This window comes from Spinacia oleracea, chromosome 3 (genome assembly GCF_020520425.1).
Source record: "Spinacia oleracea cultivar Varoflay chromosome 3, BTI_SOV_V1, whole genome shotgun sequence".
Taxonomy (NCBI): domain Eukaryota; kingdom Viridiplantae; phylum Streptophyta; class Magnoliopsida; order Caryophyllales; family Amaranthaceae; genus Spinacia; species Spinacia oleracea.
The window spans coordinates 152677190-152749278 of NC_079489.1; the positions used below are offsets into that span (position 1 = coordinate 152677190).

Consider the following 72089-nt stretch of genomic DNA (forward strand, 5'->3'; position numbering starts at 1 on the left):
AATGGGTCAAACAAATAGGGCGAAGAGAGTAATATTTCCTCTGTCTTAAATTATTTGTCACAGTTTAACTGGACATGTATGCTACTGCACAACTTTGACCACCAATATCTTTAACTACATATTAGAAAATTTTATAAAATGTTAGTATTTTTAATATACATATTAAGTTGAAGCCAACAATGTTGAGGAAGTATTTTCAGATATATATGATATATGTGTTATATCAGAGTAAAAGACAAATAGCTAAAAGACAAAATAGGGAAAGAATGAAGTACTCCCTCCGTATTTAGTTAAGGGATACACTTGCCTTTTCCGGCCGTATTTATTTAAGAGATACACTTGCCATTTTTAGTAACTTATCAACCCCACCATTTAATTAAATAATATATCTAATATACCCTATCACCCACCATCTTATTAAACAAATAATTTCATAATCCCACCCCACCCTCCACCCACCAAAATAACTTGGTCCCCACATGTTTAATTATTAAAATATCTATCCAACCCACTTGCTTTATTATTTTATTTTATTCAATTATTCTTCTTAATACCCGTACCCGGCCAAGTTGTATCTCTTAAAAAAATACGGAGGGAGTACATTCATGTTAAAAAAAAAAAAGTACCATTCTGTAAAAAAAAAGGTACCTTTTTTGTTTTTAAAAGTATCATTCAATTATTTTTTGTCCTTTTTCGATATTGTCTTTTGTTATAATATGTATTTGCAAACACATATCTAATATCCAAAAATACAGAAACTAGGAATAAAATATGGTTAAATTATTTTTATAGTGTAAAAAATCAAACTGGTGAAAATGATTTGGAACATATGGAGTAATAATACATGCCAATATGCCATGCATAGGCGCATAGTACTCCCCTCCTTCCTCTTGTCTGCCTTCTCAAGTCGCCTTCACTCTCTATTTTTGTTTGTCTTTTGACTCCTTTTTTCAATATCTTCTTCTAGATTTTGTCTTGGATCTTCTGCTCATTCTACCTCCTTCTATCCATCATATCCTAATCTGCTAATTCCCCAAACATCAAACTTACTCTCTTTCTTCTCTTCATTATTGCCCTTTTTATTTTTCTCTATCTATAATTGTTTATGCATACGTTGCGGGTGTGACATTTTATACTCCATAAATATTGAAAATTTACACTATTAAATACTTTCTCTGTTCTTATTTACATGACACAACTGAGGTTTTGACACTATTCACACAAGCTCTTTTGACTTCATTTGGTGATTTATACATAACAAAAAAACATAATCGTGTGGGGTATTATTAGACTCGTCTCAATAAATACTTTTTAAATATCAACTTTTTATAATTTTTTTTTATCCATAAAGGAAAATATTAATGTTTAAAATCGTACATTGACAAACGTGCCTGAATAATTGTGTCATATAAAAAAGAATAGAGGAAGTAAGAAGTATATCAACAAAGAGTTGACTAAAGTGATAAGCAATTTGAAACCGCTTAATGGAGGTTTCGGGTACGAGTCTCACCCTATGTAAAAACTCTTGTTAGAAGACTCATCTACCATAAGCCAGGTATGCAACGCGGGTGAGATCTGAATGTATTCGAAGTTAAGCTCCGGCAAATTGAATGTGTTATACGAAGTACTCCCTCCGTCCCTTAATACTCGCACCGGTTTGACCGGTGCGGAGTTTAAGACATTTGGATTGACTTATTAATTTAATGGGTGTTAGTTGATAGTGGGGTATTTTTTTAATATAGTTAGTGGAAAATGGCTAAGAGGTGGAGAGTGGTGAGTGGGGGTGTGAATTTGTAAATGATTTTTTGTAGGGAATAGGGGTGTAGGTGGGGTTGGTAAGTAAGTGTGAGAAATAATATAATATTGGTATAAATTTCCATTTATAGAAGCACTGCAAGTATTAAGGGACGACCCGAAAAGAAAAGCGGTGCGAGTATTAAGGGACGGAAGGGTATGTAAAAAGTAAATGAACCTCAAATACTCATCACAATAATATATAGTTGGTGTGTATATTTACAAACATTATTGGCAATAAGGAGGTAGTATAGATATTTTACAAAGGGACATCGAAAAAATAAAAATTAATCTCGTGTATCCCCTTATAGAACAAAGATGATAGAATTCCGAAAATGTTCTCATGATAACCAACTAATTAGCTACATACTCTTTACTTTTAGCCTCAATCACTATTGTAGGGTGCAAGTATGTAACTAACTCTTGTTTACATAAGCCATGATGAAATTTAATTTTATTATTAGCTTAAAGTAAAATATAAATAAATATTCATTTAATTTTATTGTTAGCTTAAAGTAAAATATAATTATGTTTTTGTGGTGTTAGCACTCGGTTCACCCTTAGGGTTAATCCGAATTCAGGGTGATTTCTGGTTGGATAGGTTTCAGTCCCCTCTCAATGACTGTTACGGGGGATCAGACATGGAGCCATTCCTACCAAGTTCATCACCAATCACCACTAAACTAACAGATAATTGGTAAAATAAAATATAAATAAATGTATGAGTTGAAAAAGATGCGGAATAAATAAACTTTAGCCAATTAATTAGAGAGAGCATCATTAATTCTCTGTAAACGAAATTTTGTTCATAGAATCATTACTCCTTCCCTACTTTTCACTTATCCGATCCACATCGATTATCTTATCTACTCTGTACTATACTTATCGTTGATTATCACTCAATGTTTTGTTCATCCCTATACGGCTACACGCCTACACCGAACTTTGTATTACCTCTGTTTTGAAATACACGTTATTTCTCATTTCGTCACTATTCATCAATTAACTTTGATAAAAAAAAAAATCATTATTACTCCCAGCGTTCTAGATTACTTGCACAGTTTCTATAAATGGTAAACTTTTATTAATATTATATTAACTATCCCTTCACATGTCATTTTGTGGTCTCATGCACCCTCCCCCCTACCCCCTTATCTCCTTTAAAAAGTTAACGCATATCGCTATCTATATTAAACAATACTTCCCCCGTTCCACAATATATGCATCATTTCTCTTTTGCGCACTATTCATCAATCAACTTTGACAACATTTCTTTCACTGTTGTGTAAGAAAAGACATAGTCAAGTGAGATCTTGTTAAATTCTTATTAATGCAAGGATTTCAAATATCAACTTTTTATAATTTTTACTTATACGCATTTAGATATATTAATGTTCAAATAAGCATGTTGGCATACGTGCAATGAGAAATAATGCATCTATTGTGGAACGGAGGAAGTACCTCACTATCAACTAGGAGTACCATCTAATTAAATAATAAGTCAATTATGTTGTATTAATCTCTGTGCCGGTCAAACCGGTTCAAGTAGTCCAGGACGGAGGGAGTATGTAAGAAAAAAACATGGTCAAGTAAAATCTTGTTAAACTCATATCAATAGGAGAATTTCAAATATCATTTTTTTAATATAAATTTTACTTATACGCATTTAGATTAGAGATATTAATGTTCAAATAAGCGTGTTGGAATACGTGCAAAAGAAATATTGCGTGTATTGTGGAACAGAGGTATCATTTAAGAGCTTGCCTATCTCATACGGAGTAATCCACACAGAGTACATAATACTTCATCAATTTAGAAATAGCTACATCGTTTTGAATTTGTGCATTATTCCTATGTTAACTTTGACTCTCTTTTTACACGTACGTAAAACTAAATTTTATCATATCAAAAAATTGTTGGATTAGTCTCAATGTCTATTTTCAAAATAAATATATGCTTCGTATATTTTTACTAAGATAATTAAAGATATTTATTGTCAAAATTATGCATTAGAAAACGTAAAAGTTAAAGTGAAGCTAACTATTTCTAAATATGTACTCCCTCCGTCTCTTTTTGTTTTTTACGTTTGGTATTTTGCACGCGTTTTAACGACTAATTAATGTGCATTGAGATTCTTCTAAGTTTTTCATGTAAACGAGAAAAATTACGTTTATTTATAATGTTTTCACTCTTATCAAAATTCTGATATGGGGAAAATGAGAAAAAGTTAATGTCTTTATGGAAAAGTGTGAGGGATTAAATGACTAAATTGATTTAATTGGTTAATATAATAATTGGGTATAAATTTTGATAGAATATTAAATCATCTGTGTGATAATATAAAAGGAAAGGTAAAGAACATTTTGAAATACTAAAGAAGGAAAACGTAAAAAAAACAAAAAGAGACAGAGGGAGTACAAAGTACTCCCTCCATTCCTTTTTGTTGTTCCCATTTCCTTTTTTGGCGTTTCTTTTTGTTGTTCCCCTACTGAATCTTTACTATTTTTGGCCATAGTTTTTTTACCAATTTACCCTAAGATTCCCCACTATTTACCAAAAATACCCTAAGATTCTACCCTTTCCCACCCACTTTTACCCCACCCACCTTATTTAATTAATTAACCTAACACCACCCCCCCCCCTCCCTTTATAACCCGTCCCTATCTCATATCCCTCTCTCACCTCTCATTCTGATTTCTCTCTCTCACTTCTTCGGATCTCTCTCTCTCTCTCTCTTATTTAACTCTCTCTCTCTCTCTTAAAATCCCTCCCCTGTTCTTGAGAAAACCCTAGGTTTTCCGCCTCTCATATGAGTTTTCCTCTCCAAATCTCACAAATCTGAAACGTTTTCGCCGAAAAACTTGCATACAATTACTCGGATTCATTTTCCGATCAGATCCCCTCTATTTTTGTCCCCTTTTTGGTCCCTAATCGTCGCTGATCTCTGTTTTTCTGGTACTTTATGGGTTCTTCTTTGTCTAGAACTCGAGGTGATTCTGGGGTAGGAACTTCTGGTCAAAGAATCCCCGATTCCAACTGTGATTGGGGATCCAAGTGCAACTGTCCCAATAACGAGCATTCCTACTCCGCCGAATATAAAAACAATCTGTATTTGGCCCAAAAAGAAAATACGAGTACTCGAAACTATTTGGAAGAATGGTTTCGGAAGAGGGAAGTGGAGCCAGGAGAGGAGGTTGAGTCAAAATATGACGATCGGAAACCCACTCCCTCAGATCTGCGTTTTTTCGGTGAAGGAGATTCCGATGAGGTATTACTTTTGATTTTTTGCGATTTATTTAGGGTTATTGATGTCGGTTTTATTAAAATGGTTTGATGATTGTTTGCATGTCTAAAAAAGTGGGATTTGATAAATGTTGGATTTATTTGGAGTATTGTTCATTAAACTCGGATTATTTTTTGGATAAGTTGGTCTGATTTCCCATTGCATGTGTTAAAAATGCAGATCTGGTATTATTTCGAAATTTTTGGGAATTTTTTGGAGATCTGTTGGATTCATTCGGGCTTTTTATGTTATTCTTTGCTCTGTTTTCTCATTGCATGTTGTTAAAATTGAGTTCTGATTGTATTTTGTGCTCTGTTTTTTCATTGCATGTTGTTAAAATTGAGTTCTGATTTTATTTGGAGCTATTTGGAAATTATTTGAAGAAAATCGGAATATTCATGTGTTTTGTTGATCTGTTTTCCCATTGCATGTGGTTAAAAATGGGATCTGGATGTATTTGGGATATTATTTCACATTTTTTGGGTAAAAATGGGATCTGGATGTATTCGGAAAATTAGTTGGATTTTAATGGAATTATTGTGTGATTTGCTCTCATTTATCTCATTGCATGTGGTAACCATGGTGATCTGAAATTATTTGGCACTTTATTTTGAGTTGTTTGATTAAATCTGATTTTAATTCATGGTCCCCTGTTATTTTATGATGGCACTAATCATGTTGTTTGTCCCCTATTGATTGCAAGGAACCAAGTGGGTCTGATTCATTTGATCTGGTGTATGTTGGAGAGTGTGAAAATGAGAATGCTGATGCTGTTGGGTCTCCAGGACAACTTTCATCTGGTTATCCCTCCTCAAAGAAAGGATAAAAGGGAAAAAAATCGGCTTCAGCGTCTGATGATGCTTAGATAAGTCTGTCTCCTTTCTCCCTTTTTTCATTTTATTGAATGCTGGCTAGCTGTGGAGTCATAAGGTGGATGCCAACAACTGTGATCTGTTGTTGGCCAGGGGTGTTGTTGTTTGGATGATGATGTTGTGATTAGTTGTATGGATGTTGATGTTAGATAATGATGTTATGATATTGATATTGATAATGATGATTGGATGATGGTGTTTCCATATGGTTATGAAATTTTGTGGAATGTTGTCTGTGTGATGAACATGATTTGATGGCTTAATGTCCCCTGTTTTATGGTATGTTTTGTGTATGATAAATATGATGCTTTGGTGAGTATGAGATTTGATCAGTATAACTATGTTTTGGATTAGTAAAGGCATGAAATGAATATAATTTGGGGATAGGGTTTGAGTTATTTCAGTCCTCTCAGTGTGGCCTGGTGTTGAATGCTTAATGTCCAAGCATGTCCCTTTAGGATACAATAATGTCCCTTTATTTATTGTGATCGATGATGAGTCTTTTTTTTGCTGAGGAACAAGTCCAACTAACCACAAATGCTCGTGCTGCCATTAGTATCAGTAATGATATTTCTCGGGCGCTAAGTGTTTGTGGTTTGGAGTTGTTTTAATGATGCTTGGGGACATTCTGAGATCAATATTAGGAGGTTTGTGATCTTCAATGATGTGATTGTTGATATTCTGAGATCTTTGTTTTGATAATTGTCCTTTAACTTCTTTTGTCGAACGGAGTGAATGTCATTTCACACAATGGAATGTGAATATCAATCATTCCGTTCGGCAGAAGAATGTTAAAGATATGATAGTATTGAAACTACTTGATCAATGATGTGTGTCAATATGTCTGAGAAATGAAACCCTACATGTTAATGATCTGTTTAATGCTTCATGTCCCATGAATCAGTGGAGGTCTGTGATGAGTCTTTCATTTGATGAGGTTCAAACCCTATGTTTTGATCAGTTCATGGTGATCTGATGCATTGTTGATTGTTATTGTTATGCTTGATCTGTGATGAGTCTTTCATTTGCTGAGACTCAAACCCAATGTTCCAATAACACTTGTGCACCATTAGCATCATTGATGCTCTTCTGGAGCTAAGTGTTAGGGGATAGGGTTTGTGTCAATGATGCTTGGGGACATTCTGAGATCTTATGTCAGGTTAGACAGGAGAGGCAATTCATGTCTTGCAAAACATGTATAATGTGTTTCTGATATTCAATGATGTTAGTGTTGATATTCTGTGATGTATGTGTTGATAACCTGAGATATTTGATTCTAAACATGTCCTTCACCACCAATTACCAAAGGGAATACAGATCATGTCACATCATTGATTGATCTAGTATCCCCTTTGGTGAATTGGTGGTGAGGTTGTAAATCATTTAGAAACAAATCTGTCAATGATGTAAAACAACTTAACTGAGATTCAATGATGTTGCCTTGTTCATTGTTTCCTTGTTTTTGCTGCTTTGTTCTTGTTTCCTTGTCCATTACATCTTTTGGCACATCGGCATCCAATTGGGAAGAATTTCCATCTGAAAATGATGTGATATGCATTCTTTCCATTTGGATGCCGATGTGTTTAGAGATGTGATGTGATAAAGTTTTGTACTTATGCCTTGTGATCTGTGATGAGTCTTCATTTTATGAGTGTCAAACCCTTTGTTTTTCAATCAAACTCATGCACCATTAGCATCCATGATGTTTTTCAGGAGCTAAGTTTAATTGGAAAGGGTTTGATTCAATGATTTTTGGGGACATTCTGAGATATTTATAATTCTTTGTTTATGTGAGGCATATTCCATGTGTTATCAATGATGAATTGATTGTTTTTGTCAAAATTACATCTTTTGACGCATCGGTTTCAAAATGGGAATAATTTCCATCTGAAAATGATGTGATATTATTATTTATTTCCATTTTGAAGCCGATGTGTTTAGAGTTGTGATATTGCAAATGCTGCCTTGTTCTTAAGAACCCAATGCTGCCTTGTTTATAGTGTTGCCAATGCTGCCTTACCTCTTGTGCCTTGTACTTTTTCTGCCAATGCTGCCTTGTTTATTGCCTTGCCTTGATTACTCTATATTGATGTGAATAAGAATGAAGAAAAAAACTTTACTAAACTTAAACATGAGATTCATTCATTGATGCTTCCAAAAGATATGCTTACAAAATGTTTTGCCTACATGTTATGCTAGCATTTAAGCTTACAAAAGTGACACATTGGTTTTACTTGTCAATTTAAAAACATGTCCCCAAAACACAAAAAGTTATCTAATTGTTTTCACTTTGCTTCACTGGTTTGCTTTCCATTCATCATAGAGTTGCATGCATTCATTAACTGCCCATATAGGTGCTTTGACTTGCTCTGGCAGTCTGCCTTCATCTTCTAAAATCTTCTTCTTGTTGTGTGGAAGTTGGTAATCATTGTTGCCTTTGTGTTTTAGAATCTCATTAGAAACAAACTGTAATGTCATCCACACATTAGACAATGTCTTAGGATGCAACTCATTAAAAGAATCATACACTACTCCACTTAAGTCCTCCACAGTTTTAGGCATTTTCTTGTGCATAAGTGATTGTATTGACCTGAAAAATCCCAAGTCCAAGATGTTGCAATCTGGACTGTTTGCTGGCTGTTGAGTCAACACAAAAGTGAACCCATCTTGTTTGTAGTGTAGTTGCCATTCAGGATCACTTTGCAATATATATGCCTTTACATTATCTTGAATGATATAGATGACCTTTTCCCCTTCATGTGGTGGCCACTTGGCCTTGATTGCTGGAAGTAGGTTGTTGATCATCATTGCCCTTGTCTCTATTTGATTTACAGACTTCACTGGCTTTGTTTCAATGGTCCCCTTGAGTCTGTTTTTTGATGTCCTCTTGGCTGCAATTGCATTTGTGAATGGAAATATGCCTATTTTACCATCAAATTCACATTTCCCATTTTCACCCCACCTTGGTCTGGCTACTGCTGCCATGAACATGAATTTTGGTATCTTGGTTCTTGAACTTGCACTTCTGTGTGGATAGGGTTCATTGTTTGCAAGATAAACTCTCTGGTTTTTTTGAGTCAAATAAAACCACTTCTCATCAATATGAATGAAGTCATACATGCTGTAATATGTTGGTTCTTGTGGTATAGTGTAGTCCATTATCAGTCTGATTGCCCACCTTATCCTTGCCATTTTGCATGCTTCTGAAATGCCTGGATGCAAGGGACTTGGGTGTGGCTTTATAATTTTCCTCTTGATGAGCCTCCATACTGTTGTTGGTCCCAAATTCAGCATTCTTGCAAGATCTACGATGCATGTTCTGTCCCCCATGCCTATTTTTGCAATTGAGTCATAGGAGACTTGAACCTTTTTCCTTCCACATCTGTGATATTGGCTTTGCACAATATATGAATTCATTGCTGCCTTCTGTTTCTTTGCTTTGTCCCATATTTTGCCTATGGTTTTTCTGGTGTAATCATATTCTATGACTGCATCCCTTATTGCCCCATACAACAAAGTTTCTGAATCTGGAATCTTTCTATTGAGCAGGAACACCAATATTTCTAGCCTCAATTCATTATTTATTCTTGGAGTCCTTGGCTTGTGATGATCTGTTGTGTGTTGCTGTTTGATGATGATGAGGTGATGCATTTTCTGATGGTGGTGGAAAGTTCAAATCAAAAAGAAAGGGTACCTCTTGAAAGTTGGTAGTTTGCTGCTGCCCTTCCCCTTCTACTTCTGGTACTTGCTGTACATAGTCAGTGCTGTTTGGTACATCTTCATTAAACCCAATGTCCCCAAATTCAGCAGCAGTATTTTGAGAAGCTTGTACCAAGTCAGCAGCATCATCACCTTCCTCCGAGTCAGAATCGGAGTTAATGCCGTCGCCTTCATCATCAGAAAAACCGAGGAAATCGTCATCCTCTTGATCTGAAGCCATTAAGTCCCCTGTTTTTTTGCTCTTTAATGCTGAATTGAGGAAGAAATTTTGGTGTATTTATTGAACTTGGTTTTAGTCAGATTTTGTTCTTTTGTGGGAGAAAGTGACCCTATTTATAAAGGGAATTCACTTTTATTACCCCTCAAAAATTTGGAGGGAAAAATGTAATCCCCTGTTTTTTTAATTTGGGAAAATTTTGGAGGGAAAAGTGAAAGTCAACAGTTTGGCCAAAATTTCCAGCCAAAAAAACGTGATTCATTGTTTGCTGCTTTCTTATTGGTCCATGTAATCTCAGATGGGTCCCATGGCCCCATGTGACTGAATTTATTTGCTGATTTATTTCAATACTTTAATAAATATCTACTTTTTCCCCAATTAATTTAATACTTTCTCTCTCTTTACTTTATTCTTTTTCTTACACACAATCATTATTCTTACACTCAATCATTACCCATATCCCAATACAACCCAAGATTCAGTTTTCTTAAAATACCCCCAACATTCCTTATGGGTACAACAAAAAGGAATGGAGGGAGTATATTACAAAGTTATGTTAAATGATTTAATAAACAACTTTTCGTTCATAATACACAATGTGGTCCAATTTTGTGTTCACTCCCACAAACATCTCTTTTGTTCATCTTACAAATTAATAAACAAAGTACGGAGTATAATTGACTAATTGTTGATGTTACATTATCTGTAGTTTCATGTTACATAAATTCCAATAATAAAGGGGAGTGTGTCGTAAAAAGAAGGGTTCATTTAATATATTGTGGGAATTTTATTCCATCACCTCTGCTTAAGATTTAATGCTTTATTTTTTTTTGGCAAATTTGTTAAAAAGGACCTTTTATAACCCAAATTTTGCGAGAAAGGACCTTATATAATTTTTTTTGTGAAATAACACCTTAATGTAAATTTTTTTGCGAGAAAGGACCTTATATAATTTATTTTTTGTGAAATCACACGTTAATGTAATTTTTTTTTGCGAAAGACAACCAAAAGTAAATTTCCGGCATTGACTGAGCTTTTCCGGCCATTGACTTGCACGTGAGAAGCACGTGTGGCATTATTTTGCTTATCACACCCAATTTTCCTCCAAAATTCTAAGCTTTAAAACCTAAAGTTGAAAAAAAAAACCGAAATAAAATCAAGTTTGAAAATTCAAGAGTCGGGAAAATCATTGTCTTTAGCTAACGTAAGCCACACGTGCTGCTCACGTGCAAGTTAATGGCCGGAAAAGCTTAGTCAATGCTATAAACTTTCCTTAGGTCCTTTCTCGCAAAAAAAATTACTTTAAGGTGTGTTTTCACAAAAAAAATTATATAAGGTCCTTTCTTGCAAAATTTGAGTTATAAAAGGTCCTTTTTGACAAATTTGCCTTTTTTTTTATTTTTTTTCCTTTTATTTTTTTTTTTATTTTTATTTTGGGCAAATAGGTTGAATGAATGCTTGAAGCAACGATGCAGAACGTTTAAATTACATGACCATACCAATTGACTGTTGGTTCAGTGGTGATTGAGGCTGAACTTGGTAGGGAGGACCCGTGTTCGATCCCCCGCAACAACAATTGGGAGGGGAATGAAACCTATCCACTCAGAACTCGCCCCGAATCCGGATTAGCCCAAAGGGTGAACCGGATGGTACACAAAAAAAAAAAAAAAATTACATGACCATGACGAGGGGTCAGTGTTGCTACAAATGTAAAGACGTGTGATGGTATAAGCTGACCGTAATTTACCCATTATAGGCTTTTTTTCCATTGATGAATACGGAATTTTACTTTATTTTCTTTTTTATTTTTTTAAAAAGACATACGGAGAATGTTGTTTGAATCTTTTACGCTATTCACACCCGTTAATTTGATTATCTTTTGTGATCGATTTTTACATTAGGGAAAAGGTAGTTATATTTGTTGGATTTTGTTAAAGGGTACGTGTGTGATTTTGTTAGGTTTGTCTCAGTATATAACTTCAAGAGATCAATTTTTTATGAAATAATAATTAAATATATTAATGATCAAAGCTGTATATGCAAGCATCAAACTCCAAATAAGGCAGCAATAAAAAAGGAAGTTTATATTCAGTGTTTAGTTGACAAAAAAATAGGAAAGCCACTCGAAAATTCGTCACCATTTGTTACAATAATTAGTTGTTAACCATGCAATAACATGAGGAGTCGTCCTGAGCAGGGCCGTCTCCGACAATTTGGAGGCCATGTGCTAAATACAGATATTGGGCCTAACAAATTTTACAGACAATTATTTATTGTAAAACACATAATTATTATATTAATATTGTTTTATTTATACAAAATATAGAGTCAAATTAATAACATGGTTTAACGTTTTATGTGTGATGTTTGAGAAAATTGAGGGTGGATGGACATGAAAAAAGCAAATAAAAAAGGGGGCGGGCGAAGAATTGAACTCTGGTCCCGTTCACCACACTTATGAGTCCTTACCAACTGGGACAAAGATTACATACGGAGTAATACATAACAAAACAGTTGTTATACATATAATATTTGTTATTGGGGAGTTAACCAACATAATTTCATTTAGGGGCCCCAAAATTTTGTGGCCCGGTGTTGTAGGTTCGGCTGGACCTCCCTTTAGCCGGCCCTGGTCCTGAGTCTAAACATTAGTCGCTATTGATTAAATTTACTTTCCACAAAAATAGAAACTTCGATCATCTATCCGGCTATATCCCTCTACTTATGAATCATGATATACGGAGTACTATATATATTTGACTAGTTAAGGCCTAGTATTTTTTTGTTTTATGTTTTTTAAGAAAAATAAAAACAAAAATATATAAACCATATAAAATAGTTTTCAATTTTTTATTTTTGTTCCTGGAAAAATCAACATGCTTATGTAAGCCTGATTTTTAATTCACGATTCAACTTTCAAAATAAAAAGCGAAAAACTGAAAACTAACAGAAATACGGAACAAACTTTAAAGTAATTGATTAAAAAAAATATGTACATCGATTACATAGTGATCACATAGTTAGATGGAATTATGGGACAAGAAAAGGAAGTTAAAAATCCATTTAGTGTTAGATCTCCACCAAAGTTGGGGTACAATGGTGATCGAAAGTGAAAGGGAGTGGGCCCGACCCGGCAAGTAAAAAATGTAAAATGAATCGAAGTTTTCCTTTTTCTTTTTCCACGATCAATCAAGAATTTTTGGGTACGATCGATCCACAAAAAGAAAAAAGGAAAAAAAGAAAAGAATAATTGAAGTTAGTATGGGGGCACTTGCATAGTTGCATGTCTAAGTTGGTGGTAGCTTATGATTACCACAATCAAAAGTGGTCTCCTCCAATATCAATTATAGAGTTTTTGCTCATTATTTCTACTTCCCTCTACTATTTCTTTATCTCTTTTTTCAAACTAAATCATTGTTGGGGGAAAATCTGTCTCCATGCACTTGGCTCCTATTAGCCCTAATGCACTTTGCATGCAATTTTTTATATCACATCTAAATTGAATTGAATTAAATTAAGCAGAACTAAATTTAACTTGTTGAACCTGAATTGAAGAGAACTTGATTTATCGGAGATGAAATGAGTTGAACTGAAATTCTAGAAGAAAAAATTTCAAAAAGACAGGGCCTGAATTAAATTTGAGTAAATATTCTATTGGTGGATTTTGATACACTTCTCGAATATCAATTGAGTATAAGAAATTATGCTTTCATCAACTTATTTGAATAGAAATAGAACAAATCGAGTCTTATTAACTTATAAAGATCGAAAACAATGGACGCTTGTGACAATAACGAAGGTGCATTGTTTTATATGTACACGGAAGAACTTGTTTGGCCTTTGAATAAGTAATTGTAACAATACGTTCACAAAACACTCAAGGAAGAGAAAATCCCTCCTCCGATCCCAAACCATATATAAAACATCCGCCAACCACGAGAAACTAGTGGCTCGCTGGCAAATGACCACCGTATACATCCGTCTGATTAGTGACGAGTTGAGTCGCTTTCATCAAGCTTGTGTCTATTCTTTTTTTTTTTTTTTTTTTTTTTTGACATGGGAGCTTGTGGATCTATTCCAGCGCTAAGGATTTGCAATCTTATGCAACCTTTATCATTTTGCATGCTTATAATCTTTAAAAAAAAAATGAACAAATTATAACCGAAATCTCTATTTTAGTCATTTTACACCCTTGAAGACAAATTTGCTTAATTAAATGACTAAAATGAGTATTTCGGTAATCTATATTATTAAAGTAAAGTGGTGAACAAAGAACCATAAGAGACCTTCAAAGTCTCAATTCTCAAATCGTAAGTACCCCACGTCATTCCCTTAATTCCTTTAAATTTAGTTGAGCCAAATAGAAAACTAGCATAACAAGAAATTAAAAAATCAACAAGGAATTTTTTTTTACTAATAAAACAGGAAAATATTAAAAACTTTAATCAATTTAAATAATAATAATAATGAATAAAGAATGAAACTAGAATTAATGTTCTATTTACTAATTTTATTGAAATCTCGTGCTAATACACGGCATAGACTAGTATTTTATTATTCAATTCAGCAAACTTGTCTTCAAGAGTTTGTTAATCCGTCGAATTAGTAGTTCTTAATCTTGTTGCATCTTTTGCTTTATATAATTAGTAATAGAATGAGGATATTAAATGTGTATATGCTGTCTTCCTCATTCTTTTTCGATTCATCTATTGGACCTACTTCTCACTCTTTTGGTCTGGAATGAAGTACGTAATAGTTGTGGACAACAATTAATGCCAAAATTAAGGCAAATTCCAGCAATAAAGATCATTACATGAATTATGAATATTACTACGAGTAGCATTGAATAATCGTCCTAGGTTTTAACTTGGGATGTACATACATAGTATTATTAAACTATGTTTTGTTCACCTTATATCTACTTATTTAATTTTATAAAAAATAAATTTAGATATGTTGAGTTAAAATTAGATAAGTTCAAATAAGAGAAGTTCAGCAAAAATAATGATTACCCAAAAAAATCCATGTTGCATAATGTTCATCCCTTTTTCATTATGCGATATCTAATACTCTAATTTGACGGTCAATATCTTAAAGTGTGCATTATTAGAAACTAGATTAGATCCCGTGCACGCACGGATTTTGATATATTTTTTTCACAAAATATTTAACTGAATATTTCCCAAACTACTGCACAGTTATAACATTTTTGACATACTCATTTAAATTTATTCATCTAATATGCATATTTAAAATGCTAATATGACAATTTGACCAAAATATTGAGTGATATATTTTCCATTATTAACATAGCGATTTGACTAAAATATTACCAATTTAGAATAATTATTATTACGTCGTATCTATTATTGCCATAATTTATAAACTAAAATTTGTTTCCATACATAAATAAGCAGTAGCTTATAAAAAAAGGTAGAGAATAAAAATAAAAATAAATTAAACAGATACACTTTTTTGGGAAAGTAGTTTTTGGCGGGAAAAAGTCGCACCAGAAATTAACACGTGTCATTCCTGGTGTCTCTTTTAGTATATAGTAATAGATTATGAATTTGATATTAGTATCTCATAGATTTGACAATAATAGCTCACAATTTCTCTTGGAAGTGCTCTCAGTTTACATATTCTTGTACACATTTTTATAATTTCGACACGATTTAATAACAACCATGTACAATTTAATGTGTAATTAAGTTGTATTGATACTCCAAAAGTGATAATTTAAAAGAACGAGAAAAGTAAGTTAAAGTGACAATTAAAAATGAAGGGAAGGAATATAATACCTCTTAAACAAAAAAAAATTTAGAGAAAGTGATCGATATTTTTTTACACAAAAAGGGGATTTTATTAATTGGGCTTTGGGCATAGAGTATAAAATGAAATGAACTTATTTATAGTGTTAATTAAACTGAATTGAGCTGGACTTATTTGCAAGATAAAATTTAACTAGACTATTTATAGTGTTAAAGTAAATGAAATGAACTTATTTACGGTGTTAATTGAACTGAATTTATTGGATTTATAATGAAATGAACTAAATTTTGAAGAAGAAATTAGTTCAAAAGAACAAGGCCCTAATGCATTGTTTCCGCTTTGAAAAAACAAGTTTTAGATATAATAAGTTAAGATAATTTCCAATCATATCCAATAAGTTTCAATCACGTCTAATAATTTTACACTTTTGCAATCTGGTCTAGCTAGTAAGATTAAATCATACTACGTACTTTGTACTCCGTATTTTATTTCAGGTGAAGGAATTCCTTGACCAATTGAAAAATCGGATTTAATCTTCTCGTTCTAGATCATTTTCCTTGAAATCATATCGTTTTAATTTGTAACACCATTAACACATTTCAAAAGGTCGTGTACGTGTAAGGTGTATAATAAATTTATTGTACACCGGATAATATTTGCCCATTTTTTTTAACTTTTAATATGTTTGTATTAACTTTTAGATTATGAAAAATAAAGTTAATGGATAAACATTTTATAGGATTAAGGATTAAATAGTTACCTTTATGCATTATTCAATTATTATAAAAAATTATTATTAAATCGGGGTAACTTTTTAGCATTTTTAGTTAATTTTACTTCCATGAATAATTACGGTTTTGTAAATAATAATTGGTGCACACATTTTTGTACCATGGACAATATAGTGCATTTATTTTGTTACAAGTATTTTCTGTATCCCATTAAAATCGATATAATAGGGACATAGAGTGATACACTTGTTTAACTAATGGAATGTTTTTAACACGTGAAGTAGATAAATTAAAAATGACTCTGTATGTACGTCTGGGCAGCTGGGCTCTATAAAGCTTAACCATTAACAGGCAGCAGGCCTATCTATGGCTACAGAAATGAAATGCAAAGGTCAAACTTTAAAACTACTCCCTCCGTCCCGGAATACTCGACCCGGTTTGACCGGTACAGAGTTTAAGGGACTTGAATTGACTTATTTAATTTAATAGGTAGTAGTTGATAGTGGGGTATTATTTTAATGTAGTTAGTGGGAGGTGGATTAAGAGGTGGGGTTGGGGGAGAGTAGGGGTTGAATTTTTAATTATTTTTTGTATGGAGTGGGGGGTAGGTGAGTTAATAGGGGTGGAGTGAGAAATAATATAATATTGTTAGAATATTTCCATTTTTAGAAACAGGTCAAGTATTAAGGGACGGCCCGATAAGAAAAATAGGTCAAGTATTCCGGGACGGAGGGAGTAATTGGAAATTAAGAAAAAAAAAAGATAAATTCATAAATAGCTGGTGTGAAATGACGAATTAAAATGACGGTCGGGGAAGACAGTTATGAGTTATGATTAACGCAATCCCGTGAACTACTCCGTATAAAACATGAGTCACCAGCTAATATGCACTAATACTAGCTCTCACTAATATAGTGTGAGTAGGTAGTTTGGATCGATTTCGGATTCATCGCGTCTCCTGTGAGATCAGTCACACCATCAACTTGATGGTGTGACGAACGCGAAACTAATAGCGTACCTACCCTAAAACTATATATATATAAAAAATAGTAACAGATCTAAACTATAGAAGTAACATACCTAAACTAAAAAAGTACCTCCTCTAAAATTATATATATATATAAAAAAAAGTAACATGTCTAAACTATAGAAGTAACATACGTAAACTAAAAATGTGCCTCCCCTAAAACTATTCCGTATAAAAAAAAAGTAACATGTCTAAACTATAGAAGTAACATACCTAAACTAAAAAAGTACCTCATCTAAAATTATATAAAAAAAAAGTAACATGTCTAAACTATAGAAGTAACATAACTAAACTAAAAAAAATATCTCCTCTAAACTTATTAAAAAAAAAGTAACATGTCTAAACTATAGAAGTAACATACCTAAACTAAGAAGGTATCTCCCCTAAAACTACTCCGTTTAACATGTATAAACTATAGAAGTAACATACCTAAACTAAAAAAAATATCTCCTCTAAAATTATTAAAAAAAGTAACATGTTTAAACTATAGAAGTAACATACGTAAATTCGTAAGTGTGAACTGATCTCACCATCAATTGATGGTGAAGACAGTCTCATGTAAGAATTTGGGTTTCGGATTAGGTTTGGGCCGGTTATAATTTGGATCGGATTCATACGTGTGTCGGGTTTAGTTCAATTTATGAATAGTATGATCGGGACTAGCTCCATTGGGTCAATTTTTTGGGTTAGATAGGATTTTTCGTAGGAAAGACCGCCGTTTTATAAAATATATAGGAGTATATTGGAGAATCATATATTTAGGGAAACTAAATATCTTGTGTATATTGATTATTCTAGTTTTCTAGTTTATACTTCGTATTAGGTTTTCCTAATAGCCTTTCGGCACCTAGAACATTAGGTTGTATATAACTGGTTCTCTTCTCCGGCATACACACAGGAAAATACACAAAACACATTTCCTCTTCTCGTATACTGTCATGGTATCACATCCTTAGGGTTAGAGATCCGATTTTTTTTTTCTCACATATATTCTGTACGGGTATGCTACCAGCTGGCTGGTAGCATCGCCAAACTGTTAAGGAGGCACGTGACCAGTTATTATTAATCCTTAACGGCAGTTATTATTCCCTACCAGCATCTCTTACAAGCCGGTAGGGGGGAGGCACGTGACCAAACCAAGAGGTCAACGGGTCGCTATCAATCGGGTAGGACCCATTTGTCCGTACGCCCGACCCGCGCCTATATATATGGGCTTCATTTATGACAAAAGGTACAAAAACACAATCATTTCCACTAAAACCAAAATACTTATCACTCATCATATCTGACTTTAGCATCGGAGGGGGGATCCTCGAATCACCCTCGAGGCTAGTTCATCTTTGTTATCTGCGCAGGATATCAACAGGATAACAGTAGCACTCAACCAGCAAGACATCTCCAACCGTTCCCAAATCATACCGGAACAATTGGCGCTAGAAGGAGGGGATCTCCCAACCTTGTCAAGTAAATCAGCCATCATGGATACCAACAACAAAAAACCTAGAAAAAACAACAATCTCCCACAATCAGCAGTTATCACACCAACATCAGTAGCACAACCCGCAGTCAAACCTTCTCTCTTACCTGTCTCAACCAGCCAAGTCACACCACTTACCGATCCTCCCCCAAAAACACTCAAGTCACAGATAAGCATTGCCCCCCAGGTTTTGAAGACCCGAACGACGTTATCATAGAGGACGAAACGTCCATGGAAGAAAGGGCACAGGATTCCCCATCACCCCCACAGATTCAGAGCAACCTCTCGGCGTTGTCCCAAAGGTTCACACCACAACAGCTGCTGACGGCGTCGGCCGTCATGAAAGCAATGGCTGAACTGTCCTCAAGGAGGACATAGGGAAATCAGATCGTGGTTACCGGCAATCGCCCGGGTGTGATGCCGGTTAGAAATCTCTACGAAACCCTAGAGCATGAAGTGGTACTGCCAGCACAACCTGAACCAATACTTGTACAGAGTGAAAATCCGGGTAGAAGAAAAAGGCATAGCTCTCGGCGCAGAGAAAGGTCCACTAGACGCCGGGAGTCGGTGTCAGAGCAAGAAGGGTCGTTTCCTGCTGGTAGGGAATCGACACCGTATCACGAAGAGTACATCGTACAGTCTCCACAACCAGGTTGGAATAGATATGAAGGATATCTACCTCATCAGGAGCCGATGAGGCGAACCATACACCCCAAAGACTCCCCACTCTGCAGGGGTATACTGGAGCAACCTATGGAGAAAGTAAAGATGCCGACGTGCAAATACAACGGAACCACAGACCCCGAAAATCACTCCACCGCTTTCGAACAACACATGATGCTGTATTTTGACTCAGATGCCATGTGGTGCAAAGTGTTCCAAACCACATTATCAGGGGTGGCAGCCGATTGGTATAAGAAGTTGCCGGCCGGATCGATATTCAGTTTTCGGCAGATCCAAGAGGACTTTGTGAGGCGGTTCATTAGCAAGGTTGAACGAAAGAAAACATCTGGAGAGCTGATGTCAATCTCACAAAGGCCGAAGGAGCCGCTGAGAGAATACCTTACTCGTTTTAACAACGAATCCATCACAATACCAGATTTACAGCAAGAAATAGCCGTCTTGGCTCTGTTGAGAGGGATGCAGGAATGCGAGTTCAAAAGGTACCTGGGAAGAAAGTCATTTACCTCGCTGGGGGAGGCCTTGAGAAAAGCAAATGAGTATATCAGGAGTGATGAGCTGATGCTAATATCACCCATGGGGGGAAATCAGGCAGTACAATCGGCCAAGAAGGATCATGTTCCCATACAACAACACAATTACCGGAAAGATAACGGTAGAAAGGAGGGCCATCAGCAGAGAGGAGGATATCCGAACAGACAACAGCCGGTAGGGGCTTACCAGGTGTACACTCCCCTGAACACCGCCAGGGCCACGATCTACGCAGTAAATAAATCGGCAGCGTGGAGAAAACCGTTACCGATGGATGCCCCAGGTAACAATAAGAACTTTTGTGCTTTTCATAATGATCATGGTCATTACACGGAGCATTGCAAAGAGCTCAAGGATAACATCGAAGAGCTGGTAAGAAGGGGATACCTATCCCAGTACAGGGTTCGACAGGAAGGCCAGGGAGGAAATAACAGGCAGGGCAGTTCACATAGTCATGCCCCATATACACCTACTCAGCCAGGGTATGCACAGCCCACTGGTAGGATTGAACAGGCACCACCATCCCGGCAAGAAATCCGGTCATTACCGGAAACAGGCAAAGATGGGGCCGACAGGGGAAAGAGACCCACAGTTTGGGTGATCTCTGGAGGGCCCGTGCATGGAGGTACAGTCAGCGGGGCAATAAGAAATCTAGAGGAGCACAGGCATTTGGTGAGTTACCATAGCGCAAGGAAATGGCCGGAACCAATCCCCCTACCGGTCATCACGTTCACCTCGGACGATTGTCGCGGCATTATATATCCCCATGATGACCCGCTGGTATTGGAACTCGAGATAGCAAACTTCCCCGTCAAGAGATGCCTGATTGATGGAGGCAGCTCTGCGAACATCATATTCTGGGAAGCTTTCACCCAGCTGAACATAGATCACGGAGAGTTAACAAGGGTGAGCTATCCCGTTATCGGTTTCTCTGGAGCCAGCGTCTATCCAGAAGGCAGTATCCGTCTACCGGTTCAAGTAGGTAGAGGATCATCAGCCAGGGACTTAATGGTCGACTTTTTGGTGATAAAAGTACCAGCAGCGTATAACGTAATAATTGGTCGACCATTCATTCATGACGCACAGGCGGTGGTGTCCACATATCATTTGACCATGATATATCTCTCAAATCTGGAAAGAACAGAAAGGGTACATGGCAGTCAGGAGACTGCCAGATCGTGTTATCTGACAGCGATAAAGGCACCAGGAAGGATGGTGCCGAAAACCAACCTTGCCCGAGAAGCAAACATGCCAACCAAAAGAAAGAGAGGGGATTTGAGCATGGAAAATTTTGATGAAAGGCCGGTTTGCATCCCAAGGCCAGCTGCAGATGGAGAAACTCGGGAAATTGAATTAGCAGAAGGAGTTCCAGAAAGAACGGTACGAATAGGTACCGATATGGAGGCAGATCAGCAGGTCAATCTCATCGGCCTGTTACGAGAAAATGCAGATGTCTTTGCCTTCTCTGCAGATGAAATGCCCGGTATCAGCCCAGACATCATAGTGCATCGTCTGAATGTAGACAAGTCAGTCAGGCCGGTAAAGCAAAAGAAGAGAAATTTCTCCAGTGAAAAAAATGCTGCAATAAAAGAAGAAGTGGAAAAGCTGCTGGAAGCAGGGTTCATAGAAGTTTGTGATTACCCCGAATGGTTGGCCAACGTAGTCATGGTAAAAAAGTCAAATGGCAGTTGGCGAATGTGCGTAGATTTTACAAATCTGAATGGGGCGTGCCCCAAGGACTGCTATCCGTTGCCACGAATCGATAGGCTGGTAGATTCAACAAGTGGCCACGCTCTTTTGAGTTTCCTGGATGCCTTCTCAGGGTATCACCAAGTCAGCTTGTGTAAAGCCGATAGAAAGAAGGCCGCCTTCATCACAGATTCAGGGGTATACAGCTATAAGGCTATGCCATTTGGGCTGAAGAATGCGGGAGCAACCTACCAGAAGTTGGTGGATAGGGTATTTGCTTCCCAAAAAGGGAGGAACATAGAGGTATATGTGGATGACTCAATAGTTAAAAGCCGATTGGCCAGCGACCACATCGACGACTTGAGAGAAACTTTCGAAACTCTGAGGAGGTTCAGGATGAAGTTAAACCCCAAAAAATGTGTATTCGGGGTCCGATCAGGAAAGTTCCTGGGTTTCCTAGTAAGCGAAAGGGGAATCGATGCCAATCCAGATAAGGTAGATGCAATTATGAATCTACCAGAACCCGGTTGCATAAAAGACGTGCAAAAGTTAACAGGAAGAATGGCCGCATTGACTCGGTTCATTAGCAAATCAGCAGATAGGGCGTTGCCCTTTTTCAACGTGTTAAAACAAAACAAGAAATTCAAGTGGGGAGAAACAGAAAGAGCAGCCTTTGAGGCAGTAAAACGGCACTTGCAAGTCCTACCCACAATAGCTCGACCAGAGGAAGGGGACACGCTGCAGCTATACATATCTGCTTCTCAACACACAGTAGCAGTTCTGATCATAGAGAAAGATAAAACACAGATACCGGTGTACTTTGTCAGCCACATCCTGCAAGAAGCAGAAACGAGGTACTCCTTGATAGAAAAATTGGGGTTGGCAGTATTGATTGCAGCCAGAAAGCTGAGACCTTACTTTGATGCACACGGGATCCAAGTCCTCACAAACTACCCACTGGAAAAAGCAATGCAAAAAATGGACACATCAGGTAGACTCCTAAAATGGGCGATTGAACTATCAGAGTTTCACATGGAATATCGGCCCAGAATGGCTATAAAGGCCCAAGCACTGTCTGACTTCATAGTCGAAGCATCATACCAGGAGGAGGAAATAAAGGAAGGAATATGGGAAGTAGCAGTAGATGGCTCGGTCACCAAATCAGGGTCAGGAGCAGGGGTAATAGTTACCTCACCGGAAGGAGACCAGTTCGAGTATGCTATTAAGTTCTCTTTCCAGGCATCAAACAACGAGGCAGAATACGAGGCCGCAATCGCTGGCATACAGATCTGCACGGCAGCTGGTGCTCGTAGGCTCAGGCTTACAACCGACTCACAGCTGGTAGCAAACCAGTTCTCAGGAGAATATGAAACGAAGGAAGAATCCATGAAACGATACGCCGAAAAGCTTAAACAGTCAGCAGCACAGTTGGAAAGCTTCGAAATAAAATTAGTACCCCGATCAGAGAACATGTTGGCAGACTCCCTGTCAAAACTGGCCAGCTCAAGTGCTCTGGTAAAATCAGTAATGATGGAGGTCATGCACCGAAGGAGCACTGAAGTATTGGCAAATCAGGTCATGGTAATCACGAGCCAACCTGAATGGTATGACACCTTGTGGGCATACAAGAGAGATGGAACCCTGCCTGCAGAAAAAACGGAAGCAAGAAGGTTGATTAGAAACTCATGCTGGTTCGTAATCATCAGAGGCCAACTCTACAAACGGGGTTTTAGCTTGCCTCTGTTACGATGCATATCAGCATACGAATCGGCACGACTGATAGAAGAAATACATGAAGGAGTGTGTGGAAATCATCAGGGAGGAAAAACCCTTGCACTGAAATGCCAAAGGCAAGGATACTACTGGCCGACAATGCTAACAGACGCACAAAAGTACGTCAAGAAATGTGAAAAATGTCAAGTTTTTTCAGCAGTCATTAATCGTCCTGCAAACGATCTCATGCCAATCCTAAATCCAATACCGTTCGCCCAGTGGGGAATGGACATTCTGGGACCATTCACAACGGCATCCGGTGGAAGAAAATATCTGATAGTGGCAGTCGATTATTTCACCAAATGGATAGAAGCAGAGCCGGTGGCAAAGATAACTGCAAATCAGGTCAAAAAGTTCATATGGAAAGGTATAATCACCAGGTTCGGATTACCAATGGCAATCGTGATGGACCATGGAGTACAGTTTGATTGCTCACCAGTTCAAAGTTTTTTGAGTACGTACAAAGTCAAGTTTGCCTACTCTTCTGTTTGTCATCCCCAAAGCAATGGACAGGCAGAAGCTGCCAACAAACAGATACTGGCAGCAATGAGAAAGAAGCTAGACGACTATAAGGCTGGTTGGGCCGATATTGTTCCAGAGATACTTTGGGGAAATAGAACCACCGTTAAGGAAGCAACGGGAGAGAGCCCATTCCGTCTATGTTTCGGATCAGAAGCAGTGATACCAGCAGAAGTAGGGTTACCTACATTCAGGATCCAGCATTATGAAGAAAACAAGAACGGTAAACTGTTAAAGCAGGAGCTGGATCTTCTACCAGAGATCAGACTCAGAGCAGAAATCAGATCGGCGGCTTACAAGCAGCGTATAAGCAATGCCTACAACAAAAGAGTAAAACACAGACAACTTGAAGTAGGAGACCTGGTGCTCCGCAGAACTGCAGCTACAGGCAAGGCAAAGGTCCAAGGGAAGTTAACCCCAAACTGGGAGGGGCCTTATCAGATATGGGAAGAAATCGTACCAGGAGCTTTTAGGCTGATGGATATGGGTGGAACAGCACTAAAAAATTCATGGAACGCCAGCGTCCTTAGAAAGTTTTATGTGTAGTCACTAACCCAAAAAGGTCGATTGAGCCAGGCCTGTTATGGTCCATGAAATGAAAGAAAGTCGAGGAATTCAAAGCAGAAGAATCAAACCCTTAAAGTAGGTCAGCAAGGCTACTATCAGCTTGCTGACTCGGGGTAATGTATAGTCAAATATCATGATTCAAAACCCTTAAAATAAGTCAGGAAGGCTACTATCATCTTGCTGACTCGGGGTAATGTATAGTCAAATATCATGATTCAAAACCCTTAAAGTAAGTCAGCAAGGCTACTATCAGCTTGCTGACTCGGGGTAAAGTACCAGATTCAAACAGCACAATTGCATAAATAAGGGCAAGAGCAACACCATCTGAATAAAGCAAATTCGACAGCCAACACCAACACTGACATTTGTTAGCTGATCAAAAATGGCACAAGGTAAAGTTTACAAAAACAAAACATAAAATATCCCAGGGCAAAAAGTGCCACAAACAGCTGATACCAAAAGTGCGTCTAAAAAAATAAACTAATCTTTAAAAGCAGCAACGCCAGATGAACCACAGGATGATACCGGTGATGACTGCCCGCACCTTCAAACTTGTTGATGATCCGTCTGGTTGGTACTGGAAGACAGCAGGGCAGGATCCAGGTAGTCTTCTTCCTTCAGCTCAATGGGAGGGAGAGTCAAGGGATCAGCATTCTGAATGATCTCCTCCGGAATGATCTGTGACTCCCAACCGGTTGGTACCTTGTGCTTTTCCTCCACCAGGAAAGCATACTCAATATCCTCACAGTCCTCCTTGGTAAGGCCAATACCATGAACGCCACAACGGTGGGCAGCAAACCAGCCACCGTTATGACTATCCGTGATACGCTTACTATAGGTCTGGGACCGAGAAAATCGCAAGGCACCATCCCGAGCACCGGTCTTGTAAGCAGCTTTGGCCTTCTCATCCGCCTCCAGCAACTTCTCAGACAGCTCTTTGTTCTTGGCCTCCTCTGCCTCCAGCTTGTTCGCAACATTCTCCAACTCTTCGTTGCGTTGCTTCACCCTTTTCAGCTCAGAAGTTTTTTGGTCCAGATCTTGCTTGGCGTCACTCACCTGCTTCTCCAGATCAGCCTGCTTTTTCTGAAGGTCTTCATTCTGCTCCTGGTAGCAGAGGTACAGCTTCACAAGCTCCACAGCAGAGTTGCAGGCCTACAAAAGACAATTCGTCAAAAAAAAACACCGATTGCATGTATATACAAAAAGCATACCATAAAAACAACACCGATTGCATACCTTGAGCATATCATTCATATGTTGGGCAGCCGGCGCGTCAATCTCAGCAGCAGGATTGTCGCGAGGAGTAGCCAGATCCTTCAAAGCCCTCCAACCCATACAACCACCCCCTTTGCAGTCGTCGGTGAGTATCGACTCACCACGAAGAAGATCGATTTTAGGGTTCCAGGGTTCATCAGGCTCACCAGGAGGAACCTCAAAGTACTTCATCTTCCTGGGGGATAGGCAAATCGGAGTCTTCTCAATCCACTCCCCAGGACGGACAAAGACACCCATGTTTAGACCAGAGCTGGTACCAGCACTCTGGCTAGGGCGAACATACCCAGAAGAAGTATGAAGAGTAGGAGGCATGAGAGGAGGAGTCTTCTGGCCCATACCAGCAACATCAGTATCATTTACCTCTTGCTCTTGGTTCTGACGGGTTGGAGTCATAAGATCCACAACCATCAAGTCTGGTTGGGCTATCGGCTCAACATCCGCAACAGCATCACCCCCTTGGCCTGCGATGTTCACATCGGCAGCTGATTCAAAACCTTTCTCAGGAGACTTCTGCTGAGACTTATCAGGGGCAGGCTGCGTAGTACCGCCCACTCGAGACCGATTCACCCGAGTGAAGGGTTGGTTACGATCGCGAGGACGCCTGCCAGTAAGGGCAGCACCACGACCGCAATCCAAACTTTTAAAACCTCCAGCCATGTCAGGAGCAGTATGGACGGTCTTGAAGACAGGTCTTGGAGCAGGGTTGTCAGGAGCAGTATGAGTCGTTTTGAAAACAACTCCAGTAGGTGCACGGATGGAAAGTGGTTTGGGAGCTGGTATGGAGCTTAATCTTTTTGTCTTCTTAGCAGGAGACTCACTCACAACCTCCTCCCGAGTCGAACCACGCTTTTTGTTGGCTTGGGTTGCGTAGGTCGACAGAGTGGAAAACACGCCTTTCGGATTGGGAGGGTTGTTGGTAGTAGGGCGACCGTCTTTACCCAAGCCAAGAATAGCAAAGTTGAGAGTATGCAGGCCTGGTAAGAAAAAACAAGCAAAAAATATTTAAAAACAGACAAACAACATTACATACAAAACAAGAAAAGCATACTTTAAACAATATAAGAGGGGGATATAGCTATCAGCCCCACGACCATACCAAGAGTATGGGTGTGGCACAAGCCAACTGCAGACAGCGGCCCATTTCCCAAAATATACTTAGCAGGAGGCAACCAGTACTTAGGAACGGTCACAGACTTCTGCAAACCGGTGTCAACATGCAAACATGACACAAACTGATGGGCCCTTTTCTCCCTGAAACCCAACTCCCGAATGGGGTAATGGTTCATATGAGGACGGGGGAGATGAAAGCGAGTCCGAATGGGGAAATCAGAAGGCACTCTCAACCAGTAGAACTTCTTTTCCCAATCTTTACAGCTAGACAGCTTGGGGTTGACTGTCATTTTGCTTGCCTTGGTGTAAAAGGACCACCATCCAGACTTCTTCTTGTACTTTTTCAACCAAATCAGCCGCCTAAACAGGTTAATGGTTTGGGGCCATTGTTTAAAAGATAGCAGCCAGGTAAAAGCCACAACATTCCTCACTACCTGAGGCGTTACCTGCGCCAAACATACATTCCAAGCCCGGAATACCTTCTCTATAAAAGGATGAAGAGGAAATCGGAGGCCGAAATTTAGATGATGGGCATACACGCCGATATGATCAGGAGGACAATCCAAAATCACACTCCCCTCAGCAGGAATCACGAGACGGTACCCTTTGGGCAGTTTCAAATACTCTTTGGCCCAGCGCGGATGGTCGTCTTTGATAGCCCTATCACGAAAAGATTTGATTATCTTAGCTTTGTAAACGGCACTACCAGCAGGAGGAGGACTCTCAACCCTGTAGCTCATCTCTTCCGTATCGGAATCTGGTTCCACATCCAGATCCCCTTCTCTCAATACCTGCTCACACAGAGAGGCCACGTCTTCACCATCATCCCACAACCGGCCAATATCATCATCAGACTCCAAAATTGAATCCCCTGCATCCTCATCATCTCCCCCACCGCTACCGGCGGAGTTATCGGACCCCGCAACATCGTTAGCACGACTGCTAACCTCCCCTTCATCCATCTGACGGCTCCCACCAGCCACGTCCTCTAGATGGGCACCCCTGACGGCATCCTGGTTGAAAGACACAACAACATTGCCAAAATTAGTGCCATAGTCACCATATCCTTTACCGGCAGGGTCCATAAATTGCGTCCATGATCGAAGTTCGTACTCAAGGGCAATAGAGGGAGCATCCACTGCCGGGATTGTTTCGCAGTTATCTACTAAATTCAAATCATGACGAATGTCGGCTCGTACCTGTTTGCGCATATGAGCCTGTAATTCCTTTGCAGCATCCTCGTAAGACGGCTCAAAATAGTCAGAGGCAGACGGCTTATCATCATCCTCAAAATTGACATCCTCAGAGGTAGACGCAGGGTCAGCATCGTCATACCCAGCCCCACTCAACACATTATCACTATCTCGCTCACTCGACATTACACCCAAATATAAACCTATACGAAGGAAGAAACAAAAACAAAAAAGACTATACCTTCTCGCACAACGGAAATTTAGCAGCCCAGAACCGAGGTACAACACTTCCGCAAGCACCGCAGTCAGGAACAGAAACAGCGCCGAAAAAATAACTCGCAGGAACAAAGGAGAAGATTTGAGAAAGAGAGAGAAAAGTTTGAAGAAAAGAGCGAAAGTGTTTTGACGTTTTAAGAAAAGAAAGTGAAATAGTCAAAAATCGAGGAAAACGGGCGATTTGACAGTTAAAGGCAGTTGAAAGGACAGAGCAAATCTCAGCCATTGAAATAAAATGATAAAGCGACACGCGTCGCATAGCACGCAGATGCATCACACGTGGAATAAATTTAAGCGGTACAAATTCAAAATACTTCCTAAAAAATTCCAAAATCTCAAGGGGGCTAGTCAGCATCCAAAACCTCAAGGGGGCTAGTCAGCATCCAAAACCTCAAGGGGGCTAGTCAGCATCCAAAATCTCAAGGGGGCTAGTCAGCATCCAAAATCTCAAGGGGGCTAGTCAGCATCCAAAATCTCAAAGGGACTAGTCAGCGTCCAAGCATCCCCAAAGGAGCATATCGGTAAGAGGGAGCAGGACACCCTATCTGCTTAGTTTCAGCGAAATTACAGGTGGTATTCACTACGAGAAAGCTAATCAGCACTTAACACATAAACACACCAGCATTTCGCGGAAAGCGCGCAGTCTGAGGGGGCTAGTTGTAGGGAGAGCACTATTTTCAGAGCAAGCACATCAGTCAAGACAGATATGCTCACTCTGAGGGGGCTAGTTGTACGGGTATGCTACCAGCTGGCTGGTAGCATCGCCAAACTGTTAAGGAGGCACGTGACCAGTTATTATTAATCCTTAACGGCAGTTATTATTCCCTACCAGCATCTCTTACAAGCCGGTAGGGGGGAGGCACGTGACCAAACCAAGAGGTCAACGGGTCGCTATCAATCGGGTAGGACCCATTTGTCCGTACGCCCGACCCGCGCCTATATATATGGGCTTCATTTATGACAAAAGGTACAAAAACACAATCATTTCCACTAAAACCAAAATACTTATCACTCATCATATCTGACTTTAGCATCGGAGGGGGGATCCTCGAATCACCCTCGAGGCTAGTTCATCTTTGTTATCTGCGCAGGATATCAACAGGATAACAGTAGCACTCAACCAGCAAGACATCTCCAATCGTTCCCAAATCATACCGGAACATATTCATTGTTCCTCGGATTTTCTTCACAAATCCTCTAGTCCTTTTTTTTTTTACTGTTAAACTGCATTTTCTCAAGTTCCTAGTTTTCCTATTGGATTCAACCTTGCAATTTTTTTCCAATGCCTGGAGGTAAAGATGGCTGTGGGCCGGGCCGACCCGAAATCCGACCCGACACGAGCACGAAAAAAGCACGCCCCGGCATGAGCACGAAGTCGTGGGCCGGGCCTGGGCCTTGATTTTTTGGAAAAAGCACGACAAGGCACGGCACGGCTCGACCCGACACGACAAAGCACGCTAAATTTAGTAAAATGTGCCTTAGGCACGGTGGGCCAGCCAGGCACGGCACGGAAAGCCCGTGGGATTGGGCCGGGCCTGGGCCCTTTTTTAACTTTTCGGCACGGCACGAAACAACGTGGGCCTGACGTGGGCCCAACCCGTTTAGGCCCACGGCCCGTGGGCTCGACGGAAGCAGGACCCGACCCGGCCCACGACCATCTTTACGTGGAGGTGATTAAGACACAAAGACGCCGATGTTGATTCATGACTCTTTATCCATCTACTATCTTCATCCTTCTGAAGGATCAGGTATGACAATTACCAAGTATATTCTTACGGGTGATAATTTTGATGTATGGGCTAAAGCAGTCATGAATGGTTTGGAAGGGAAGAATAAACCAGGTTTTGTTAATGGTGAAATTACTAAACCTGTTGATGAAACAACACCTGAATTTATTGCTTGGAGATCAAATAATTCAATTATATGTGGCTGGATCGGATGTTTAATAGTATTGATAGTGATATTCAACCTAGTGTTGCTAGTCATAAAATTGCTAAAGAGATGTGGATTGATCTTCATGAACGCTATGCTGTTGTTAATTGACCTCGTATTTTTCAATTAAAATCTCAGTATCACACTTTGCAACAAAAGGGTTTGAATGTAGTCACTTATTACAATCAATTTAAGGCTCTTTGGGATGCTCTATATGGGTCTGTGGATGTCACTTGTGGTTGCTCATGTGCTGCTGCAGCCAAGATACGTGCCAGGGTAGAGAGTGAGCACACCCATGATTTTCTTATGGGTCTAGATGATGTCCAATTTGGTGCTATTCGTACTCAAGTTTTGGGTATGGACCCTTTCCCAACTCTTAATAAGGCATTCTCAATGGTGACTCAAGAGGAACGTCATAAGAGTATTATTCGTAGCCGTGATGATAAAACGGAGATTCTGAGCTTTGCAACTCAATCTCCTATTTCCATGGCAGCACCATCTCCCTCTCAACCTTCTGCACAACAACCTTTGTCTTATACTCATTGTGGAAAGCTTGGTCACAATTATGAACATTGCTACCAACGTATAGGCTTCCCATCAGGTGGTCGGGGTCGTGGTCGAGGACGCCAGGTGTAATCCCCCGTAAATTTATAAATTTTATTAATATATTTTAACGTATATTATTTATATTTAAATAGAATTTATGAATTTTAAGTAATAAATATATAATTAACGTATATTTATTTTATTTTAAGTATGTTCTAAATATTTAACGATTTTTGAAATTTATTATATTTATATATTTAATGTATATTTAATTTTATTTAAATATATTCTAAATATTTTAACGATTTGTGCAATCAAGAATAATTTTAGAATTTTATGTCGAAAAGAATTTGAATTAGGAAAACTCATTGAATTCGAAAAAAACAATCCGAACCGGTTTTTGATTCAAACACTAAAAACTAATATCCTATGTCTAGCCCAATTTGGTAAAGCCCAAAATATCAAACCCACAACTCTCCTCCACCCTTCTCCTTCACCTTCACGTGAAACCAAAAAAAAAAAAAAAAAAAAACCAAAACCCTCATTCTCTCCCCTGCAATCACGTGAAACCCAAAACCTTCTTCCTCCTTCACGTTCCTTACTCTCAGCCGCCTACTGCACCACCGCAGTGACCCCCGCCGTCGAGCCACCACCTTCGCCGTCCGGTAACTCCCTCTTCTCTCTCTTTCGTTTTTTCTTTCTCTCCCTCGTTATTCTTTGTTTTCTTTCCCCCTCACTTATGCTCTGTTTTGCGCACAACTAGGCCAGCCACAACCAACCACCTTCGTCGTTCACTCCGCCGCGTCGCCACCTGCAGCGTCGCTGCTTCGCCGGCCAACCATCCATCCCCCTTTCTCTTTCGTGGCCTGCAACCACCCGCGACCACCAGCCCTGCTGCAGCCGTCGCCCAACCCGCAACCACTAACACTACTGCCGCCGTCGCCCAACCCGCGACCACCAGCACTGCGGCCGCCGTCCCTCCGCCGGCCAGCTAGCAACTCCTTTTTCTCCTTTTTGGTTATTTCTTAAACCCTAAGTAACTAATTATTTTAATTATGTTTATTAATTTAATTTATGCTTCTTGAATTAAAATTATAATCGTTATGGTTTAATCAAAAATAATTTCAGATTATATGTTGTTGAAATTAATTTAATTATTTTCAGATTTGTTAATTACGTTTAAGTTAGGGTTTTAATGAAGTTTTATTAATTTAATTCATGTTTCTTGAATATAAATTATAAGTTTTTATGATTAAGTTAGATTTTCAGATTATATATTATGCTTAATTAATAATTTAATTTTCATATTACATAATCGAATTGAAATAAGAGTTTTTAGTATTTAAAGCATGAATTGTAAGGTTTTAATATTCTAAAATCATAATAGAATGGTTATATATTATTAAAGTTATTATTTTCATGATTTTAAGAACGTTGATTATATTTTGTGGACGTTTAAAATTATTTTATATTGCCGGAAATTTTAAAAGGGATGTTTTATTGGAGTTTAGAACGTTTTGGGATCATTAGTTTAATAGTTATTATGCTTGGAGGTTAATTAGTTAAGTTTCGATATTGGGGATGGTTCAAAATATGTTTAGGATGTATTTAGAGTACTTTAATATTGCTGTAAATTGTTGGATATTGATTGGGGAATTTTATTGGTTGTTTTTAGGCGGAGAATTCTTTGTAGGCGACTTTTGAATTCTTTAAAGTGGCCTATCAGTTTGTTTACACAAGGTACGTACATACCGTGTGCTTGGATGTGTGTTGTATTGAGAATATGATGAATATATTTATGAACTTGTTTATGTTGGAGTTTCATGTTTAATGTCGTTGAATTAATGCGTTGAACATAGAACTTTATTTATAAGAATTGAATCATGTTAGCATGGAATATTGATGCAAGCATGTTGGTTTTGGGGAACTTTATAGTATTTAATATTGGTTTAGATCTTTATTGATCGTTGTTCCTCTTTAGATTTTCACTACTTTATAAGGGCCGAGGACCTTGTTTGGTAGTTGAACCTTATACCTAATAAAGGTTTTTAAAATATGGATAAAGGAAGGATTAAAATAGTTGGAATTGGCTCTTGGTTGAATGTTGTGATCACTGGTTTAATTCAAAGATAAAAGAAGTTGTGTTTACTTGTTGAATATAATATTTATGTTTGATGAGTCATAACCAAGTATTAAAAGTTAAGTCATGTAAAGTGAAAATGAGTAGCAATAGCTTTAGACTGTGCACGTCTAAAGTGACGGACAATCAGGAGTTGGGGTCATGGGTAGCCTATGGCTTTTTCTGGGGCCGGATTGATCACCGGTTCTATTTTTATTTAAAAGTCCCTCGATATCGCAGGTCATTGGGGTTTACGGAGTCGCGCCCGTACCTCGTCTTCCTTAGTGAAGAAGAAGAAGTTTCTAGTAGACAACTCAGTCCATTGACTATTTCAATTAAAATAATGTTAATGATACAAAGGTCTAGTTCAGTCAAGTATAGTCTTCAAGTCAATATATCTTGATTATCCTGCTTATGTTTTATTTAGTACCATTTTAGGATTGTTCGTTTAATAGAATCATGTTAGGATTATTATTGATTTAGTATGTAGTACTAAGCTTTGCTGATTACGTGCTTTTGCTTGTGCATGTTGATCATGGCTATGCCTTATTGATCCTGTGATGACCCAATCTTTGGTGAGCAGTCTCTAAGAATCAATAAGCATTGTCCATCTGCAGGTTTGAAGATGTTGCATCATTGGGATCGGGAATAGAGAGCTTGTATTTAGTTTTGATTTACTAAGTTGACTTGGGTTTGTTAATTGGGACTTTAAACTTGTCGTACTATTTATATTTCCTTATTTTCGTTGGATGATTTTTTTGGGACTAAACCTGTAATCGATTATTTATAAAGCTAAAGTTAGTTTTATGTTTTCCGCTGCAAAATTCTGAATAAGCCGTTACGTTTTCACACGGGCGATAATGCCTTGATAATTCTCTACGTTTTATATTAAAAGATTATTTTAGAAAAGAGAGAATTGTCGGGGTGTTACACCAGGGCCGTGGCAGTAAAGATGGCTGTGGGCCGGGTCGGGTCGGGTCGGGCTTCGTGCCGAGCCCACGGGCCGTGGGCCTAATCGTGTCAGGCCCACGCCAGGCCTACGCTGTTTCGTGTCGGGCCGTGCCGGGCCGAAAAGTTAAAAATAAGGCCCAGGCCCGGCCCAAGCCCACGTGCTTTCTTGCCGTGCCGGGTCCACGTGCCTAAGGCTAATTTGACTAAATTTAACTTGCTTTGTCGTGCTGGGTCGAGTCGTGCCGTGCTTTGTCGTGCTTTTTCCAAAAAATTAAGGCCCAGGCCCGGCCCACGGCCCACGACTTTGTGCCCGTGCCGGGCCGTACTTTTTGCGTGCTCGTGCCGGGCCGTGCTTTTTTCGTGTCGGGCCGGGTCGGGCTTCGAGCCGGCCCGGCCCACAACCATCTTTACGTGGCAGAGGGGGAGGATCCTCTGGCCGTGGTCAATCTCACGGTGCCCCAGCAGCAGCAGCATCAACTACTCAAGTGTCGCGCACAACCGACTCCAGGACTTCATCTTCAGTCCCTGGGTTTACAAATGAACAAGTGCAACGTCTTGTAACTCTTCTTGATTCTTCTGTTAGGTTATGATACATATGACATTACATAGATCATGCGGAAACAACCATTAACCCAGGACAACATATTATTTACACATAATCATATAGCATAATTTAGATGCATACTCTTTGTTGCGTGCCCTCCCTAGCTGCGCCCGAACCGAACAAGAACAAGTCTTTAGGACTCCAAGTGTCGTCCCTCCGTAGATAGTCCACAGCACGTCCGGATCCGCCTTAAGATTGACCAACTAGAATCGCCCTTAAGGTACTAGAAAATTTCGGCACTTTATGAGCAAGATGTGTGTTTTAATTTTCTCTCAAAAACTCACTTTTGAATACTTTTAAAACTTCTTATAAATTGTGAGCCCTAGCCTCATATTTATAGGGGTATGGAAAGGGAATCGAAATCCTATTCAGATACAAATTAATTAAACCTAGAATCCTACAAGAACTCTAATTTAATTAAAATAGAATTAGGAATTTAATCATTAACCGAACTCTGCATGTTTTAGGAAACGTGCACGAACACAAACACTTGCACACACACGCACGGCTGCCACGATGGGCCCCATGCGTGCGCGCGAGCAGCAGCCCACGCAGCGCCCGCGCGCGCTGCGCGCTGCGCGTGCTGTGCGCGTTGTGCGCGCTGCGCAGCCTGCTGGGCCTGGCCTTGCGCTGGGCCTGGCGTGGCTGTTTGTGCGGCGCGCTTGGCTTGCTGGGCGATGGCCTGGCTTCGTGCTGGGCCTCGTCTGGCAGGCCTCGTCCGATGCTTATTCGTACGATGCGCTTCCGATTAAATTTTCCGATTCCGGAATTCATTTCCGATACGAACAATATTTAACATTTCCGATTCCGGAATTAATTTCCGTTTCGAACAAATATTTAATATTTCCGTTTCCGGAATTATTTTCCGATTCCGGTAATATTTCCGATTCTGACAATATTTCCGTTTCCGGCAATATTTCCGATTCTGGTAATATTTCCATTTCCGATAATATTTTCCGATACGTACCATGTTTCCGTTTCCGGCAACATCTACGACTTGGATAATATTTATATTTCCGATACGATCCATATTTCCGTTTCCGGCAATATCATCGTTTCTGGAGTATTCATTTCTTGCTTGTGACGATCTTAGCTCCCACTGAAACCAAGATCCGTCGGTTCCGAATATTCATAGATGGAGTATTTAATGCCATTTAAATACTTGATCCGTTTACGTACTATTTGTGTGACCCTACGGGTTCAGTCAAGAGTAAGCTGTGGATTAATATCATTAATTCCACTTGAACTGAAGCGGCCTCTAGCTAGGCATTCAGCTCACTTGATCTCACTGAATTATTAACTTGTTAATTAATACTGAACCGCATTTATTAGACTTAACATAGAATGCATACTTGGACCAAGGGCATTATTTCCTTCATCTTCTCCTTCCAATGAGAAAGGTTATGGTAAGCATGTAATTGACAAAGGTGTATGGTTACTTGATAGTGGTGCCTCCCATCATATGACAGGAACTCTTGATTATTTGTTTGATTGTATTGATATATCTGCTCGGCCAGTGAGTCTCGCTGATGGTGTACAAACTTCAGCAATCAAGCAAGGCAGTGTTTGTTTGGGATCTGAATTACTCATTCATAATGTTTTATATGTGCCTAATTTACAATGCAACTTGGTTTCAATTGGTCAATTAATTGTAGACTCAAATGCTATTGTAATATTGACTGAAAAATTATGCATTGTACAGGATCGTATATCAAGGATCCCTATTAGATTGGGTGAGTTCCGAAATGGGATGTACTACTACAAGCCGGTGACAAAGCAGGTGGTGTCTCATGCTACTACGGTGGATACGTCAATCCTTTTACACCAACGTCTTGGTCATCCTTCAAGTCAGAATATGTCATTTATTTCAAGTTATACTGGGAGTAGTCAAGTAAAGAAAATGTTGGAGTCTTGTGATATTTGTTTTCGAGCTAAACAATCTCGTACGGTTTTTCCTCTTAGTGGTAATAAAGCAAATGATTTATTTGGTTTGATACATTGTGATTTATGGGGACCTTATGTAAAAGCTTCTTCAAATGGTACTCATTACTTTCTTACTATTGTTGACGTCATTCACGTGCCGTATGGGTTTATTTTATAAAAGAAAAGAGTGAAGTACAAGGTTGTTTTCGAACTTTTTTTGCATTAACTAAGAAACAATTTGATAAAGAAGTTACGGTGGTTCGATCAGACAATGGTACGGAGTTTGTTACATTGCCTCTGCAACAATTTTTTAGAGAACAATGAGTTTTGTTCCTATCATCTTGTGTAGGCACTCCACAACAAAACGGTCGAGTGGAAAGGAAGCACAAACATATTTTACAAGTGGCACGAGGCTTCCCTTCCATTGAGGTTTTGGGGTGAATGTGTACAAACAGTTGTACATCTCATTAATCGTACTCCGACAAAGGTTTTTGAAGGGGAAACACCATATGAAGTGTTGTTTGGTTCAACTCCTCGATTCAATTTGTTGAAGGTGTTTGGGTGCTTATGTTACGCTCCTAATAAACCAAGACATAAGGATAAATTTGCATCACGTAGCAGGAAATGTATGTTCATAGGCTACCCACTCGGTCAAAAAGGTTGGAGTTTTTTTATTTGGAGACTAAAGACATATTTGTTTCTCGCGATGTTCAGTTTTTGGAGAATGTTTTTCCGTTTACTGAAACTTCAGGAACAGAATTACATTCAAATTTCAGTCACGAAGATCATGGATATGTGGAGTGGGACTTTACTCCTACAACCGAGAATCCTCCAACTTTGAATTCTAGTGGCTGCAATGACATACGACGTTCGACTGATACAACACACCAACCTTCTGTTGGAGAGCACGAACATCAAGCATGTGAGCAGCAGCCTGGGTCATTGAGTTCACAACAACCACTCGTGGACAAGCAACATCAAGCTACATTGCGTCTACATCAAGTTCCAGAAGCCGAACATCTTGTTTCTACTCCTTCTTTGTTCAATGGGCAGCCTGTTGTTGAACACCACACTACTTCTGTGAATGACACTCAGTTTCTTGACCGTAGTAAACAGAATAGATGACCTCCTGCTCATCATTCAGATTACATTTGTCATACGGCATGTACACCCCCCTCTATTATTTCGGCTCCATCTATGTCTAAGGTTTCCTCAGGTATGAGTTATCCTCTAGCAAATTATGTCCAGTTTAATAATTTTTCTAACAATTATCAAGCATTTGTTGCTGCACTAAATGCTACTAAGGAACCCAAGTCTTGTAAGAAAGCCCTCCGGGAGCCACGGTGGAGAACAGCTGTGCAAGAGGAGATCAATACTATGCAACAAACTGGTACATGGGAGATTACCGAACTTCCACCCGAAAAGAAGGCGATTGGATGTTAATGGGTGTATAGGTCAAAGTACGACAAAGATGGAAATTTTTTGAGGGATAAGGCTCGCTTGGTTGCTCTTGGAAACCATCAGATTGATGGAGAGGATGTTTTCGATACATTCGCTCCGGTGGAAAAAATGGTGAGTGTAAGAACTTTCCTTGCTGTGGCAGTTGCAAAGAACTGGGAAATACATCAATTAGATGTAAACAATGCCTTTTTAAACGACGATCTCAAGGAAGATGTTTATATGAAACTTCCTCCTGGATTTACATCTACTTCATCTACGAAGGTGTTTCGGCTCCGCAAGTCCATTTATGGTCTCCGACAATCCCCCAAAAACTGGTTTGCAAAATTGTCCTCCACTCTTCGAAAATATGGATTACATCAGTCCCATGCAGATCACACATTATTTACTTATCGTAAAGGCAGTAACATTTTGTCTGTGCTTGTCTATGTTGACGATATTTTGGTGGCAGGAAATAATCCTACTCTCTGTACTTCCTTTAAAAGTACCTTGATGGTTGTTTTCGACTCAAAGACTTGGGTCCGTTGAGATATTTTCTTGGCATAGAGTGTGCACGGACTAAAGAAGGGTTATTCTTGTGTCAGCGTAAGTATACCCTTGATATTTTGGATGAAGTTGGTCTGTTAGTTTCAAAACCAGTTGAAACTCCATTACCGGAAAATCACAAACTCGCTTCCGCTAATGGCCCTTTTATTCGGATCCGGCCTGCTCGATATCGTCGGCTGGTTGGTCGGCTCATTTATCTCACCATCACTCGACCTGATATTGAAGAAAATAATGCCCTTGGTCCAAGTATGCATTCAATGTTAAGTCTAATAAATGCGGTTCAGTATTAATTAACAAGTTAATAATTCAGTGAGATCAAGTGAGCTGAATGCCTAGCTAGAGGCCGCTTCAGTTCAAGTGGAATTAATGATATTAATCCACAGCTTACTCTTGACTGAACCCGTAGGGTCACACAAATAGTACGTAAACGGATCAAGTATTTAATGGCATTAAATACTCTATCTATGGATATTCGGAATCGACGGATCTTGGTTTCAGTGGGAGCTGAGATCGTCACAAGCAAGAAATGAATACTCCGGAAACGATGATATTGCCGGAAACGGAAATATGGATCGTATCGGAAATATAAATATTATCCAAATCGTAGATGTTACTGGAAACGGAAACATGGTACGTATCGGAAAATATTATCGGAAATGGAAATATTGCCGGAATCGGAAATATTGCCGGAAACGGAAATATTGTCAGAATCGGAAATATTATCGGAATCAGAAAATAGTTCCGGAAACGGAAATATTAAATATTTGTTCGAAACGGAAATTAATTCCGGAATCGGAAATATTAAATATTGTTCGTATCGGAAATGAATTCCGGATTCGGGAATTTAATCGGAAGCGTATCGTACGAATTAGCACCGGACGAGGCCCGCTAGACGAAGGCCCAGTACGAAGCCAGGCCATCACCCAGCGAGCCAACACGCACCATCGCACGCCAAGATTCGACCAGGCCCAGCGCAAGGCCAGGCCCAGCCAAGGCCTAGGGCGCGCGCGCGAGAGCACATCAGCAGTGGGCCGAGCGTTGTGCGCCTAGCGTGGGCCGCAAGGCTTGCGCGGGTGTACGGTGCTCGTGCAATGCTTGTGCGAGAACCCTAAAGCAATCGGGATTTGAAATATGATTAAATCCTAAAACTATTAGATAATGATTATTTAAATAGAGTTCTAGCAGGATTCTAATTAAACTAATTAATATCCTAATAGGATTATAATTCCTTTTCCATACCTCTATAAATAAGTGCCTAGGGTCATAATTTATAGACACAATTGAAGTATTCAAAGGGTAAGTTTTTGAAAGAAAAATCAGCCATACACTTGCAAACACAACAGCCGAAATTCCTAGTAACCTTAAGGGCGATTCTAGTTGGTCTAACTTGAGGCGGATCCGGACGTACTGTGGACTATCTACGGAGGGACGACATTTGGAGTCCTAAAGACTTGTTCTTGTTCGGTTCGGGCGCAGCTAGGGAGGGCACGCTACAAAGTGTATACTCCTAAATTATGCTAAATGATTATGTGTAAATATTATGTTTCCTGGCATTAAGGTTTTCCGCATGATTTATGTTTTGTCATATGTATCATAACCTAACAGTGGTATCACGAGCCTCTTATTATTTTCATAATCTAAATTGCATAAACAAGGTTAAATATTACAAATTTTCAAGAATTAAAAGGGGTGATTAATTTTCGTAATTGTTAATTAATTGCAAATTGCGTTTATTTAATTATATGTACGCAGTTTTTCGGCAGTTTCTTCGTTACTCATCCAAATCGAGTGCTTTTCGGCCGAACCCAGAATTCTCAAATTCGAAGCCTAACTATGACTTTTCGGAGGTTTTAGTTTTTCGAACGCAAAATTTTGTAAATTTAAGATGTTAAATTAAATATTTGCGATTCTTGTTGTTAAATCTTGAATTTTTGATTGACCTACTGTATATGTTTAACAAGTTTGAATGCCTAGCCTTGTTAATTATGCAATCTAATTTGTAATTATGATTAATTTGTTGAAATTGGAATAATTTAGAATTAATTTGATTTTCATAATTAGTTAGTAATTTAATTAGATACCTATGATTAAAAACCACCATAAAAATTGTAAATTTGTGTTAAATTTTAAATTTTTATGACCTAGACTTGAATCCATGTTAATCGGAAATCAATTAATTAATAAATTTTCGATTTTTTCGCCCTAAAATTATGAAATTAATATGATTTATTAATTTGTCATTAATTTTGAAAATAAATTTTTTAATTTTTATGCGATTCGCTCATATAACTTGCACGCACAAAGCAATGGACGCTACGTGTTACCCTTAAGGGGTGTTGTATAGTGCGGGCATGCGATGACGAGCAAGGGAGCTCGTCGCCTATGCGGTACGAATGCAATGAGCAAGGCCATGGTGCACGAGCACAAGGCAGCATCCCTGCCTTGTGTCATGTGCTGTGTGCGACGAGCGAGTGGGCAAGGGCGAGAGCAAGGCAGCGACAGTGGCGTGTGGACAGCAGGCGAGCTGCGCCACGACGCAACTGCCGCGCGCAACGTGCGAAGCCTCGCGCGCAGCGAGCGCAAGCTCGCGTGCGACGAGCGCTGCGCCCAGCGATGGTGAGCAGCGAGCGTGTTGCGACGAGCGCTGGCGCGCGCCTTGCGATGGTGAGCAGCAGCAGATGCGACGCAGCTCATAGGCTGCGCGCACATGGCCAGCGATGGCTGCGTGCGTGTGGCCTATGGCTGTGCGTTGTGTGGTGATGGTGCGTGCTCTGAGTTACGATTAGATCGTTTTAAAATTTTAATTTGAAATTTTCAGTTTACGTAATTTTAATTAATTTTAAAATTAATAATTTAAATTATTTTCTTGGAATTTAATTTTGAATATTATAATTATAATAAATTTCATTTATTCTAATTATTTTACTAAAATTAAAATCATGAATTAATTTAAATACTACTGAAAAATAAATTAAATAAGCGGATTCAATTATAAATTTATATGAGCTTTAAATTTTAATTAAATTTGTATGTTTCCGGTTAGACTAGAAATACATTTTTATGATTAAAATTAGTAAAGCATATGAATTTATTGGTTTAAGTGGGAGCCCTTTTAGTCATAAACTCTTGATTAGGTCTAAAAATCCTTAAGGTTAAAACAACTTGATTAGAATTAATAAGGACTGAATAATTTGTAAATTATTGGTGCCCTTGATTAATTGCTGCAAATATTTATGTGATGCATAACGTGTTTTACTAACCAGCTATGTGGGCCATTCATGATAATGAATGGGTGAATGGTATATATTGTATATGTACTGTTTTGCAGGTTATGAAGTGACTAGTATGGCCCAAATAGGATAGAAAATATGGTCTGCGTACCATTAATTTGAATGTAATTGGTCTAAATTAAGTACCAAAATTGTTTTTCAATTCAAATATGGTCTGCGTACCATCAAATAGTTGTAATTAGTTTAATTATAGCTTATCCTATTTGAAGAAAATGGTCCCTCCCACGAAGATTTTCGAGACGGACTTTGAAGTTGAAGCTTCAAGATGAAGTCGGACCATACTAGATCACATTTATCTTATGCATGCTTTAAGTTATTTATTGCTTTAAATATGTCTTAATTATGCATGAGATTGTGGCTTGATTATGTTGCATGATTAAGGATTTTAGTTCACTTAAAATCTAACCAACATAGTAAGAGCCTTAAGTTCCAAACTTAAAAATTGAGTTAAAAGTTGCCATGCCAAAATATACACTTGCTTGGATATCCTTTACATCAATCTAGTAATAGTTTTCGCTCAGCGAGGTGTTACTTATTGGTCCTAAAGGAGCAAGGTACACAAATAATTGTGAGTACATGTTAGTTTTGGTGAAACTCAACGATATAAGTAAGGAGTCCTTTTATGTCGTGGCAAAATCGATAGGTTTACTTAATAAGTTCTTAGACGTACCTATCAACCAAGAGTAGTTTCTAGACTATTAGCAAAAGGTTTTTGCTTACCTAAAATGTTTTAGGATTGAGTCGACAAACTGTGCTTAATTCTTCAATGGTTTTAGGGTCTTGGAATCATTTTATTCACACCTGCTGGAACAATAAATTCGAATAAAATGCTAATGACTTGTTTAAATTGCATGATTGCTTTAATTTTCAAGTTATTACTCATGATAAATGTTTAGACTTTGCATGCTTCAATATATGTTTTAATTATTGTTTATAATTAAATATCTTGCACTGCAATAAATCCTTTTAGAAAGGTAACAGTAAATTTCCTCGATTGATAGTGAATCCAAGAACGATTCACGGAAATAAGAGAAAATGAGCAATTTAAAATGTACGTTTCTTTTAGCGACTTTTATGGTTGTTTTCGATATCAAAATCGAATGGCGAACCGATTGGTGCTTGTGGATTCAAAATACAATGTAGTTTTGAGATCATAAAGCATTGAGTTTAAACGCTCAGCTTTACCAATGGTTAACAACCTGAAATCTTTGTCCATTTAATTCTCGAATGAGTCTAGTCCCTAGAAATTCGAATAGATCGATGCTTAGAGAACTTTAGAAGCTTCTGGTAAGATCATCTAGTTGAAACAAAATACTCAACATAAATTAAAATGGTAAGAACTTTGTTGGAGTTACATTGGACATGTCTAAACAATGTATAAAAGTCAACACTAAAGAATTCAATTCTTAAGACTATAAGAAAGGGTACAAGAAATAGGAAAACGAGGAACAAATGAAAGGAATTTACGATTCCGTTTCTACCTATAATCTTATGTTTAAAGAGAAGTGACCTAGCAATCAAACTTCCTTGGTATCATATACCGCTTAAGGTTCTTACTTCGGTAATAACTCAAACAATGGAAGCTAGGATACACTAATGACCTACAAGTGGGAAATGAAGCATGACAATGCTACATTATATTAGTTGTAGGGTCATCTAGTTTGTTTTAAGTCCTTTCAAAGGCTGGAACTTAATGACTATTTTGTTCCATAATCAACATACCTAAATTTCTGTTTTCAAACACAGAAAGACTCATATTCAAGAAAAACAAAAACAATGTTTGTTTGTTTATTTGAATGAAATGGTCAATTACAGGTTGAGTCAATATGCTTGATTAAAACAAACAACTCTTTAAAGAACTTTACTAGGTTCATATCAACCCCTTGATTTGAGTTCCACTAATCTTTGGCATTGTTGCTTATACCATATCAACAAGTTAACATTCAAAAGCTCTATGGACTTTTGAAAGTTCATTGATTTCTAGATCAATTTGAGACGACTAGTCTTACTTGTTGAAAGTAACAAAAGATATGAACTATTGTTAGAACGCCTAGACAATAGAGCTCAAAGCTAAAGAAAAGTTTTATGACTTTATTATTTCACATGGATTTGAGTGAATATAGGTTTATTTACTCAAATGTGATATAAGTTGAATCTGTTTGGCTAGTTCAAAGATTCAGAAGTATAAAATCCACTTGGCAAGAAATCGTAAAGATCTAGGTTAGATCATGTTGATGATTACTTGAGACCAAATATGATCATCAATGATTGTGTGTTGTAATTTCACAATCTAGGTCCATAAGATATGGCATATCTTAGTTGGAATAATCGAAGTCAATTAGTACTTGATTCGATTAATGATGAATCATAAAGACTTTTCCTATAATTTCTAAAACAAAATGCTCAACTACCACCAAACTAAACCAAATTCGTCAAAGCTATTGAAAAGTAATTTCAGAATAACTTTTCATAAAATATATATAGAGAGTTGCAAAACTCAGTGGGAGCTTAGTGTTTGTCATTCAACAAACTAAGGCCCAAGTATAGATATATGTTTCATTGTGATTTATTCAAATGAGACACAAGGGTATTGTTTCTACCACGAATTTTTGAGAACATAATGTTTGTTTGCTCGAAATAATGTCCTTTTGGAGATTCGTTTCCAAAATGACAAGTGGGAGAAAATAGACCTCGAAAGTTTTCGAGGCGAACAACAAACATAAACGGACATTCCGGAGGCTTTTCGAAGTGCTTCAGAAAATCCAAACTTATTCTTTAAGGACTTTAGAAGTGGCTTTAAAGAATAGACATCTCTTAGAAGACTTCACAAGTGCTTCAAGGAGAACAGAATATTCCAAGGACTTTCAAGTGGCTATTGATATTCTATTTGTTTGATGTTCTATACCCAAGTAGGCATAGAGTTCAAATCACTAAAACTATGAGATTCTTCTATTAGATAGTGAAGAAACATGGAGTTCAGGTCACTGAAACTATGCAATTCTTCTATTAGATAGTGAAGAAACCTACAACTTGCAGTCAAACTATTATCATGTAGATTAATGAGTTTGTGACCTAAAAGAAAGCTATGAAGAAATCCAGATTCCCTAAAATGGTTAGAGGCCATATATAGACTCAAATGTTTTAAATGGTTAGAGGCCATAAAACATACTCAATGTTTTGATGATTTGCAAGAATAGTTTCACACCTATTGGTTGCAAGTTTGTTTTAAGGATAAAAACCATAAAATATGAAATTGTGTTCACACACAAAACTAGATTAGTTGCTAAAGGTTACAAGCAAATTCACGGCGTGGATTGTGTTGAAACCTCATGCATAATCGTAATGCTCAAGTCTATAAATCAAGCAATGATTGCATATTGGTAAATATGGCAATTGGATGACAAAACAATTCCTCAATAAAATGTTGGAATAAACTATGTACATGGTATGTCATAGGATTTGTGGATCCAAATAAATGCTTGAAAAAGAAAGCTAGCTTATGAAATCTAAGTACAGATTTAAGCAAGCAATTGGGAATTAGAAATGTATTTTAGTGAAGCTAATAAGTATTTTAGTTTCATAAAATGTATATGATTCTTATAGATACATAAGAAGTTTAGTGGGAGTACATAAAAACTTAATTGGTCCTGTGTGTATCACACACATATCTCTCTATTGTGAAATAACATTCAAATGCTAATGACTTAGATTTGAAATTATTCATCAATGATGGACCAAGGCGAAACTTAATACATACTGGGTATCAAGATCTATTTACAAAGATCCTATATTAATGTTTTGGATTAAGTAATGGCATTTACTAAATCAAACACGAAAGACTCCATTGGAGATATTCGACCCATGTGAATAAATCTAAGTAAAGAATGTTTGAACTATGTATAAGCATTTACTAAGTTAAACATCAAAGAGTCTAAATGAGATTCTTAACCTATATTATATGTCAAAGAATTTAGCTGGATTTAGTATCTACTGAAACTAGATGAGCTAAAGTTACATGAATAGAATTCAATTGGGAATTATTCTGCAAAAGAATTTATCATGTATGATATAATATGAGGATCGCCAAAAACGTATCGTATGACTTTAGGCATAACGAACATATACCAATCTCTATTGATCTAAATGAAGATCAACTAGATTGAGATCAAGAATACTTATGGTACTTTAAAAGGTACATAGGAATAGTTCTTGATTCAAGGAAATAAAGATATGCTAAGTATTGATGCTACACGCATAAACACTGGCAAAGGATCAAGCAAAACCCTTTGGAGTTAACCATTGATAAGGACGAGCTATAGAGCATCGTGTTTTGAAATGGCAACATGGATTGGAGACCATGAGTTGTTGCGTGGGAAATTAAATATTAATTTCTATGTTCTAAGATACAGCTGGAAAGTCTTCCACATATCCGTGAACTGCTTGGATAAGTAAATCCAAACCAAAGCATCACTAGAAAACTATACAGTTGAAGTAGAAGTACTTATTGCCTAAGAAGCAATAAAACAGGGTTGTTTAAAGTTCTTCACTGAACTTGGGTAGATCACCTATCTGCTGGCTTGATGGTTCTTCATTGAAAAATGCGTAGAACCACTCTTGAAGCAAGAAAAACGTCTGCTAACTTGATGGTTCTTCATTGCAAAATGCGTAAAACCACTATCAAAGTAAGAAAGACTAGATCACATAATAAACAAACTCAAAAAGATCTCATCATCATATCTCGAAGAACATTCGATGAAAAGGATATTAAGATTGGCAAAGCATGATAAATAAACCTATGCAACAAGTGAGAAGCAACACTCACATTGTAGCACTGGAAATCAAGCATAGCTTTGAAATTCCATGAACTGTTTTAGAAGATGGGTTTGAGGCCCATGGTTGTAAAACATTGGGGTTGAACATTTATCATATATGAAATGTATTTTTCATATTCCATTTAATCTTGGTTTAGTATTAAATGATGAGTCCCTTCAATTTGACGATATATTCAAGATAGACTGTCAGGACCAGTCCTGTGACTAAGAAATGTCTATCAAGTGAACTTGAATGTCAAAAGTTGAAAATGGTCCCTAGTCGGAGTTTTCTATAAAATTGGACGCATAGAAAACGTTAGACGACTAGAATGCAAGATGACTAGTAGTTCTGTTTCTTGAACTATGTGGACATGGCAATGTCATAATCATTTGCATAGATACTTACTTTGGGAAGACTAGTATCGGACAGACCTATGTAACTTTACTGTAAGAGATGAAAATCTGTCATAAGTAAATTTCATTAAAATTATTAGACACTAAATCCTCAATACCTGAGTGATTTCAGATTACTTGTTTGAGAACTGGTTGCTTTGACGTTGACCAACCGTCGCACCGTAAAAGGAGGCTATAAAGGCAACGCTCAGGTAATCACCTATCAAACGAAGTCTAATCTCAAGATCGCAAGATTGGGATTGTCCTCCCATAAATCGGGATGAGATGCTCAAAGTTGTACAAGGCCACTCGGAGAGCTAGAAACTGTGAAATGTATGGCCGTGCTCAGATGAATCATAGGCTATGATTATCTGTTTTATTTGATCAGTTGAACTCTGAAACCGAGAAACACCTCTGGACATAATAAGGATGACAACTCTTACCTTATGTTCAAGAGCAAGCATCGAGCGACAAAGGAATTAGGAAATGCACACTTGTCCCTAAGGACAAGTGGGAGACTGAAGGAAATAATGCCCTTGGTCCAAGTATGCATTCAATGTTAAGTCTAATAAATGCGGTTCAGTATTAATTAACAAGTTAATAATTCAGTGAGATCAAGTGAGCTGAATGCCTAGCTAGAGGCCGCTTCAGTTCAAGTGGAATTAATGATATTAATCCACAGCTTACTATTGACTGAACCCGTAGGGTCACACAAATAGTACGTAAACGGATCAAGTATTTAATGGCATTAAATACTCTATCTATGGATATTCGGAATCGATGGATCTTGGTTTCAATGGGAGCTGAGATCGTCACAAGCAAGAAATGAATACTCCGGAAACGATGATATTGCCGGAAACGGAAATATGGATCGTATCGGAAATATAAATATTATCCAAGTCGTAGATGTTACCGGAAACGGAAACATGGTACGTATCGGAAAATATTATCGGAAATGGAAATATTGCCGGAATCGGAAATATTGCCGGAAAGGGAAATATTGTCAGAATCGGAAATATTATCGGAATCAGAAAATAGTTCCGGAAACGGAAATATTAAATATTTGTTCGAAACGGAAACTAATTCCGGAATCGGAAATATTAAATATTGTTCGTATCGGAAATGAATTCCGGATTCGGGAATTTAATCGGAAGCGTATCATACGAATTAGCATCGGACGAGGCCCGCTAGACGAAGGCCCAGTACGAAGCCAGGCCATCACCCAGCGAGCCAACACGCACCATCGCACGCCAAGCCTCGACCAGGCCCAGCGCAAGGCCAGGCCCAGCCAAGGCCTGGGGCGCGCGCGCGAGAGCACAACAGCAGTGGGCCGAGCGCTGTGCGCCTAGCGTGGCCGCAAGGCTTGCGCGGGTGTACGGTGCTCGTGCAATGCTTGTGCGAGAATCCTAAAGCAATCGGGATTTGAAATATGATTAAATCCTAAAACTATTAGATAATGATTATTTAAATAGAGTCCTAGCAGGATTCTAATTAAACTATTTAATATCCTAATAGGATTATAATTCCTTTTCCATACCTCTATAAATAAGTGTCTAGGGTCATAATTTATAGACACAATTGAAGTATTCAAAGGGTAAGTTTTTGAAAGAAAAATCAGCCATACACTTGCAAACACAACAGCCGAAATTCCTAGTAACCTTAAGGGCGATTCTAGTTGGTCTAACTTGAGGCGGATCCGGACGTACTGTGGACTATCTACGGAGGGATAAGACTTGTTCTTGTTCGGTTCGGGCGCAGCTAGGGAGGGCACGCTACAAAGTGTATGCTCCTAAATTATGCTAAATGATTATGTGTAAATATTATGTTTCCTGGCATTAAGGTTTTCCGCATGATTTATGTTTTGTCATATGTATCATAACCTAACAGATATATCATATCCGGTTCACATATTGTCTCAGTTTATGCAAGAACCACACCAAGAACATTTTGATGCTGTTATAAGAGTTTTGCGGTACCTTAAGTCACATCCGGGTCAAGGTAATTTTCTACGGGCAGATAGTGATTTACAGCTTTATGCTTATTTTGATTCGGATTGGGGAAGTTGCCCAATTACTCGACGCTCTATTTCAGGATACTTTGTGATGCTTGGTTCTTCCCCGATTTCTTGGAAGACTAAAAAGCAACATACCGTTTCTCGATCTTCCGCCGAGGCCGAATATCGTTCCATGGCTTATACTTGTGCCGAGATTAAGTGGTTAAGGAGTTTCCTTGCAGCATTGGGTGTATTTCATCATCATCTTGTACGATTATATTGTGACAATCAAGCGGCACTTTCATATAGCCTCGAATCCAGTATTTCATGAGCGTACCAAACATATTGAGATCGATTGTCATTTTGTTCGTGAACTCCTTCTTGCTGGTGTCATCATTACTTCTCATGTCCTCACTTCGCTTCAACTTGCAGACATCTTCACAAAGGCTTTAGGAGTGACATAATTTTCTTTTTTACTGTCCAAGTTGGGTGTTCGTGACCCTCACGCTCCCACTTGAGGGGGAGTATTGGAGAATCATATATTTAGGGAAACTAAATATCTTGTGTATATTGATTATTCTAGTTTCCTAGTTTATATTAGGTTTCCCTAATAGCCTTTCGGCACCTAGAACATTAGGTTGTATATAACTGGTTCTCTTCTCCGGCATACACACAGGAAAATACACAAAACACATTTCCTCTTCTTGTATTCTGTCAGAGTACTTCTTCTGTCTCTTTATGAGGCAAACCAAAAGACACGGAAAAAGTACTCAATACTATATTTAATAATAAGATTTCTTAAATAGATAAGAAGAAGGAGACCCTACTGAACCAGCATCTAGCACAAGTTAACCAGTCCAGCTACGCAGGTTTTCGCTTGAGCCACCCTCAAGCATTTTGCAGCTGATGGAGCTCGACCCTGTAACCTCCAAGTCATAAGGTGAGTTCCCCACCGACTTATTTTGGTTATTTAATGTAATAACATAGTCCTCCGTAATAATAATGGAAACAAATATAATACTTCCTCCGTTCCACAATAGATGCATCATTTCTCATTGCACGTATGCCAACGCGTTTAGTTGAACATTAATATCTCTAAATGCGTATAAGTAAAAATTATAAAAAGTTGATATTTGGTATCCTTGCATTAATACGAATTTAACAAGTTCTCACTTGACTATGTTTTTTTCTTACACAACAGTGAAAGAAAGGTTGTCAAAGTTGATTGATAAATACTGCGCAAATGAGAAATTATGCATCTATTGTAGAACGGAGGAAGTACGTAGTATGGAGTATTTTGTTTAATTTAGTGATTAACAAATACATTATTGCTATATATTCTGTAGCTAGTTATATTCCGTACATCATACCGGATCAGATTTTTTGGTTCATATCGGTTTATTGTATTAGATCAGATCCGCGTTTATAAATTACACGGTATACTTTGGAAGTATTCAATAATAACATACGGAGTAATAACAATGACAAAATATACTCCATATGGTGTACTCCGTACTATGTTTATTTTTGGGGTCTTATCACCCGATTCATATTTAGAGTTAACTCAAATCTAAGCCGAGTTTTGGGTGGATAGTTTTCAGTCCCCTCTCAATTATTGTTGCAGGGGATCGAACACGCGATCCGCCATGCCAAGTCCAGTCTCAATAACCACTGAACCAATATGCAATTGGTCTATGGTGTACTATGTAGCTATTTACTTTCGAGTAGCTAGTATTTTGAGGCCGGATAATATGGGTCAATTCGGTTCCGTTACTTGGTTCGGTTTGACGTAGGTTTCGGTCAAGTAAATTTCGAGGCAATTTTTTTTTTTTATCATTTTCGGATTAAGTTCTAAATACTTCGTATCTAATTGTTGCTTCGAGCCAAATTTGGTATTGGGTCAGGTAGCTAGAAACCGGGTCATCGGATCTAAAAGTAGAACTAAATTTTTTTTTTTTTTTTTTTTAATAGGTAAGAAGAAGGGACCCTAACTGAACCAGCACCTAGCACAGGTGAACCAGCCCAGCTCCGCAGGTCATCGCTTGAGCGACTCCCAAACATTTCGCAATTGATGGGGCTCGAACTTGTGACCTCCAAGTCACAATGTGAGTTCCCCACCAACTCCACCAACTTATGTTGGTTTAAAAAAGTAGAACTAAATGGTAGGTACAGTTGAATAAGTCTAAAGTTAAATCTAAGAAATTATCTGCACAAAAGCTGGATACCATAGCCAACCGTCAGCAAAAAATTACTTGGAAATTGTAAATTTTTTACCTATCACAAATCAAAATCCAGTCCTCTACATATCCATACACATGCCTATCAATCTTCATCTTCAAGCTTTTAATTTTACAACCAAGTCAATTTCACATGCAATCGTTGAAAATTACATAAGCCTACTCATCACTCCGTAGTTGAACATTTTTTAATTTGTTTTAAAGGGAAGAAAAAATAATTTAGTAAGCTCTCCGTACACGGAGAATTCTTAAGTAATCGTTTTGTATAATAAACGATAAATTAGGGCTATTACATGGATCTATATACGGAGTACATTAGATGATCGACCAATATTCGCAATTTAGTTAGCTGCTTTGTTTTCTTCTCGGTAGATGTGCTTAACTTCCCAACTTTCGAAACTATTCAGAGTGATCTTGGTGTCGTTGATTATATGATGGAGCTTATATTGAGTTGACCATGTTGCTTTGATTGAGTTGAGACCATCATATTATCTCCTTTAATGAGAAGACGCTTTATATTTAGTTTTAGGGCCTCTTGGATACCTTTATGAAGAGCAAAGACTTCAGCCTTAAAAGCTTGAGTGTCTCCTAAATAATAGGTATAGGCGGAAATGCAAAGACCCTGGCTGTTTATGATGATAATTCATGTTGCTGCTGAATATGATTTGCTGGAGCCGTCGAAATTTAATTTGAAAGCGTTTGTCGGGAGAAGTAGCCAGCGAACAAGTATTTGTGATGGGGTGGCGCGTGGTTGGTGGATATGTTGAACATATAGGCCAATTTGTAGCAACTCTAGAACAACCGAGATGGCGAGATTGTTGCTAAGGATCACCTAGGTAATAATGTTATTGGCAGAACTTACTATTTTGGAACTTCGTCTTCTCTTCTCGCTGAAGTTGTGACACTTCGTAGTGACTTTCTATTAGCAATTGAAAATAATTTTATTCATCTTTTCATTAAAGGTGATTGACTACTTATTGATTTATTATTAATATTTTATAGGGTCAAGCTCATTGCCCGTGGAAGAATTCAAGTGCTAACGAACTGTCAAGCGACTTTTAGATCATCTTAAAACTTCTTCAATTTCCACCACATTTATTGAGAAGTCAATCGCGCAACAAACTATATAGCCGATATACGTCATCACATCAAGACTAACTTTTTGAGAGAAGATTACATAACTTTTGGTGTATCTTTCTTTATAAAAAAAAGTTTAAAATTTGTATATACTTCGTATGTTTTTTTATCCGATCCGTATTAATTATGGAATTTTCATTTCGATTTTCGGACAATGTAGCTACAATAGTGTTTCAATCTCCTTTCATACTCCGATCCATACATTATTAGTAACATTACGATCAATGTTTTTTTTTTTGGAAACCCGAATCAGGGCTATTATACTCCATAGTAAGGAGTGTTCATGGGTGGTTAACCGTCCCGAAATTTGACTCGGTTCGGTAACCGAAAATTTCGGTTTGGCATTTTCATGAACCATAACCGTACCGTTTAACCGGTTAACCGCGATTTCGGTACGTTTACCGGTTAACCATAAACCACTATTAATTTTTTTAATTTTTTTTATATTTTAGATCACATTTAATTATCGTATTATTTTTGTACAAAAATTAACAATTTGAAATAGAAGATCAAGTCAAACGAAAATAAGTCTAAACAACGTCTAAAATTACACAAGTTCAAACAAAATTAAGAAGTGGAGTAACATTCTTATTGTTTCAAGAAAGGACTAATGGGCTATTACCCTAAGAAGTAAGTACACTAATTGGGATAGTTGTGCACAAACAAACATTTTTTACTAAAATACTTCACCTATAATTTTGTGATTTTGTCACCTCTAACTAAATTAAATTGAATAATTTTTTTGAAAAAAATAAATTTCGGTTTATTCGGTTAACTGTTTTGTCAAAAATCGTAACCTTAACCGACCGGTATAACCGTTAATTTTACCGGTTCGGTTACCGTAACCGTTTATATATTTTTTCGGTTCGGTTTACCGCCCATTTAGGTCGGTTTTTTCGGTTTACGATTTTTTATGAACACCAGTCCATAGTATATAAAAAAAAGAGTAGATAAGAAAGTACGAGTAGGTCAATCAAAACGCAAAAGTCATTCAACACAGGGGTACGTAGTTAAACCCAAAGGTCCATTAGCAAAATTTGCAATTGACAAACTTTCCAAAAATAGACAAACATGGTTTGTAAAACGTAATGCAACACAAATACGTTACCAAATTAAAAAAAAAAATCAAAAATAATCCCAGAAAATGCATGCATGCTGAATGGGCTAAGGAAGTAGAGTATGGAACTATGTACTCGTTTTTTTGGTATAAATAAATGTATAGCGTCCTTAAATCCTTTATGGTCAAAATTGATGACAAACTCAACAGTAAAAAGGAACAAAAAGGAGATCTAACACCCTACATGTCATTTTCATAATCAATTAATCATATCTAGTGATCCTATTTATTATATTTATTGTTAATTACTATGTTTATGTTAAACGCCATAGCTAGTGCAGAGAAGTACCGCTTACCCTTTACTATTTATAGCACTTTACAAATAAATGGTATTTACAGATAAATAAGGAGTAAGTAAATAAATAAATAAGTGATTATTACAAACAAAAGATTGTTACTCCCTCCGTCCCGGAATACTTGACCTGTTTTCCTTATCGAGCCGTCCATTAATACTTGACCTGTTTCTAAAAATGGAAATATTCTAACAATATTATATTATTTCTCACTCCACCCCTATTAACCCACCTACTCCCTACTCCATACAAAAAATAATTAAAAATTCAACCCCTACTCTCCCCAACCCCACCCTTTACACATTTCCCACTAACTACATTAAAATAATACCCCACTATCAACTACTACCTATTAAATTAAATAAGTCAATTCAAGTCCCTTAAACTCTGTGCCGGTCAAACCGGGTCGAGTATTCCGGAACGGAGGGAGTAATTAACAACTACGTACTCCATAAACGCAATTAAAAAGTGAAATGTAACTTCATATGGTATCAGTGAAAAAAAAAATGATCTTCTTTATTTTTCCTAATGCATGTTAAACTCAATTTTTGTTCTCATTTGATTTGATATGATTTGCTAACAAAGTATATATTGAACGTTCATTATACATTTATACTCTTTATGTTCAGAGCATGAATGAAAATTATTCTAAATTAATGAGAGTCATCTTATATTTCGTATTATCTATTTTGTTAAGAAAATATATATTGAGTGTTCATTATACTCTTTATGTTCCTTAATGCATGTTACACTTAGTTTATGTCCTCATCCAATCTACCCTGTTATGTTAAGAAAGTTTTGAATATTCATATACTCTTTTAGTTATCTAGTGCATGTTACACTCATTTTTGTTCTCATCGAATGATATGTTCTGTTATGTTAAGAAAGTATTGAATGTTCATTATGCTCTTTATGTTCCCTAGTGCATGTTACAACCAGTTTATGTTCTCATCTGATATAATCGGTGATGTTAAGAAAGTATTGAATGTTCATTATACAGACTAATCTTTATGTTCCCTGATGCATGTTACACCCAGTTTTTATTCTCATCTGATATGATATGTCTTGTTAAGAAAGTATGAACGTTCATTATACTTTCTATATGTTTCCTAGTGCATGTAACAAGACTCATTTTCTGTTCTCTGTCTGATATGTTTTATCTATTTTAATCTTATCTGATTTAGACTAATCTGATCAAATATGATCTGATCTGAACTGATCTGATTCGAAGTACTTGTATAAAATAAATAATTAAATATTATGATTAAATAATAAGGCATGAAATAAGAGGGCGCGGGGTTGAGCTAAGTAAAAAAAACAAAGAAAAAAAGAAGGGATAAAGCCAAAGGTTAAGAGAAAAGAGGAGAGAGAAAATGAAAGAAGAAATGTCTTTCTCAAACACAGATCCCTAAATAATCATAAGCCTTGTTTGGTTTCATATTTCATTGCCTCACCCCCCTTTCTTCTTCACCAACACAACTTAGTTTTTAGCTCATTCTTTTTGCTCACATATTCTCTCTTTCTCTCTCTAAAAGTATTATCCATTGGTTTTTTTCAGTTTATACATTTTGGTCAATGATTGAGCCTATTTCTTACCTTGAGAGCAACATTTTCACTTCTAACCCGACTTCTATTATGAAGTCAATCAACAATCATGATGGAAATCGAAACTGCAACAACTCCAACAACAACAACAACAACAACAACAACAATGGTTGGTTATTAGGTTTCTCACTTTCACCTCAACAAACCAACAACACAATGAGTCATCATCATCAACAACAACAACAACAACAACAACAACAACAACAACAACAACAACAACAACAACAACAACAACAACAGCAACAACAACAGCAACATGTTGCTAGCTTAAACAGTTCATTCTCTTCTCATGAAAATTTTCTCGAAAACAACAACATTTATGCTACTAATAATGATTACTATGGAGGATCATCAACTACAACAACTGATCATCATCAAGTGCATAATAATAATGGGACTAATCATAATCATCATCATCATCATAATTTCTTCTACTCTCATCCTTTCTCTCTCATGCCTCTCAAATCTGATGGCTCTCTCTGTCTTCCTCAAGGTCTACTCTCTCTCCCTTTTCTTTTTTTATTTTCTTTTTTTAAAAAAATACTCAAATTAAATTAATAGTCACGTTGGTAATGTATTTTGAACTAGACTTTTAAAATCCGTATATATTTTGTTGTGTAGGTAAAAAAAATGATGTGGTTATAATTATTTTTATTAACTTTTTTAATAGTCACGTTTGATATAGTGTAATTTGATGATAGTGTAATTTGAAATGGACAACTAAAACCCAAACAAATTCCAAGTATTGTTGTCCAGGGAAGAAAATGATGTGCTTATAATTTTTTTACTTTTTTTAATAGTAACGCTTGATAGTGTAATTTGAAATGGACAACTAAAACCCAAACAAATTCCGAGTATTGTTGTCTAGGGAGAAAATGATGTGCTTATAATTCTTTTTTAAACTTAATTCCGAGTATTGTTTTCTAAGGGAGAAAATGATGTGCTTATAATTCATTTTTTAACTTTATATTAATAGTCACTTTGATAGTGTAATTTGAACTGGGGACTAACACCCTTACAAAGTCCGGGGTATTGTTGTATAGGGAGAAAATAATGTGCTTATAATTTTATTTTGTTTAACTTTATTTTACCAATTACGTTGATAGTGTAATTTGAACTGAGTAACTAAAATCCGTACAAATTCCGTGTATTGTTGTCTAGGGAGAAAATTATGTGCTTATAATACTTTTTCTTAACTTTATTTTAATAGTCAAGTTGATAGTGTAATTTGAATCGAGCAACTAAAACCCGTACAAATTCCGGGTTATTGTTGTGTAGTGAGAAAATGATGTGCTAATAATGTTTTTGTTGACTTTAAATAATGTGAAAAGGAATGGTGCAAGCAATAGGTGGGAATTGTTCATCTACAACAACAACAACAAGTGCAACACCCAAGTTAGAGGATTTCTTTGGAACTCATCATCACTATAATCATCATAATCAACAACAACAACAACAACAACAACAGGAAGTTGTGCATGTGCAACAACAATACCCATTTTACCCTCAATTATACGAAAATTCTGCAGGTGCACTACAAGGTAAGGAACACCAAGTAGTAGGAGATCAACTCCCAGTTTGCAGTATGGGAATTGAGACAGAAATATCAGCAGGGTTAAGGAATTGGGTACAGAGGGGTTACATTGGGAGTTCTGATCAGGATCATGATCATGATCAAATCAACGGTGGAGATCATAATCAATCAGGTGTGGTGACAGTAGTGAGTAGTAGTAGTAGTAGTAATAGTAATAGTACTAGTACTACTACTGGTGGGCCCATGAGTGCAATTGGTTATGCTGATTTGCAATCTTTGAGCTTGTCAATGAGTCCTGGGTCCCAGTCCAGCTGTGTGACTGGGTCCCACCAGAATCAGATTGCTTCCGCCGTGGGAACAACCCAGTCGCCGTCGTCTATGGTGGTGATGGAGAGTAGCAGGAAGAGAGGTGGGGAGATAATTGAGCATAACAACAAACAGATTGTGCACAGGAAATCTTTGGATACTTTTGGACAACGAACTTCTCAATATAGAGGTGTTACTAAGTATGTTCTTCTTTTCTCTCTCTTATTGATTTATTTTGGTTTAATTTTTTTTTGGTGCGAATGAGACGTAACGACAATTTAAATGAGAAATACCGGGGAGAAAATTCGAACCTGAAATATGTCGTACACAATGAACCTGAAATCTGTCGTACATAAACTTTCAGTCTTAACCACCGGCTATAATGTAGTTTGTTTATTTTGAAGTTAAATGAGTGTATAATTTGATGAACAGGCATAGGTGGACAGGAAGATATGAAGCTCACTTGTGGGATAACAGTTGTAAGAAAGAAGGTCAAAGCAGAAAAGGAAGGCAAGGTTAGTCCTGACCCGGCCCGGCCCGAGCCAACCCAAACCGACATTGTCATATTTTTATTATACGGAGTACTCCCTTTGTCCGGAATTAATTATGATTGTCGTTAATGTTCTATTTAAAGTATATATGAACACGTTAAGTACAATGCGTGACAATTAAATCCGGATTGAGGTAGTATGGCTCGACCCGGCCCGACACTTGTCTTATTTTTATTATACGGAGTGCTCCCTTTGTCCGGAATTAATTATGATTGTCATTAATGTTCTATTTAAAATATATATGAACACGTTAAGTACGTGACAATTAAATCCGGATAAAGGTAGTATGGTGTTATTTGAAGTTTGTTACACTTCTAAAGTTCTAACTAATTTTTTTTCTTTATTTTTTGTTGGTGGCTTGGATTAATTAAATGCAGTTTATCTAGGTAAGTCATTTACAAAAAGTTGGAATTTTTATTTTTATAATTTTGTTCTATTTTGTCTTGATCCTTAAAAGAGAGAAAAATCCTAATATAAAAAAATGGATATTTATAGGAGGATATGATACAGAAGAGAAGGCAGCAAGGGCATATGATATGGCTGCACTCAAATATTGGGGACCCTCTACTCATATCAATTTTCCGGTAATGATTTTTTTTGATTTTTTTTTAAAAAAGGAAACGTGTTAAAATAAAATAAAATAAAATAAAATAAAATAAAATAACCTAAAATAAAATTGTATTAGTGTGAGCAACATAAAACAAAATCCTGTTTCTGAAATATATGTTTGGTTGTGACATTTCTTACAACAGTTGGAGGATTACCAACAACAACTTGAAGACATGAAGAACATGACTAGGCAGGAATTTGTTGCTCATCTTAGAAGGTACACTACTTAAATTATTTTTAACAATTTCTCGTTTGATTTCTTGTATTATTGTTAATCTGTTATTATTAATTATAATGTCATTGTTAAATTGTGGTTACTGCAGGAAAAGCAGTGGTTTTTCAAGAGGTGCATCAATATATAGAGGGGTTACTAGGTGAAAATATATTATTAATCAACATTATTATTCTTAGTTTAATGCAACCATATTTAGTGTGAATGATGGATCATAATTCTTTGGTTGTTGGTTTACAGGCATCATCAACATGGAAGGTGGCAAGCTCGAATCGGTCGAGTTGCTGGTAACAAAGACCTCTATCTTGGCACATTCAGTGAGTTTCGATTCTCTAGTCATGAAAATCATGCTTAAATGTAGAGTTTTGTCAATTTTTACAAACAAAATCAGAAAATTTCTACTCCGTAATTTTTTATGTACAAGTTTGGCCATCTGCACCCTTTAAAATAAAGAAAAATATTTTGAACCCACTAATGTATTATTCTGAATCTGTCACTGTTTAACTTCACTTGTTTTTATCACGTAGAATGTTTGATGAACAAGTAATCATAATAATACGGAGTAATAATTATTGTAATAATACGGAGTAATAATAATTATGATGATAGAGGGGATTCTTTATGATCTAGAAAAAGCCATCCTTTAATCAGAAATTTTCGAGTAGTTTTTTATGTACGATTTTGGCCATCTGCACCCACTATAAAATAGAGGAAAACAATTTGCACCCACAAATATATTATTCTGGATCCGCCACTACTTAATTTCTCGTGTTTTTTTTTTTGTATCACGTAGAATATTTGATGAACAAGTAATCATAATAAATAATAATAATAATAATAATAATGATAAAGGGGATTCTTTATGATCTAGAAAAAACCATCCTTTAAATCAGAAAATTTCGAGTAGTTTTTTATGTACGATTTTGACCATCTGCACCCACTTAACTAAAGAAAATATTGTGCCCCCATTAATAAACTTTATATTATTTTGGATCCGCCACTATTCAATTTCATGTGTTTTTATCATGTAGAATCTTTGATGAACAAGTAATCATAATAATAATTATAATAAATACTCCAATAACAATAATAATAATAATAATGATAAAGGGGATGCTTTATGATCTAGAAAAAGCCATCCTTTAAATCCAGCAATAAGTATATCGATCATCTTTTTGGACATTGGTAGTGAAATGATCTCATATTCTCAATAATGCTTAATCTACTTAGTACTAGCTTTGTTCTTCTTTTGAATAAGGCTGCCTATTCATTAGAGAATATCTTTAAACTCTTAGCCTTTTTCTCAACATTCCTTTCACTTTATTTTCTTTTAAAAGCAACAAAAATAAAAATCATCATACAAGAATTTAACTTGACCCTTTTTCTTTCTTTCCTTCTTTCTTTTTTGAAAGTCACTCTTTTGTTTATTTAGTGCATCAACTTGACTTGATTATGAACTCTGTATCTATTTATTATTTATTATTTATTATTTATTATTTATTAAAATTATCGTAGGCACTCAGGAGGAAGCGGCCGAGGCGTACGACATTGCTGCTATAAAATTCAGAGGGACTAATGCAGTCACAAATTTCGACATCGTACGGTACGACGTAGACCGTATTATGGCTAGTAGCACCCTTTTAGCTAGGGAGCTAGCTAGGCGTACCAAGGAGCCACTCCCTCTACCACCACCACAACCACCACAACAACAACCACCACCACCACCGGAAAACAACAATGCCGAGGAGGAGGAACTAGAAAAACCCGACTGGAAAGTTGTCATGTACAACTCATCTCAGCATCAGCAACAACAGAGTGATCAGATATGCGGCGGTGGTGGTGGTGGTAGTGGTGGTGGTGGTGGTGCTAATTTCTCGAACGAGTCATCATTGGTTACTAGCTTGAGTAGTTCAAGGGAGGATAGCCCTGAAAAGAACAACAACAACAACAACACTAATATTAGCAGCAACAGCAGAAGTTTGCCCTTGGCTTTTACAATGCCACCTTCATCAGCAACAAAACTGTTTACTGCTAATAATCCTGCATCAAGTATTGGGACTTGGATTAATCAACCTGTTGAACTTATTAGGGCTCCTTCTATTTCATCACTCCCTCAAATGCCACTTTTTGCTGCTTGGGCTGATTTACATTGAGGAGAAAGATATGGTAGTTTGTCACATGCAGTGTTACCTAATTCCCTAATCCCAATTAGGTAATGATGTATTTGTGTTTTTGTTTGGCATATCATTAGATTTGGGTATAAGGTGTAATAGTATATTAATTAGTAATTAAATCGGTGGGTGGGTTTTGTTTAGCATATCATTAGATTTGGGTATAAGGTGTATTAGTATTATTAATTTAGTAATTAAATCGGAGGCGGAAGGCGTAAGGTGGGTTGATTTAATATTATTTAAAGTTTTATTAAGTGGGTTTATTGTAGATTTAAATCTTATCAAGTTTTACTCCCTCAAATGCCACTTTTTGCTGCTTGGGCTGATTTACATTGAGAAAAAGATATCGTAATTTGTCGGCCAGTGTTACCTAATTCACTAATCCTCAACCGTGCAGATAGGTACAAACAATTTGCATTTTACGTACTCGTACCGTGGAGTTAGGTAATGATATCTTTGAGTTTTTGTTTAGCATATCATTTGATTTGGGTATAAAGTGTATTAGTATAATTAATTAGTAATTAAATCCAAGGTGAGTTTTGTTTTAGCATATCATTAGAAATGGGTATAAGGTGTATTAGTATTATTAATTAGTAATTAAATCGGAGGCGGAAGGCGGGTTGATTTAATATTTTTAAAGTTTTATTAAGTGGGATTATTTTGTAAGGTGCTAGTAAATCTTATCAAGATCTTTTGATCAAGATAGCTTAGCTTGTTTTAGCCTTTACAGATAAATCATTGAAATTCCATGACATGATATTTAGACAATGGTTACATAAATTCATCATGACATACTACAATTTACCTAAGTTAGTACATGACCAAATTATTTACAAAAAATGCTTTTTTTGACCATGTTTTTTAAATTTTTTGTGATAACTTTTTGACTAAATAGCAAATTTATTTCCTAAAAAAAATTAATAAAAATAAAAATTGGAGTTCTTACTTTTTTTTTTTTCTTCCCCTCCTTCCATGGACATAATGATTACACTATAATCTCTTTATCTTTTAAGAAGTTTGCTTTCTTCAAAGGTAACAGACATGTCATTCCCTATGATTCAAAAATAAGATTCCCAGATGACCATTTTTCTGATTAGATGTCCTGTGTATTATCTACCACTGTCTGAATGCCTGTCTTGTTTTTTACTTTCATCTTAGTAATCTTGGGAACAAGGAATAGTAACCATTTTCACTCATTTTTCATATCCAAACCCCTTTTCCCTTCTAACCTTCCTTTGTAAATAGAAAACGACAACATTTCTTAAAGAATAAAGATAGCACTAGGCCGGGCTGGTTTGAAGCACAGCGTGGCATAACATGAAAAAAGTACGGAACGGCACAAACAGTTAAAAAACATAGTATGACATGAACATGAAATCGTTTGCCGTGGGGTGGGTGACATTGTTTTTCGAAAAATTATGATAAGACGTGACACAACACAACATGGCACAACAAGTCAAAGCACATTTAATTGAAAGAAAATCAGGATTAGGCATGGCTCGACTTAACATGAGGAAGTGCTCCGTGTCTGAGATTCTATTTTGAAAATTTTAGCCCGACTTGACACATAACAATTGTCTTGGTGTACCGTTCTAGCCCAAGCCACATGGGCTCAACATGAAGCATGACTCGGCTCGATCACGACCATCATTATGTAAGACTATTAACAATTAAGGATTAACCGGTTTGGATCCGAATTAGTTGGATTAATAGGGTCGGGTTGGTGCCACAATCGGCTATCATGATTTCACTTTGCTAGTGAATGAAATTGTAGAAGGCTTTGAGGAAAAAAAGTTGAAAAACATCAACCAAATTCACACGTTCAAGAAGGGTTCACCTTAAAACTGATAGAGTATAAAATTAATCTCGGGGTTCAACCATCAGCTTAAATTTTTGGTTGAGTTGGTCATTTGACATGGTTCGAAGCCACGTGACGTAAAGATCACGGGTACGAATCTCATCCACCCTTCCTTTCAAAGTGGAATATTTCGCGCTAGGTATGAGGAGGCTTATGCTGCATCACACTTCAAGCCCAAAGGGCTTTCATGTGAGGGGGCGTGATAGAGTATAAAACTAATCTTGGGGCTTTAACCACCAGCTTAAGATTAGTTTTATACTCTATCAAAAACCATATGAAAATAAAGGGAAAAACCATATGACAATGAAGCAATGAATCCCTCATTTTTTTTAATCCTTGTGAGACAATCACATATATTGTTTGAAAAAGTTGATCGACTACGTTTTCGAATTGGCATGTTAATTATCAATGGTGGATTGTACTTGGACCTTTATTCAGTGAAAATCGACCCAAGGCACAAGGAGTATCTTTCTTATTGACAATTTAAACTTGTAATCAACTTCTAAATCTTGAATACACTTTATTCAGAAAAATAATTTTAACACATCAAAAGGTAATTTAAACACACCAAATAGGTGTAGTGGTGTACCAAAAATAAACCAATGAATAATTGTGTCAAAATAAAATTCCATAACTTGACATTGTTTACTGTTATGGACTTATGGTCCTTATGCATGTTGTAGGTTTGATATTTAAGATGCTTTTTCTTTTTTGTGTGAAGGTGTTTGAGATGTTGAATTCAATGCAACCCAATAAGTCAATAACCCATATAAAGGGCCATTGGACCAAATTGGTAAAAATAATTGGACGTTAAACAACAAATTGGTAAAGAAAGTGTCTCAGGCGACAATTTGGTCACAAAATCGGTCAGATTCACAACGGCGACGAATAGGTCACAAAACTGGTTTTCTAAATTCCGTCTGATTTTGTGACTTATTCGTCGTCGTTATAATTTAAATTTACTAAATTGTCGCTTGAGACACTTTTTTTTTTTTTAATACCAATTTGGTTAAATGGCCCCATATAGAGCCATCAGCTTGATACACCTCGATTTGTAGATCAAGAAGTTGGCACTTTTAATTAGGATAACAAATGCATCTATTTATTGTACTTTAGTAGTAGTATTACTGTATTAGTGAAAAGGTCAATAGCATTTACGAAGTGGAGTAGCATAAACTACTCCGTATAAAGTACTAGTACTTCTATAAAACTTAGTGTTAGGGAAAAATAACGGTTGATACCGAAAGTAATTACATATAACAAGGAGAAGATGTAACTTGATTGCAGATCTCTTAGGAATGATGTGGCACTGTAATATGGAGGTCAATGCCTTTTGAAGCTAATTTCGCCACCCTATCAGAGCAAACTTATAGTGACGAACGCTCTTCATGTATTCCAACCCAATAAGCTCTCCATCTCCTATGACTAAAACACAACAGACAAAGAAAGGAAAAGATCATATGTTTATTGTAGAGCTGATCAACCTTGGCGGCCTGCTGGCCCGGCCCGGAAATTACACGAATATGAGCAGAATATTCCGGCGCAAAGTTCGGTTCCGACCCTGCCCTTGTTTCATTTTTTAAATGTAGGTTTTGGACAACGTAAAACAATAATTCTAGTTATAAATTTAACCCGGTCCGAAAATGACATAAAAGCCCGCTATTTTCGCCCCAAAATAGTGAATTTTGGGAGCAAAAAATTGGCCCGAACCTTGGCCCGATCCGACATTATAGCCAGCTTTTATGGCCCTGACACGACCCGCCTTTTGGTCATGTCTAATTTATTGTCTTGCAATAAGCCAATAAGGTTAAAGTGCTCTGGGTAGCTGTTACACTGTTGGGCCCAACTGCTTTGCAGCCTACATGAGGCAACATGGCTAACTGATGTGTTATCGTGCGGCCCATTATGACCCTCCTCCAATCTACATAGTACATACTACAGCTGTTACTATGAGACAGATAATTGGGTATGATCCAGTTTTAGTTTGTATAAATGGAGGCCCAAATATGTTCGAATTTATATTCGTGGGCCAAACAAAGTTGATCATCCATCCGAATGGATTACTGAATAATTCTCAATCATTTATTCAAAAAGGTTGATTAATAAATGAAGGCAAATTTGCCAAATACAACCTAATAAAGTTCACTATTTGCCAATTACAACCTCAAATTTCTAATTTTGTCAATTACAACCTTAAACTTGTACATCTATTTTAAATTACAACCCGAAACCATTTTCCGGCAAAAATCATCGGAAGATGATGTCATAACGTTATTAAAAAAACATACGAAGTACATAATAGCTATATAAAAAAAATATTTTTTCAATTATTTTATGTTTTTTGTTTTAATTATTATTTATCTATTTAATTTTTTTATAGAAATTATGTAATTATTTTTTTTAATAACATTAACTTCGGGTTGTAATTTAAAATGGATGTATAAGTTTAAGGTTGTAATTGGCAAAAATAAAAATTTAAGGTTGTAATTGACAAATAGAGAACTTTATGAGGTTGTATTTGGCAAATTTTCCATAAATGAATAATACAAGTGTGTGCTTCAATTTCTATCTCCAAATCAACATCCTAGGAGACACAAAGAGAAATATTTTTGTCTATGTCCTTTGTTTGAAAATAATGGTAGTCATTTTTTTACCCTTAAAGAGTAGGTTAAATTGTTTTTACCACCTAAATAAATTGATAAATTGTTTTTTACCACCTAAAAAATTAAAAATTGTTTTTTACCACCTAAAAGTTAAATAAAATTTGTCTTTTACCACCTCTTAACTACAAAATGGATGAAAACGTTATGTGAATTAATGGGAAATAATAGAAAATGGTAGTCTATATACATGAAAATCTTGGGAGTAGAGAACGAAATAAAAAAATATAGTTGTTGAAATTAGTCCGCATAACGTTTCCTTCCATCTTTCTGGTTAAGAGGTGGTAAAAAAAAATTATTTTATTTTTAGGTGGTAAAAGACAATTTTTATTTTTTTAGGTGGTGAAAAATAATTTATCAGATTTTTTAAGTGGTAACAAACCATTTACCCTAAAGAGTATCTGAAAAGTTTATCACATTTTTAAAAGTAAGTAGTTTGAAATATTTGCAAGTTGCAAGCAAGTCCGTACGTTTAAGATTAGCAGGTTGCAACCATGGTAATTGCTCTTAAAATCACTTGTCTTATACTTTTAGGTAGTGTTTGGATAGAGAGATTTGATTTCAAATGATTCCTTTCAAAATTTGTCATTTCAAATACTGATATTCAATTCCAAATTATTTGTTTGGGAAAACAAGAATTATAAATCCATCATTTGAAATTCTGTACATTGTTTGGAAAGAAATTAGAAACTTTGATTTTAAAAATTAAATATTTCCACAATATTATCAACAAAATAAAGTAATTAGAAAATTAAAACCAAAATTAGTATTGAAAAAATGGTTGGTCATATGAAGTCCCACACTTCTTCGTCTTCATTTTTCACCATTTTCGTTCTCTCCTTCACTTTGCACCATTTCATACCCACTCTTCATAAAAGTCAAATTGATGGTGGACACTGCTCTTACAAGCTTAAATTAATGGTGGGCGCTTCCATTTCAAGCTCTAATTAATGGTGTACGCTGTTATTCCAAGCTCTAATTAATGGTGGTCGTTGAATTTCGCGTCGGTCTTTATTCGACAGGGGAACATATCGGATAAGAAGATTCATCTTCTTGATATTACCTTCCATAGTACCGAATAAGAGAGAGAAAGTAAATATAATCCAAATTTCAATCTCAATTTTCGACATCTCATATCTCAATTTTCTTCCAATTCTCCTCAAATTGGAGAGATCTGGTGAATAATTGCTCAAGAACAAAAAATTATGATGCTATATTTAATTTCCAACAATAGACTTCAGCTATGGATTAAGAACCGTGGTGGCGGCGGCAATGGAGGAGGGAGGAAGAGAAGTTGAGCGCATCTACTAGTGGCGGCAATTGAGGGGAGGAGGAGAGAGACAAAGTAAGTTAATTGTAAGATTAGTACTTCTTATATTGGTGAGGGCAAAGAATTTGAAATGACAACGTTTCATGAGTCATTTGAAATTACACAAATATGGGCCTTTTTAGAATAATTGAGGATTTGGCCAAATTCCAGAATTCCAAATTCTTTGTTTCCCAAACACCTAATTCTATCAATTCCAGAATTTCAAATGAAATGCTCATATCTAAACACACCATTAAGAACTTTCGATTTGATATGTACGGACAGGGGCCAATACAATACGTACAAAGGGTATGCAGTTGCATACCCCGACAATCTGCATTTAGTTATAAGTTTAGACTAAATAATTGAATGCAGTAAGTTGGTAATTTGACCATGATTAAGTGTTGTCTAGTGAGTTGGTTTTGAAGAATGGTGTTTGAATCTTGTTACATCCATTTTCCAACCCTTGCATCTTTTTTTTATCCCTTTTTCGTTTACTTTAACCACTCAACTTACATAATTTTGCATGCCCCATACATAAATATGTTAGGCAGGGCAATGGACCGGATTGAAAAATATGTTAAACGGGTGGATGAATGATAATATGATGGAGCGAGGGCCATCCATATCCTACCCAATCTGTTTCCCGCATCTCAGATATCGATCCATTTAATAATTGCAGGTGGATCGGGTAAATTGATATTCATTTAATATTGCTATCCCTACACCAGGTAAACTACACACCACTAACAAAGACTAGTCAAAGTGGAATCCACATTACCTTTACTAATTGATTTTAATGTTGTATTAGAGGTGGGTTATTGACAGGCTAAATCTCACTCCTATCAAAGATAAATCTAACGTCACCAACTAAAAATATAGCAAGGGAAGCAGGGATCGTATCCACAGGGAAACATGCGTTCTTTCTACTATTAAATTACTAATCTAGACTACTGGTAACGAGAGTTGGAATGGTTTGTGTATTAAACTAAAACAAGTAATCAAATCGGAAAATAACAATATTAAAGGAATCTAGGGCAGCGGTTCACCATAAATGCAGACCGGGATTGGACAGCGGACAATAACAATCAACTAACAATCATAACTAGGAAAACATGCATCTCTCGAATCTTATGAATTCCTTAGGATAGAACAACTAGTGGGCTCTCGCTACGTACTAGAAATAATTCCTATCTAATAGCCACAGACCAAAAACATCAGATTTATACCTCTCGGCGCACAATCTAAGGTTAATCAAACTCAAATCAAAATAGTCCGGTCGAACAGAATTGACGAGCAATAATAATAAGCTATAGAAATTAATCAATCAATCAAATATCATGTCCACATATAATCCCAATCATGCATTCATGGATCCCCTAAACCCTAGAAATTAAACTACTCACTCATGATAATAAATAACAAAGCAATTAATATAATAGAAAACATGATTAAAGCAATAAACTAAATTAGAACAAGAAGCAATACCTAATTGAAGAACAATGAATGATGAAAGCTTGAATTTTTGATTGAAAATAAAACTAAGTATTGGAACAAATTTGAGAGAATAATAAGCTCAGGAAATAAACTAAGGTTCAAAACTAAAAAATAAAAGGTGTCTCTAAAAATATAAGGGGCTAGTATTTATAGTTTGCCCAAAATACAAGCCAAAAACCGGAAAGAAAACTCGCGCATAAGTGCAGGAGGTTGGCGTCGCCCGATCGGGCGTCGCTTCGCCCGATCGGGAGATCCACTCGATAGTCGGCCCGATCGGGCCAAAATCCGCCCGATCGGGCGGTTTGTGAACTCTCTACATATGCTCCAGGATGACCGCCCGATCCGGATCGGGCGAGCTGCGCCCGATCGGGCGCGCTTTGATGAATCCAAATTGCCTCAATTCCGCCCGATGGTTGCATTTCTCCCTCGGCTTCCAGGGCGATTTGCAATCTTCAATGTAGCTCGCCCATATCACTGAGTCTAACTCTCGGGGATCAACCATAAGCATCCAAGGCTCCCGAAAGTCGACGATGGAGGTCCCGAACTTCCTCGGGCTCATATAGTGGCCTAGATCAACATGAAACGGGTCTAAAAAGACCAATTTCTCATAATTAAACCTGAAACTCAAGGCACACTCAATAACACACATTAGTACTAGAAACGGCTCCTAAGAGCACGTTTGACACATAAAAGTACTAAGGGATGGGGGTAAAAATACTATATAAAACATGCATATCAAACCTCCCCAAGCTAGATCCTTGCTTGTCCCTAAGCAAGGAAATCATCGATGAACACAAAACCAACTTCACCCCCAACATAATTCAAAATGAAAGACATAATTCGAGGCAAAATCCAACAAGCATGCATCAGTGTCAACCAATCAAATTCATTCAATCGCCAATCCACCTTAACAATCGTCACGCAAAGCGAACCACAAGTGTACAATGGAATTCAAGACTAGTGCTCACACACTCGTCACTCATTTATGTGGCGGATAAAAAATGTACCCGTTCGCTCCCCTCCCAACATATATGTGTACAATGCCCTCCCAAACTCACAACACTCGTGTGTCTAGAAAAACATGCACTCAACCTAGTAGTCGACTCGGAATGTGTCATGTCATAACTTGCATTGATAAACAACTACTTTCACATTAATACAACTCTATGCACAAAGGCCGGAAGGTCTTTCAAGCTTGTAATGATAGGCTTAGGTAAGGGTGCGGTAAATTTGGGTAAAATGTGAGCTCAAAGCCTTGGCTTTGGGGAGCATAAATCCTAGAAAATCCATGATCAATCACAAATGATGACCACAACTCTCCCACTCAACACATGAATAAAAACAACAAACAACCACACTATACTTTCTTGCCTTGATTTCACAATTATAACCAATCACTCATGAAGATAAGAAATTGTAATACCGGGGTGACAAAAGCTTGAATTATCTTGAGAATAACGAATTTTTTTTTTTTTTTCTTGCTCAATCTCATTTTTTCTTTTTCTTTTGGAACCTTCACATTTTTTATTCTCCTCATCTCATTCATTTTTCAGCTCATTTTTTCAACAACAATCATGATAAGAAGAACTTCCCTTTTCAATACTCAATATGCTCAAAATGTACCACACTACAACTCCCTCACCTCACTACTATTAGCTCCCCCAATCTAGGCTTGGGACTAGTAACCAATGGGGAATTTACGGGCTTGTAATGTGGTTAGTCACCGAATAAAGGGCACAAGCACAACATGGGTAGAAAAAGAGGGAACAAATGTATCTAATGTCATCTGAAGGCTACCTAAATAAAAAAAAATGCCTTCGTCCTCCACAATGTGTGAGGTTATGATACATATGACATTACATAGATCATGCGGAAACAACCATTAACCCAGGACAACATATTATTTACACATAATCATATAGCATAATTTAGATGCATACTCTTTGTTGCGTGCCCTCCCTAGCTGCGCCCGAACCGAACAAGAACAAGTCTTTAGGACTCCAAGTGTCGTCCCTCCGTAGATAGTCCACAGTACGTCCGGATCCGCCTTAAGATTGACCAACTAGAATCGCCCTTAAGGTACTAGAAAATTTCGGCACTTTTATGAGCAAGATGTGTGTTTTAATTTTCTCTCAAAAAACTCACTTTTTGAATACTTTGAAACTTGTTATAAATTGTGAGCCCTAGCCTCATATTTATAGGGGTATGGAAAGGGAATCGAAATCCTATTCAGATACAAATTAATTAAACCTAGAATCCTACAAGAACTCTAATTTTAATTAATTTATCAAATAGAATTAGGAATTTAATCATTAACCGAACTCTGCATGTTTTAGGAAACGTGCACGAACACAAACACTTGCACACACACGCACGGCTGCCACGATGGGCCCCATGCGTGCGCGCGAGCAGCAGCCCACGCAGCGCCCGCGCGCGCTGCGCGCTGCGCGTGCTGTGCGCGCTGTGCGTGCTGCGCAGCTTGCTGGGCCTGGCCTTGCGCTGGGCCTGGCGTGGCTGTTTGTGCGGCGCGCTTGGCTTGCTGGGCGATGGCCTGGCTTCGTGCTGGGCCTCTTCCGGCAGGCCTCGTCCGATGCTTATTCGTACGATGCGCTTCCGATTAAATTTTCCGATTCCGGAATTCATTTCCGATACGAACAATATTTAATATTTCCGATTCCGGAATTAATTTCCGTTTCGAACAAATATTTAATATTTCCGTTTCCGGAATTATTTTCCGATTCCGACAATATTTCCGTTTCCGGCAATATTTCCGATTCTGGCAATATTTCCATTTCCGATAATATTTTCCGATACGTACCATGTTTCCGTTTCCGGCAACATCTACGACTTGGATAATATTTATATTTCCGATACGATCCATATTTCCGTTTCCGGCAATATCATCGTTTCCGGAGTATTCATTTCTTGCCTGTGACGATCTTAGCTCCCACTGAAACCAAGATCCGTCGGTTCCGAATATTCATAGATGGAGTATTTAATGCCATTAAATACTTGATCCGTTTACGTACTATTTGTGTGACCCTACGGGTTCAGTCAAGAGTAAGCTGTGGATTAATATCATTAATTCCACTTGAACTGAAGCGGCCTCTAGCTAGGCATTCAGCTCACTTGATCTCACTGAATTATTAACTTGTTAATTAATACTGAATCGCATTTATTAGACTTAACATAGAATGCATACTTGGACCAAGGGCATTATTTCCTTCAGTCTCCCACTTGTCCTTAGGGACAAGTGTGCATTTCCTAATTCCTTTGTCGCTCGATGCTTGCTCTTGAACATAAGGTAAGAGTTGTCATCCTTATTATGTCCAGAGGTGTTCCTCGGTTTCAGAGTTCAACTGATCAAATAAACAGATAATCATAGCCTATGATTCATCCGAGCACGGCCATGCATTTCACAGTTTCTAGCTCTCCGAGTGGCCTTGTACAACTTTTAAGCATCTCATCCCGATTTATGGGAGGACAATCCCAATCTTGCGATCTTGAGATTAGACTTCGTTTGATAGGTGATTACCTGAGCGTCGCCTTTATAGCCTCCTTTTACGGTGCGACGGTTGGTCAACGTCAAAGCAACCAGTTCTCAAACAAGTAATCTCAAATCACTCAGGTATTGAGGATTTAGTGTCTAATAATTTAATGAAATTTACTTATGACAAATTTTCATCTCTTACAGTAAAGTTTCATAGGTCTTGTCCGATACTAGTCTTCCCAAAGTAAGTATCTATGCAAATGATTATGACATTGCCATGTCCACATAGTTCAAGAAACAGAACTACTAGTCATCTTGCATTCTAATCGTCTAACGTTTTCTATGCGTCCAATTTTATAGAAAACTCCGATTAGGGACCATTTTCAACCTTTCACATTCAAGTTCACTTG

At 37.3% G+C, this 72089-nt stretch overlaps 2 protein-coding genes across 2 annotated transcripts; one reads left to right on the forward strand and one right to left on the reverse strand.

The window, feature by feature from the left end:
- Window positions 1-25043: 25043 nt before the first annotated feature.
- On the reverse strand, window positions 25044-26155 carry LOC110789022 (uncharacterized). The gene is made up of 2 exons (XM_056839533.1): window positions 25890-26155; window positions 25044-25805 (listed from the first exon to the last, which is right to left on the reverse strand). The coding sequence occupies exons 1-2, from the start codon at window positions 26097-26099 to the stop codon at window positions 25200-25202; spliced, it is 816 nt and encodes a 271-aa protein (XP_056695511.1). The 5' UTR covers window positions 26100-26155; the 3' UTR covers window positions 25044-25199.
- A 29072-nt stretch (window positions 26156-55227) lies between these two features.
- On the forward strand, window positions 55228-61133 carry LOC110800531 (AP2-like ethylene-responsive transcription factor ANT). The gene is made up of 9 exons (XM_056840952.1): window positions 55228-55955; window positions 56794-57502; window positions 57735-57817; window positions 58231-58239; window positions 58349-58437; window positions 58606-58679; window positions 58786-58836; window positions 58935-59011; window positions 60210-61133. Exons 1-9 carry the CDS (start codon window positions 55433-55435, stop codon window positions 60845-60847), a joined length of 2253 nt encoding a protein of 750 aa, XP_056696930.1. The 5' UTR covers window positions 55228-55432; the 3' UTR covers window positions 60848-61133.
- Window positions 61134-72089: the final 10956 nt, after the last annotated feature.

Excerpts from the sequence above, each read along its gene's own strand:
- LOC110789022 (XM_056839533.1), bottom strand. The coding sequence starts at position 26,099 with ATGAAGTACTTTGAGGTTCCTCCTGGTGAGCCTGATGAACCCTGGAAC. Across the intron at positions 25,806-25,889 it reads ATATGAATGATATGCTCAAG|GCCTGCAACTCTGCTGTGGA; the intron begins GTATGCAATCGG and ends TGTCTTTTGTAG.
- LOC110800531 (XM_056840952.1), top strand. The coding sequence starts at position 55,433 with ATGATTGAGCCTATTTCTTACCTTGAGAGCAACATTTTCACTTCTAAC. Across the intron at positions 58,438-58,605 it reads CTACTCATATCAATTTTCCG|TTGGAGGATTACCAACAACA; the intron begins GTAATGATTTTT and ends TTCTTACAACAG. Across the intron at positions 58,680-58,785 it reads TTTGTTGCTCATCTTAGAAG|GAAAAGCAGTGGTTTTTCAA; the intron begins GTACACTACTTA and ends TGGTTACTGCAG.